The sequence below is a fragment of the Panthera pardus genome, unplaced genomic scaffold (assembly GCF_024362965.1).
Source record: "Panthera pardus isolate Hobbes unplaced genomic scaffold, ASM2436296v1 HiC_scaffold_13, whole genome shotgun sequence".
NCBI classification, from domain to species: domain Eukaryota; kingdom Metazoa; phylum Chordata; class Mammalia; order Carnivora; family Felidae; genus Panthera; species Panthera pardus.
In genome coordinates, this window is record NW_026526688.1 from 71,910,411 (window position 1) to 71,982,381 (window position 71,971).

General features: G+C 38.1%; 1 protein-coding gene across 2 annotated transcripts; it reads right to left on the reverse strand.

The window, feature by feature from the left end:
- Positions 1 to 2,779: 2,779 nt before the first annotated feature.
- GUCY1B1 (guanylate cyclase 1 soluble subunit beta 1) lies at positions 2,780 to 51,764 on the reverse strand. 2 transcript variants are annotated; one of them, XM_019441165.2, is made up of 14 exons: positions 51,623 to 51,762; positions 50,867 to 50,940; positions 33,610 to 33,710; positions 32,007 to 32,125; positions 18,731 to 18,928; positions 15,302 to 15,532; positions 14,775 to 14,891; positions 13,428 to 13,561; positions 9,692 to 9,889; positions 7,699 to 7,936; positions 6,531 to 6,671; positions 5,574 to 5,728; positions 5,105 to 5,231; positions 2,780 to 3,963 (listed from the first exon to the last, which is right to left on the reverse strand). In XM_019441165.2, the coding sequence occupies exons 1-14, from the start codon at positions 51,623 to 51,625 to the stop codon at positions 3,940 to 3,942; spliced, it is 1,860 nt and encodes a 619-aa protein (XP_019296710.2). In that variant the 5' UTR covers positions 51,626 to 51,762; the 3' UTR covers positions 2,780 to 3,939. The 2 variants fall into 2 exon arrangements, with proteins under 2 accessions (XP_019296710.2, XP_019296711.2); XM_019441166.2 differs by lacking the exon at positions 2,780 to 3,963 and adding an exon at positions 3,992 to 4,209 and having other exon boundaries at positions 51,623 to 51,764.
- Between the last annotated feature and the right edge of the window lie 20,207 nt (positions 51,765 to 71,971).

The window sequence follows — 71,971 nt, forward strand, 5'->3', positions numbered from 1 at the left end:
AGTGGGGAAGGATTCAGAGAGAGGGAGACACAGAATCCAAAGGAGGCTCCATCCAGGCTCTGAGCTGTCAGCACAGAGCCCGACACAGGGCTCGAACTCATAAGAGATCATGACCAGAGCCACAGTCCAACACTTAACTGACTGAGCCACCCAGGCATCCCATAGCTGAGGTCATTATTTCATGAGGTCATGATTTCACAGTTGGTGAGATCCGGCCCCATTCGGCTCTTCGCTGACATGGCTCCTGCTTGGAATTTTCTCTCTCCTCTCTCTCTGCCCCTCCCCCACTGTGCTCTCTCTCAAAATAAATAAACATTCTAAAAAAACAAATAACTCCATTTACAAAGGGGCAAATAATTTGTGTGTTTGTCAACTTTTCAGTACCTAAATGTCTTTTATGGATAATGTTATCAATAACATTTTGCAGGATAAACGCAGGGATAGGAAAAATGTCCACAAAATGGTGAGAGAAAACAAAATACCAGGAGCCTCCCAACGAATCCCTCCCATGAGGAGAAAATGATCATTCCTGTATTACAGATAATGATACCCCGAGGTTCAGAAATGTTAACAGGCCTTCTGACTAGCCCCTGCCAAGTTCCTCCCCCTCGTGATGTAGTAATCATCCACATTTTCCTGCCTCAACAGTCAAAGATAAATTGTCGCACCTCACCAAAGCCCAGCGCAGCTCAGCATGGCTTCGCACAATCACCACCGCCCCTGGGCCTCTGTGGGGCCTCATGGGGTCTCCAGTCCCCAGCGCCAGAGAGCTGCCTGGGTTCCTTTCCGGAACTGTGAGAGGCCGACCCTGGGTGCCAGCGCCCAAAGAGAAGCGCAGGTGGGGAGAGGGCGCTGGGAGTGCAGGGATGGAGGGGGCGGGAGGGGGGGAGGAAGGTTGGGGGGACGTTGCAGATCCCCTGGATCCTCCACAGTGCTGCTGGGTGTCTCCTTCTCCAGCTCCGGAGTAGCACCTCCACTCACGCCTTCAAGACAGAGCCCAGCCTGAGGGCAGAGGCCAGTCTGAGGGCAGAGGCCAGCTGGCAGGCGGCCAATGGAGACCCCAAGGGCAGGTTGATGACGCCCACCCACCCAAAGAGCAGATAATTTGAATAGGAATTTCTCAAAAGAAGATATACAAATGACTAACCAGCACTTGAAAAGATGTTCAACATAAGCAGTCATGAGGGAAATACAAATCAAAACCGCAGTGCGATGGCACTTCACGCCCACTGGAATGGCTTGGATCAGAAAAATGGACAATAGCAAGTGTTGTCAAGGATGTAGAGAAATTGCAACTTTCATACACTGCCAGTGGGAAAGAAAACTGGTGCAGCCACCTTGGAAAACAGTTTAGCAGCTTGCCACAGTTAAACCTAGATTTCCATATGACCTAGAAATGAAACTCCTAGGTTTAATACCAGAGAACTGGGAATATATATGGACACAAAAGCTTGTACAGATGATCATAAGTGTGATTCATATTAACCAAAAGTGGAAACAACTCAAATGTCCATGGTTTATGAAGGAATAAACAAAATGTGGCGAATCCATACAATAGAATATTACTGAACCATTAACAAGTAACGGAATACTGATTTATGTTACCACATGGACAAGCCTTGACAACTTTATGCTAAGCGCCAGATACAAAATGCCAATATTGTACAATTCTGCTATATGGAATGCTCAGAATGGGTAAATCTTTACAAACAGGAAATAGATTAGTGTTGCCAGGGGCTGGGGGAAGGGGTTAATTGGGATTTACTGCTAATGATTACAGGATTTGGGGGGCGGTCATGAAAATATTTTGGAATTAGTTGGTTGCACAACCTTGTGAATACACTTCTAAAAAGTGAACTGTACACTTCTAAAAAGTGAATTTTATAGTATGTGGGTGAGCGCTCAACAAAAGAAATAAAACCCAGCAGACTACAAAAAGCCAGAATATGAATTAAAAGGGAGTTGCCAAAAATTTAGTAAATTTTTAAGAAGTGTAGAATCCAGGTGCTTGGTGAATGGTTGTGCCTTATAGGAGTCCTTTAACCTTTTCTTCATGTTTTAAAACTCTTACCAAAAAAATGTTTGTGAAATAACTGAACAGAAACAATAAAAAGAGGATGAAAACAAACAAACGTGAAGGGGTCATCAGGGTCAGTGGAACAGAGACACGTCAAGGAATTGTAGAAATTTGGAAGATATGCAGAGCAAAGTGAATGCACAGAACGCGTGCTGTGCAGGAGGATTAGGCAGGAGAGAATCTGGAGACACTTCCTGAGCATCCGCTGCTGGAAGAGGTCTAGAGTCTCGCTCCCATGGCATTGATTCATCTTTAAGTGAGACCCTCATAAAACCCTGCCTGGTCTCCCTGCTGCCCCCTGTCCCCGTCTTACCTTGATCCCCTCCTTTCTCATTCTCTACGTATTCTCTCAGTTTCTTAAATTGGATGAACACTACAAATATCATATATTGTAATTATTTGTACATGTGTCTTTCACTCCTGAAAGACTGAGATCCTCAAGGAATGATGTCATTTCCTATCGACCCATGGATCTGTCCCCCCCGGGTCTCGTCTTGCTTCTGCGTTTAGTTGGTACTGAAGAAAAAGAGCATCTGAGACTAAGCCTATCTAAGAGGAGCCATTCAACTTCATAACAACACTGAATCAAAATTAAAGTGCAAAATAGGGAAAATTATTAAATGTATGTATAAAAATGGCATTAATAACATGGCCAATAATGACATTAATATCATTTTTGGTGAAATAAAAACTGTCTAGAGACAAGTGGAAAAAATAATTTATTGCAGATTTTCTTACACAGGAACATGGAACATTTGTACATGTATCGTTGTGCTGATACGAAATACTAAATTTAAAGACAAACACTCTTACACAAATGTAGTTGCACTATATTTTATAAAGGTAGATATTAATAAATTATTTAAGAACAACAGGCCAATTATTCCAATAGGGATGCATTCTATGTCAAAATTAAAGTTAACTTTTCTGAACCTGATGGCCTGGATATAACCACATTCTTCCAAGCTAAGAAAAAGAAGCTCATTTCTGGAAATAAATGGCCAGAAATGGCTCTTACAGGAGTATCCCAGTAGTACTTCCAATTTTATTCTCAGATGTGGTTAGAGCCCTGACATTTATCTCAAGCTAATGTAATAGCTCACTGTGAAACAGTGCAACTTTTTATAACATGTTGTTAAAGGGATTTAATACAAGGGATATAGTACAAACTACAGAATTTTAGAGGAATTATAATGCCACATGATTTGGGTGAGCAACCAAATATTTTAAGAACAGAAATGCGCATCCTATATTTTTGAAGAAAAATTAGCACAGTTCAAAATACTCATTATTTTCTTAGCATGGTATATTAATTCTTATTTTGGGAATCTGAAAATAAATTGCATTTTTTCCCCTAAAAGTTAGAATTCACTCTTTTAGAAAATGGTTTCTATGATGATGTACACCAACACGATATAAACTTTGTTATATGTTATTATAGTCATTAAAATATACATATACATATACATGGAACACTAAACAGATTTGGCAAACCATGATATGATATGTACACATGACCAAATACTGTTCAGTGTCATTTAATTAAATTCAACAACTACTTATTGGGTGCCTACCACTTGCAAATTACCATGTTAAGTAATGCTTGTAGTAGATCTTAAGACACATGAAATTCACATTATCCACATCTAAAGCCAAACTTTAGGTAATATACTAAACCTTGAAAATTACCAAAAGCAGAGCAAAGGTTGAATAACGAATATGAAAGCTATGCCTAAGAGAAAGGCTTGGGGCCATTGCAAAGGACAAAGCGAAATCTGTATCCACAGGGAATAATTGCTTGGTGTGTGACAGGGGACAACTGGAGCCCATTCTGCGGTCCCCGTCATCCCACAGTCTGAAATTCAGTTATCATCTTGTGCTGGTTCCTTTAAAGAGTAGAATAAATAGGGGTTCATTTTCAGTGATAATAAAGCTTGTAGTATCCCCCAAAGATTTTCTTTTCTTTCTTTTTTTTTTTTTTTAATATATGCATGCACATCTGTTTTTCTAAGTCTTCCCACCATAATTCTGGGTGAAACAAGGACCACCCACCTAAAACGAGCAACACTTGAGGTAGGGCTTAATTTATCAGAAGAGCCTCAGTAAGCATGCCAAAACCACAAGTAAATTATCTAAAGTAAAAACAGCAGAAAGAAGATAAAGATAAATATTTTAAAACTTGGCATTCCATTCCTTTTAGGACTTATGCTCTACCAGCATTTTTAGGGGATGTATACGTTTGGAAAAGGAAATATAATCAAGTAGTCTCACCCTCTCTAAAGAACCTCTACATCAACAGGGAACAAAGTATCAACCTTACTTCTGATATAGCGGCCTGTGTGTGGGAACCAGGTGGGCATGGCTTTGGTGTGTACGAGCCCGGCGTGAATCAGGATTCCAGTTTGGAGGGCTAGTGTCTGAAGTCAACTCTAGCACGTAGTAGTACAGCCGGAGTATAACCACAGGACTAGCACGAACCTGAGGTTCCCCTATGCAATCATATAGGTTATGGAAAAGTATAAATCGCTCTCCTTTCTAGGAAAAACGCACAAGGGCCTAGGATGTCTAAAGATCCCCTAACATTCCACAGGGAGATAGATTGGCCCTTAGAAGGATCTGAAGCTTCGTGATTAAGAAACCTCCCATAACTTGCAGTCCTGACTCTGGCCAGATGGTGATCTCAGAACCCCTTATGGAGCTAAGCAAAGAGGCCAGGGAGTCCCTCATTGTCCTCTCACCTCAGCCAGATTATGGAGGAAGAACCAAAAACTGGTCTTCCCTGTCTGGTGCTTTTAAGTTTAATTTCATTAGAGGTAAAAACCCGGCAACAATAAAGTATCCCCTAAGAAGTTTTTATTGTTCTAACTGGCTCATTAATGTTTCAGTACTTACATTGCTTTACCTGAGAGTTCATTTCTGCAAGCAAGAATTCTTTTCAAAGGAGACATATTTTCAGTGATTATAATTTAGCTCCTTGTATTTATATTCTGTCTTTAAAAAACGTAACTACATGCTGATTAGTCATACCTCTGTTCCTGTATTTTTTCTGGATAGAAACCAAACTTGCATTGGCTCTTTTTTACCCTTCATGGACACTGGGCCTCTGTGCTCCAAATGGAATTGTGGATCTGAGTTTTCTGGTGTCATAAGACATCTAAAAGATGGGGGACAGGGAATAAGAAAAGACGTCTTGACTATGGTTGTATGGAGAAAGGGACATGAACCAAAGTTCGAAATCGAGACCGTAATGACACATGTTAAAATTGTATTTAAAAGTAACACAGGATTTTAGTAATGGTGGTCATGCAAGGAATTCCTAAGGTGGTGTAGATTCATTGAGAGTGGGAGTGATGATCCGTTCTCAAATAAAAAATAAACAATCCTAAGAGCATAAGTGATGACTGTTTAAAAGTAACAAAATCATGCAGGGAGTTAAACCACATGCGAAGAGACATTTTTCTTGCAAATCAGTAAATACCAAGACCTGTTCTCTTACCTGTATGTGTATTCAGACACATTTATTTTTCCCTTTTCTCCAGTGGTTTCTGTTCTGCTTGTGAGGTTAACAGTATTTCCAAAAAGACAGTATCGAGGCATCCTCTGCCCTATGACACCAGTAACTACTTCTCCAGTGTGTATCCCTATTGTTATCTGCAGAAATCAAAGCTTTGTTTCAATAAGCTCGATCACCAAAACACTAATTTTTGATTACTTTACGTCATAGAATAACGTAAAGTCATCATAAAGAAATCATAAGAATTCTCTGGAAGAACTCCAAGTGTATTACAGACAAAATAAAAAACTCTCGGGGTGCCTGGGTGGCTCAGTAGGTTGAGCGACCGACTTCGGCTCAGGTCATGATCTCACAGTTTGTGAGTTCAAGCCCCACGTCGGGCTCTTTGCTGACAGCTCAGAGCCTGGAGTCTGCTTCAGATTCTATGTCTCATTCTCTCTCTGCCCCTCCCCCACCTGTGTTGTGTCTCTCTCTGTCTCTCAAAAATAAATAAATTAAAAAAAAATTTAAAAAAAGAGATTAAAGGAAAGGTAAAAAAAAAAAAAATCAAGCATTAATATTAAAAAAAAACCAAAACTCTCACAAAATCTGTCTTCCAAGAGAAATATTCTTTTTCTAAAGTCATAAGATTCCAAAGATATGAATCTGGCAACTTATATGAGACGCAGGAAAGAGATTTTTAAAAAATAAACCAGAAAGGATAGGAAGTTTGGTCTCATCCTCTTGATTTCAGTACATGGAACAGACTAGGTAGTTTCAAAAAGGTGGACAGATTTCCCATCTCTGTGAAAAAATGTAATACAATGGGTTCAAGAATATTATAGTCTGTTGTCATGATGACATCTTCCCTTAGACGTAATGACTGCCTGCCAAAGAATGTGAGTCGGTTGACCACAAAGGTCTGCTACTGCTATTATAGTATCTACTTTATTTACTAACCTGAACAGATTCTCCGTCTACTTGAACCTGGCCAGCAATTTCCATCATATCCAAGGCCAGGTGGCAAATGGATCGTGCATGGTGGATGCATGGCTCTGGTAAACCACTCACTGTCATATACTTATCACCAACTGTCTCCACCTAACACAGCACATATATTTACATGGTCACTGGTTAGAATAAACATTACTGTTTCATTTGCTACCCTTCTATATAAACAACATTTCCCCAAGGCTACTAGTAACTTTAAACTTTCCTCCCATGAATTCGTTTAAAATTATAATACATTCAATTCCAACAAGATGAAACCTTGTAATTGTTTGAAACTTGCACACAGCACTTGAGGTCTTTGATTACAGCCAGGCATGGACACAGCATTATTTCCCCCCTAGTAATTCCTGGTTTCTCATCTCAGATACGCTTATAATTCACTAGGACAATTTATTACCAGTATCTCCCTAAAATAATGATGGTTTATGACACAAGAGCCACTGCCCAACGTCCAATGGTTTATCATGTTCAATAACCATTTACATTTGTGATGTGCTCACAAAATGTCACACTGTACCTCAGAAAACCACTATAAAATAGTCCTTGTGGCACTCCTATTACTCCAGATGCCTGGAGATGGTTTGGTTAACATTCTTGCTTTTATGAAGCAATAATCCCCTGACTTCATTTTTTCCAATATTATATTTGTTTTTAATTGAAACAAAGCGCATAAATGCCTTATAAATGTTTATCTTCAGGTCGGTGTAATCTAAAAGCAAACCCGAGTCCCCAGTCCCCTTCTCATGCTCTAAGTCTTCTTTACTATGCAAAGCATTTATGTATTTCAATAAAAATGTCTCCGACAGAGCACTAAAACAAATGCTATGTTTACATGATGGGTGAGAAACAACCTGTGCAGATTCATTAATGTAAGTGCAAAAAGCTGCTGAACATTTTATTTGAACCAGGGAACCATGAGCTCTATTCATTTTGGTTACAGGGAAGAGAAAGGTTTACAACAAGAGGTAAATTATTTAAGAAAATGGTAAACAGTGGGTACATGGAGGCCTACTGCACCAAGGCTGTAGGGCTATGGTCAGAGAATGGTGCCTCGGAACATAGGGTCTCAAAATTCAGACTCTGAAGGGCACTGCATTAGGATGCGGTCTGGACTTGCCTTATAAACAAATGGATTTTTCCGGGAGTCAGTCAGTGTGTCAAATCTGGTGTAGAGGTCATTGAGCAGGTTTACAATCTTCATGGCCCCTTCTCCAGATGCATGCTTGCTACAGAAGGCATTGAAGCCCACAATGCCACTGAAGAGGATGGTCACGTTGTCATATCTCTTGGCAGGCACTGGACGCTTGTGTCTCAGCTCATTGGCAACGGATGGAGGGAGGACAGAATACAACAGCCTGTTCAGCGGGATGGGGAAAGAGCCATAGGAAGAAATGCTGGGAATCACAGAGTTTTGATGTCGTTTGTACCGTAAAAACCTGGAGTCTTATAAGACACCCGTTATTAGCCATCTATGTGAGTTTTCAAAAATACCATAATTTATTTGTTTTAATCACATGCAACACCTCCAAATCCAAACCAATTCAAACTAAATGGAAATAAGGCAACCAAATAGGCGAAGCAGAACCCTGGCAATAGGAAGTCAGAGTTTTCATCCGTGGTACTGAATTCTGACCTGTTATTACAGTATTCACAGTAGGAAAGTTGTCATTACCAGCACTTAGAACACTGTCTGAGTAGTATAATACCAGGACCGTGTTTATCTCTCAGGAATAAGAAGTTTACCTGAATTTGTGTAAATACCATTAAACCAAGTAGATCTCCTCCCAGTCTCATCCATGCCTCTTTCTTCCGTGGAAGAAACGGAAAAAACAGGTGGAGCCTGGGCTCGGCAAGAAAAGACTGTTCTTCTACAGGCAATCCTGCGATTTTTCGATGGCATCAGGTACCACGCAGAGGGAAAAGTGTGGTAAGCACAACGGGAGGAGGGTGAGAGCCGAGGGACTGATAGGACAGAAGCAGAAACTGGGGTAACCGATGGCTCTTGGCATGAGGACCCAGAGGAAGAAATGATGCCTCCCTACCTTTTTCTTCCCTAAAGCCAGAGGACGTACTGTGCTAAGTTGAATCTTACAAGCTTTATACAATGTGTTATTTTCAAGGATGAAGTTGTACCACATACCAATAAAACCTACAGTTTGAATTTTTTTTTTTTTTTTAAGCAGTGGGAGGAATTTGAGCCGCCTGTCCCATATCCTTTTTGAAATCTGCAAAATATCTGGAGGGATTCAGGGATCTGTTGAGGGCCACAAGGAAAGTAAAGAGGCATCAAAGAAACCAGATATAGCTTTCAGCTTCTCTATACAAAGGTCAAGACAAGTGAATTAAGAAGCTATGTATAGACAGACATTAAATGTCATTCTCTATTTCATCCATGTTATTAATAAATAGTTAACTGGCGTGTTTATGTGTGGGTACAGCATTCATTTCAGGGCAACCACACACATATCAACGCAAAGAAAAGTACAGAAAGTGATGCTGTTATCAATATTCTTGGTGTTCAAGTAGAATGAAATAGTTCTTAGGAGAAGTCAGACAGATCACTTCAATTCTCCGACAAGCCATCAAAAATGAATACCCAAGACCCTGGGTAAAATCTCTCATCAATGTCCAGTGATTTAGTGCCTTTAACGAACATATACAAGCAAGGCCAAGTAGTATGCACAGTGCATATCTGAATGAATTATTTGAAAATGAAGGCCAATTCTAAGCACAGTGTTCACTGCAACCCCGAGAACCCAGCCAGCCCTTGGCACCCAGAGGATGCTTCGAACAGATCTCTCATATGAAGGAAGGAATGAATGGATACTTCACCTTTAAATACACACTTGGATTACTGTATTGATTTTCAGGGAGGTATTATGGCATTTATTCTTTCAACTTAGTTTCTAAAACTAGAAGACACATTTCCACTACCATTAAGACTGATGTATTTCTGTATGCATAATTTCTTTCTAAGTGATATGGAAGATTCTTACCTACTACTCCGGAGTATAACAGGTTCCATGCCTTTCTACTTTGGTTACCAAACTTAACCACAGTAGGGTCACAATATACAACGCCCTTCCTTACCCACAAGGTTACATTCTTACGTGTCTGTCTTTTTCTTTTCATCTTCCAAGGCTCTTAATGTGAGCTGCAGCCTATCTGTGAGGATTTCCAGTTCTTGGGTCAGTTTGTATTCCTCTCTGAATTGTTCTCCCAAAAGAACGAGATCGCGCGTGGCATCATGCAGAGGGATGTCACTTAGGTACAGACCTCTCCTTGTCAGATCGTCCAGGTTCATCACACTGGTAGATAGGGAAATGAGGCGAACTCAGTGCCAACTTGTGTACATGCTAACATCAAGCCTGACTACTGTCAAGGAGTAAAATCTGGTCATCTCCTACCATTCAATAGGTCAGGCTAAAGACAAAAAAAAAAAAAAAAAAAAAAAAATGGAGAGTTGCATGAAGACTCTAACTTCATTCTTTCATATATTTAAAAATCTATCAAGGAGCAGGGGCGCCTGGGTGGCTCAGTCGGTTGGGCGTCCGACGTCGGCTCAGGTCATGATCTTGTGGTCGCGAGTTCGAGCCCCGCGTCAGGCTCTGTGCTGACCGCTCAGAGCCTGAAGCCTGTTTCGGATTCTGCGTCTCCCTCTCTCTGACCCTCCCCCCGTTCATGCTGTTTCTCTCTGTCTGAAAAATAAACATTAAAAAAAAATCTATCAAGGAGCAGTGAACTTGACATACATTTTTGCCAAATCTCACTTTTTGATTCCATCAGCCTAAACTGAAAGGTAAAGAAAAAAACTATCCTGTGAAAATTAACCTGGTATTTAACACGTGGCCGTTATGGACTGCAATCACATTTTCCCCTCACTATAAAGAGATGAAGAAAACTTTCTTTTTGCCCTCTGTAACAGGGATGATAATGCTTCTTTTGAGAAACCAGTTCATTGTTGCCTTATGCATCCATTGACTGTTGTAACTGGTTGCTTTTCTCTTTTAGATGCAGTGATAAAAAGTTTACAATCAGATTTATGACCTTCCACATGTATTTTATGTGCTTATAACTTTATGACATGTATTTTATGTGCTACTCTTATTTCTCATTCTAATTTCTTCTACTGCTTTTGTTTGCTTTGAAAATTTTTCTCATTTTTGAAACATTATATAATCTTACTAAAGTGTATGCATATTTGTAACCTATGTTTTTTTTTTTTGTTTTTTGTTTTGTTTTTTTTTTTACCGAAGTTATTTTTAGATTAGCATAAAAAGGGCACCTGGGTGGCTCAGTTGGTTGATCATCCAACTTCAGCTCAGGTCATGATCTCATGGTTCATGGGTTAGAGCACTGTGTCGGGCTCTGTGTTGACAGCTCAGAGCCTGAAGCCTGCTTCAAATTCTGTGTCTCCCTCTCTCTCTGCCCCTCCTCTGTCTCTCTCTCTCAAAAATAAACAAACATTAAAAAAAAATAGCATAATTGTATTGATTCAGTGATGATCTGATAAGTGACTGCTTTTCAAAAATTTATTTTTTGGTTAAAATATCTTAAGGTTATATTATTGGTTTGAATTCTTTAAATATAAAGTAATAACTTCTGGCCATTCACAATAAGAATTTCTCTAAAATGACATAAGGAGTTGTGGCTTTACTGAAGAATTTTGGATTAATAAAATGTCTCCTTGTTATACATTCTCAGCAGAAATGTCCACAAATCAAAGCCAACATAAGCATGTCAATATAGAAAAATAAAATGATCAAAGACTTTAGTAATGAACCATATGGTTTCTTTAGATTTTGTTAAAATGCATATGTATGTTAACCTTGAACAACTCGGCTCAATGGCAGAATAGACTCATCTGAAAAGAGGACAGATCACCTGCTAGCTGATATACAAGAACTGCCCATGAACAGAGAAAAAAAAAAAAAAAAGATTATAAGCTTAAAATAAAAATGGCTAAAAATTCTTGTATGGAGTTTAAAAACAATCAAATTATATCTCACTTTTCTTTGTGTGTGTGTGTGTGTGTGTGTGTGTGTGTGTGTGTGTGTGAAAGAGTACCTGTGTGCACAAGAGGGAGTGGGGGAGGGGCAGAGGGAGACAATCTTAAGCAGGTTCCATACTCAGCAGAGCCCCACACAGGGCTCAATCCCATGACCCTGGGATCATGACCTGAGCCAAAAAGAGAGTCAGATGCTTAACTGACTGAGTCACCAAAGTGCCTCTATGTCTCATTTTTCTAAAAATTTACTTATTATCTTAATGAACTACTAACATTTTTCCCCTAAATTTAAACTAATCATCTTAGAATTATTTATAAGTAAAACTGCTTTTAGTGGATCTCATTTAACACAAGTACAAATCTTTCTAAATACACGGACAGGTACCATATGACAAATTGTGAATGTGTCAATATGTGACCAATTTCTTCATATGGTAATTAACAAAGAGCCTCCAAATTTTCTGCTACTGTTTCCAAAGAGACCTTTATCTCCATGAATAGAAATTGTCCCTATTGAACAGCTGTCATTCTACTAAAGCTCAACTTGAAAAGGGCAAAAGAAAAAAAAAACCACATTGATAGCAGATAAAAATATAGTTAGAACAATGAAAGTGACTAATAAAAAGATATAAAGGGTTGATATTCTCTAAGTTTTTCTCTTTTATTTTCATGATGCATATTCTCAGGAAAAAATAATCATTAGTCTTATGTAGTCGTTAATAGTGTATTAATAGGGGGTGCCTGGGTGGCTCAGTCGGTTAAGCGGCCGATTTCGGCTCAGGTCATGATCTCGCGGTCCGTGAGTTCGAGCCCTGCGTCGGGCTCTGTGCTGACAGCTCAGAGCCTGGAGCCTGTTTCAGATTCTGTGTGTCCCTCTCTCTGACCCTCCCCTGTTCATGCTCTGTCTCTCCCTGTCTCAAAAATAAATAAAAAGTTAAAAAAAAAAAATCTTTAAAAAAAAATAGTGTATTAATAATATTAAAGGAAGTTATAAAGTTCATTAGATTTTTCAGAAATTTTCAGGCAGTATCTTTAAATGAAGAGTGATCATGGTGGACTTTAAATTAAATTTTTAGCCAGTAGCTCAGCAAAACATGCTGTAGTGAATGTGTTACTAAATAATGTGCATAGGTTTCTGTCATACAAAGTTATAAATACACAAAATACCACCTAAAAAGTTCCAGTTACCTTTTTCTATTTTTCTAAGTAAATTTAGGTATGTTTTTCTTATTCTGAGTTGCCATGCATCTTTTGGTAAAATGTTTTTTCAAATTGGAAAAATACCATCCTACAGTTTTACTTCCTTCTGATGTTCATTACAAAAAACATAATTTACATAAATGTCAATGTAATAATATATTTTGAATAGTATATCCTGATTAGAGTAGCTAAATATTTTCAATATAGGGTAGTTATATTTTAAATCTAGAAATAATTGTAGAAAGTAATTTTTCGGTGCCAAATATACCCATGTATTTATGTCATCATATTAAATGCTTTATGGAATTTCTTTTCTACGTGGTGCCTCTTTGGAAGGTACAAAGCTAAGCATTAGCTACCTGCAGATTAGATTTTTCCACGATCTGATGGCACATACACTTGGCACATTGATTAAGACAGGACAAATTAAAAAAAAAAAAAAGAATACAGGATTTCTTCTGAGCTTGTTACAAATGTTAAATGAAATTATCCTTGTACTAGAGTGCTGTATGAACAGGGGTTGTAATACCTAATTATACTTGAAACATGTAGACATTATTAAATAAGATGCTTTTGGATTTCTCTGTTAGCTAAAAATGGGTATTTCTATCCATTATAATTGATCTAAAAATGATTACCTTGGTGAACACAGAAAAAGGATGCTATCGGCTTCAGGTAAGTAGATCATCTGCCCCTTGAGACGTAAGCAGCTGCTCTCAGTCCCAGTCAGCTCATCCTCACATTCTAATTTCTCTACATCCAACAGTCCTTCCTTGAAAAAGCAAGACACAGCTATTAAACTAGTATCTTTCTCCCTACGCAACAAGTCAGCAAAAAGAAGGACATGTAGGGGCGCCTGGGTGGCTCAGTCGGTTGAGCGACCGACTTCGGCTCAGGTCACGATCTCACGGTTCGTGAGTTCGAGCCCCGCGTCGGGCTCTGGGCTGATGGCTCAGAGCCTGGAGACTGCTTCCGATTCTGTGTCTCCCTCTCTCTCTGCCCCTCCCCCATTCATGCTCTGTCTCTCTCTGTCCCAGAAATAAATAAACGTTAAAAAAAAAAAAAAGGACATGTATATCTCATTTCCCACCAAAGTGTCCAGGGGGAATAAGGACACCAAGTAGATCAGGAAGGGCATTTCACAGAAATACTGCCAGGTAATAAGCAAAGCGATTACCTTGCGAACACTGCAGAAAAACGAATTGACTATCTCCTTTGGACCCAAAGAGATAATAGTCTTACAATGCTTGCATATTGTTTTAAGGCTACTGTGAATCTTATTTCTGATTTTCCAGTATGGCTCCAACATATAATACTAAGTTCTATGAAAAAAAAGAAACCAAGTGTCTCTATTCCCCATACCTGCATTCACAGAGAGGCTGGGAGTAGTTCCAAATACATAAAGTATGTGTGGGTAAGACCTTTCCAAGGGCTTCAGGAAGGACAAAATATATATTCTAGGACACGTTTGCTGTATCACTCCCAAGAACAGAAACTATGAGATCTGGGTACTCCTTAAACATTCAACCAAAAGAATATTTTATCACTTTTAAATTCCGACAAAAATGGCACCAAGAATAATAGACAATTGAAGGAAGAATTAAATCAGTGGCTTTGGGTGAAGTTAAAAAAGTGTATTTTTTTTTTTTTTTTTATCAGTTCTTCTGATGTCTAAAATAGTACATGGTAGCTGTACAGGGAGTAAAAGATATTTGTTTTATTATGTGAAATTGCATTGTCCCAACAATACAGTCTCAAAATTTACTTTTGTTAATTTTGATCAGTTAGTAAGAGTTCCAGTGCTGCTCAGGCAAACCAAAAATCAATAATATTGCCTTTGAAACAGGACTCCCTCTGAGGTTTGGTTTGAATTTTTCTATACCTTCTCCATATAATAGAATAGTATAGTAGGTAACTTTCCTTCAGGCACACTTCTAAGACATAACATCCCTTACTCACATTGAAAGAAATAATATTTTGATTACCTTGCTTCTCAATACAAAAACTGTATTGATGTGCGAAAGGATCCCATGGAAACTAATGTCAATATGAGGACGAACCAGAGAGAAGACAGACAACAGACTGCAGTTCCCAGGTTGGAGCTACAATGTGGATGAAAAGAAAGGATCATGTGATCAGTAGAAATAATTCTTACGATTTGAGATTAGATTAAGCCAGCTCAGTAAGACTTTAAAGTAGAAAATCATAATCATTTGGTAGGGGAGTTGCTTACTACTACAAAGTTACCCATTTTCTCATTAAAACAATAGTATCCCCATGTAATTTTCCCATTGTCCCTGTGAGTGATTAAAACAGAAAAAGAATAAATAGCTGTCCTAGGGAAAGTTGCAGTATGCTTAAATACACTTAGCTCAGTTTAAAAAACTTATGTGATATACGATGTACTGCACATTACATGATATATAATCAGTGTATTAAGTGAATAAATGGCCACATAGAACAACTCTAGAGCCTTTGTCTCAGACCTCAAGGAAGTGTGATATCATTTTACCTGGGGAAGCACTCTATATATGGCATTGCCACACTGAGTAACCACCAGGTCCCGGTCAAATATTATGTGGAAAGGAAAAGCTTTGCAGAAGGTATACGGGCTGATGCGTGATTCCTGGGTACCGTTTTCTTCAAATCTATCAAGATCTTCATAAAAATCTTCTTCTTTTGACTCTTTTTCCTCAATTAAAAATTGAGTATGATCACATTCTTCATTTCTTTGCTGAATAACCTGGATTTTTCAGAGGGGGAGATGAGTTAATTGCCTGCATTTCAGTTTACTTAAAATCCTAAATGCCTAAGAAACTGGTTATGAGAATTGCATTTAGAGAGTTAATTTTAAAATATGCATAAATGCAAATACTATGCATGTCTTAAATAGGAAACTATTTCTGGACATTGACTTATGCAATTTGAAGACTGAAAAATTACTTACAATAAAATTGCAAATCTGGTATGAATCCTTCAGCAGCCCAGATGGCTTCTTTGATAGAATTGGGAGAAAATCACCCCCTTGTCCTGGTAGGCTCAGCCCGCTCAGCCAGGTACAATTGTACAGTGAATACCCCACAAACCATACAAAGTGGTTTTATTTAATATGATGAAAAATGATATGTGCAAACAGAAGGAAATGAAATAATAGAGCTACATATTTAAAAATACATGCAATGTCACTTTTTATCCGTCAAATAGCAATTATACAAAATACCAAATTGGGTAAGATACAGAAAAAGAGTTATCTCGAATACCACAAGTGGGAGGGGATCTTGATTAAATTTTCTGAAGGGTAGATTGATAATATACAAGTAATCCCTAAAAAGTTGTGCATTCTTCAATTTAATTACAAGTCTAGGAACTCATTCTAGGGAAGTAATCATAATAGTGAGTAAAGCTCTATAATTTACATAAATGGTGACATTTCTGAAATATTTTGCGTAGGCAAATACATTATTAAGGTATAGAAAAGATGTTTATTCTTTTGAGTTTAAGAAACCAGAAACAACACATCCTCTTCCAAAAGGAAAAACTGTATCTCAACTGTGGCCAGATCCAAATGGGAAGTAGTGGGCACAATAGTTCTTCAGTTATAAGCTCAATGAAGGCAGAATGTTGCTCTTTTTGGCTTTTTTTGCTCATGCATTCCCAGCAGCACACTCTGAGACTTAAGAAGAAATCACAATGAACGTGACGCTCTTGTACATATTCTTTCAAATCGTTTCATGATGAAATTAGGATATTACTCCCTTGAGTGTCACACTCACCTACTACACTGGCTAAATATTAGTATTTTTATCGATGATTTAAACAGTCTGCTTCACTAAGGTTGTTTTCTCTAAAGTTTCATGAACCAAATAAGAGTCAGTCTTCAAATTCAAGCCCAATTTTGATGGTCTGCTCTGGCTCCATTTTAGCTAAAGGAACTGAATTATGTGCAACCTAAATTTACTAATTAATTCCTCAATCTTGTTCCTTTGCTTTGATTAAATTGTCAAAATGAACTGCTTTCTTCAAAAAAAAAAATGTTTTTAATGTTTATTTTTGAGAGAGAGAGAGAGAGAGAGAGCGAGCAGGGGACGGGCAGAGAGAGACAGAGACACAGAATCCGAAGCAGGCTCCAGGCTCTGAGCTGTCAGCACGGAGTCCTACGTGGGGCTCGAACTCATGAACCACTAGATTGTGACCTGCACCAAAGTCAGACACTTAACCAACTGAGCCACCCAGGTGCCCCTAAATGAATTGCTTTCTGATCATATTTTTAAGCTCTCGTTGGCATATCACTTCTTGACACGGTATAATATTCCTTAAGTAGTTAAATTATCTGGTAACCCTGGACTCGTTAAGCTTACAGATTCAACATAAGAATACTTCAGGAAATTAAAGGTGTCTTTGACAAAAATTAAATATACCAAATATAACTAAAACTGAAAATATTCCAGAAGTCTGTGTTGGAGCACTTAAATACATGAAGGTCACAAGGCAACAAAATATTGTATAAAGGAAACCATGCAATTAAGTAAAATCTTGAATTTTATATAGAGTGTGCTCACGGCTGCCAATCTCCCATGCCAAGTACACTGATAACCATAGCAACTGCAATCTCCAAGTGCGCCCTGATTTGTGTTTTTTTCTTGAAGTTTCTACGTACTTGTCTTTTGCTCAACCTGCCTAAATAAAAACCAAACACAAGAGTAGACACACTATGCTAAAAGCCCCTGACAAAGGCTCACTAGGCATAAGTGTAGCGTTAGTTTGGGGTCAGGATCAAAAATAAGAAATGAAAGGCATAGAATATTTTGGCTAAATTCCAGTGAGATTCCTAGCCATGGATACATGTTGATTCTCTACCCACGGTTTTAATTTTTTAAATGTCTCTGGATTTGATAATGTCAAGTTACACAGAGTCCTACTTTCTAGTTGTAGAAAAATTAAGGATGCACCTGGGACTCACCCACAAGTGTCACACCAAGAATTGACATCAACTCTTGAAAGAAAGAAAACCACCGAATCTAACATGGCATTACTAGATTAAATATATGGGACACTTTTCCAATATAAACAATTTAAAGATGACAATTTTTATTTTGTATAATATTGTACTTAAAGTCTGGGCTTCCTGTATGTGCTAGAACATAACTCTGACATCTAAGAAATAGCCATAAGGAAAAAAAGTTGAAATAGGATATCTCTCTCCCTAATTCTCTCGAACTTCGAGCAACTAAAAAAATGGCTCGTAAGGCTAAACATTCTGGGCACACACCGAGCAGGTGACTGGGAGAGACTGCAGGGTCAAAAAGAGAGAAAAACAATGGTTTTCTTTATTACACAGCTGATGTAGCACTACTCTGATATTTTCACTCAAAACTTAGAGCACGTATTATCAATAGCAACGATTTTTTTAAATATTAAGACCTAACTTCTTTCACCAAGTAATCCAATATTTTCTAAAAGAACAAAATTTTTATATCACAAAATGAAAGATTCCAACTATTATTTCAGGAACAGATAAAAAAAAAATCTACAAAGAGACAATGATCGGTAAAACAATATCTAATATTATATATGTATATCTTATATATCTTAGAATTTGACTATCCACATTTTGGGTTTTCTGTATTCTGAAGGCTACAGCTTAACCAGTCACTTTTCCTTCTGCTACTCAGCTGATGCATACAGGAAATGCAAGCTAGGTTTCACATTGCCTTAAGCAATGTATAATTGGAGAGATTTCTGCTGCCATGGGGAAAAAATATCCTGTATAATGATTTCCAAGGCCAAATATAGAATATTGCTGGTGTAGCACTGTTATGGCTCATAAATATGCCTCTGGTGAGGTCCACTAGAAGTGACAGCTACAGGTAAATTCACAGTGTCATGTTTAATATTCTGTATGTCAGATGTGTTCAGAAGAGCCTCCATTACTGACCATTACCTTCATGTCTATTTCAGTGCCATGTATTTGTTGAGCTACTGTTTTGATGATTCCGATGACAATATCCTGAAGTCCTTCTCTCTCTGAGTAGTAGTGCAGAATGAGTCCTTTGCCCTTTTCTGCATCAGTGCACCTAAAGGAAGGCGCACGCATACCTGGGTAGATAGTAGCGAGGTGGTCATGCAGAGCATCAAGATTCTGTAATAAAGAGGAAATGAGGTGAATAAATGATGCTTCCACAATGGCAGCTGACTTTGAGAAAGCAAGATAAACGAAACAAGGCTCAAATCTGACGTTAGTTGGTGGATTGACTGAATAAACATTCACATAACACAGCCTTCCCTTGTGCACGGAGACAACTACAAGGCAAGAACCACACATGGAGAGAACTTAAGGCTAAAGTAGTAGAATTAATAAAAACATCTGAGCCTATTATCAGTTAATACATTTTAAAAAAGGATAAATAAACAAGTGGGATGCAAAAAGAATGCTTTACTAAAGCAAAGTATACGTATTTATAGGAGCTTGGGGAAGTTGTATATGCATGTTATGATAAACAATACGGATGCCAAAAGTGACCCCATATTACCCTCTGTTTACATTACAAACCTAAAAATCATTCATTCAAAACACTATATCAGAGAGATAAGCATATGAAAATATAAGCACACTACTTTGTGAAGTAATATTTTAGAATTAACATTTTCTAAATTAAAGTGGCAGAATTTCTTCATATTCATTAGTAGCATCCAATCAAGATACAGCTTCATAGCTGACCTGTGAAATGATTACCTTTTGGACCTGAATCTTGGAAAACTAAAACAAATAAATTTACCAGTAAGTATTTTCTGTTCTTGCAGCTTTGCCATTAATAGACCATGCCAAACTAGCATGCATGCGTTACTCACTAATACACAAAACTTGTTTGCATAAACATCACCGGGAGAAATGGTGCAAACAATGTTTTCCTTAGTCCAACATGGTTTTTCAAATAACAGTTGATAATGTGTTAGTGTGTGTGTGTGTATGTGTGTGTGTGAGTGTATGTGTGGGTGTGTGTTACACATATATGGTAGGATACCCACAACATAGCATGGTATAAGAATTAAGAACAAGGTAGCTTTAGAATTTAGACTTTGATTTAAAACATGACATTGCCCTCAGCCCCATAACAGCATGGAACTGAATTGTCAACACCTAAATGAGAAAGGAAACAATTATCCCCTAGAGACTACATAAAGGGACATAGCCTTGCTGGCACCTTCATTAGAGTCTAGTGAAACCTTAATGGACTTTGACCTCTAAAAATATAGTATAATAAATTTGTGTTGTTTTAGACCTTTATATCTGTGGTTATTTGTTATGATAGCAATAAAAACTAATACACCAAGCAAATACTAATCCATCAATAACTGATGATTATCACTAAAAACAAATGGGTAAAATAAAATAGTTTCAGAATGCCATGAGCATAAAAGAATGCATCAAAAAGGTGCTGGAGATAGGCCAAAATTGAACTATAGTTCCAGTTCCAAATGTCTCAAAGAAGTCAATTAGGGAAACAAAAGTATCTAGTAAGATATTAAGAGGTGAATACAAGGTAGCTCGATGGGTACCCAAATTTGAGAAATATTCCACCAAGGCAGCAATGGCACTGTGGTTTAATTTTCTCTCCTCTCCTTTCAATGATTCATCCATTCTATAAAGTTATTTCACATGCATTATATATTATGAACCGTATGTGGTACAGGCTGGTGGCAGGGTAGAGGTTAAGATACAAATCTGCATGACATAAATCTTGACTTTAAGCAGCTCATGGCTCATATCATAAAAGAAATGTACAGAGTGGCTTTTGACGCATATATATGAGAGCCAATAACTCAGACTTAAAGAGTGGGGTCCAAAGACTTCAAAGTGAAGAAAAGCCCTCAACTAGGTCGTGAAAGATTGACATTCTGATTCAGATAAATGTTTCAACAGTCTTCTTGATTGGGTGAATCTGGTTTATTTTTTAATTGTCTTCATGCCAAGTGATTTTTGTTTTCTTTCTACAAATTACACCGGTTATAATCAACTCAGGCCAGCTCTTGACAAAAATTTCAGTTCGTCCTGTTTGCCTCTAGAGGTTGCTATTGCCATATAAAAGGAATCGAATATGGCAAACCCTGAGTATTGAACAGTTTATGTAAACGACAAGCCGCTGAAGGCCTAAAACTATCTTATTTGGTTGAGTAGTACGAGGTTCTTCCTATAAGTTTTCCTCATGAAAATTCTTCCCGAAAAGGGAAGGCACAAAGACTGTCTGACATCAAGAGCCCTTCTACTACTACTGGTGTTGCAAAAAATGTGACAGAAAATCTGGTGAGAAGGAAAATCACCAGAAAAAGCTTGATACTTATTTCCATTTCTCTCAAAGTAAAAACTGAGCTATTTGCTGTGTTTATAGGAAACATCCTAACGTAATCAGCCCTAACGTACGATGCTATGGCTGATTTCAAAGAAAAAAAGTGGAGTCCAACAAGAACTTGAAAATATGTATCTTAATTTTTTTCAAACTGTCCTCTACAAGATGTTTAAATATATCATAAAGCAAGGCCAATATCATTTCCATACTCACCTATTTTCATCTTGTGCCATTAGCACATTTCTATATGCAGCTAAACAGATGACATGAGGCAGTAACAACTGGCACCATTACTGTTAAGCAGCACCATTGATGCTAACGAAGGTCAGAGATTGGCCAGGATAGCCCAAGACCGCTTTCCCATGAGTCACACAGAGACAGGCACTGCACCTTAAATGTGGGCCCATTTTCAGGTGCCTGGGTGGGTAGCGCAGTCTTTTAAGCTTCTGACTTTGCCTCGGGTCATGATCTCGAGGTTCATGAATTCGAGCCCCCCACTGGGCTCTGTGCTGACAGCCCGGAGCCTGGAGCCTGCTTCAGATTCTGTGTCTCCCTCTCTCTCTGCCCCTCCCCTGCTCACACACTGTCTCTATTTTTCTCTCTCAAAAATAAATAAATGTTAATTTTTTTTTTAATGTGGACCCATTCTAATTTAAATAAAAAATACTTATAATACTAAGGTATTAGAATTGGTAATAAAATCGTGTTTAAATTTGTCACTCCAAAGCAAGAGGGACACTAAAACACATAAAGTCAGAATGTTCATCTTTGAAGTTTTTGTGGTAACCAGCTCTCCAGAGATTTGCTGTTTTATTGAATTTGTTATTAATTAAATGGACAAGTAAAGTGCTTTCCCGGAGCATAAAAAATTTAACACCACTTAATGTAATATTGATTTTCTTTAGATTGTATCTAACATAAAAAATACTCTTGAGATTTCTTTAGTTACAGCTTTCCTTACTTGGTTTTATTCTCTCAAAATTAAAGTGAGGACCGCAGCCTGTTATATTAGAAATAGAATTCATGTTTAAAAATTAAATTGATTTCATTTGAGTATATTTATATTGCTAAAAATGTGCCTTATTTGTAGTTAGATTGTACTTATTTGCAGCAACCTCAAAGGCCACAAAAAACATTCTCAAAAAAGCCAAGGGAAAACCATGTCCACCTTGTCTAATATTATCTATATAAAGCTAATTATTCATCCACATGGCTGTAGCAATGTATTCTAGAGAACAAGAGTTTCATATTAAAACTGGTATCCTATTTTATTTCTAAATGTACCCATGGGAGTAGGATTACAAAAAAAGACCTGAATGACCAATTACAAAGAAGTATATACATAAAAGAGACATAAAAAATATATATAGATACACATATTTCAGCACAGTGGATTCCCAGGAAACAATAAAGCAAACTTCAAATATGCTTTGACTTCATTCTTCTTAGCTTTACAATGTTAGAAAACAAAAAAGGGATAGGGAGCAGGTCCATTCATCTATTTTCCCTCAAGAGGCCAAAAAGGTCGGTCAGGTTTTCTGAATTCATTTCCTAATGTTCTGATATCATTTTACTGCTTTTTCTACAAGCAAAATGAATATACTTTTTCTACTCAGGAATTCTGCTATCCATAAGTCCAATCCATCATGTCACCTAGCATTTATTATTTACAGAAGAAAAATTAGTGCTCTCATCCTGGAAAACTGTGCTGGAGTTCTGGATTCAGTACAATCCACAGATTTAGAAAACAAATGAGTATTTATTATTCTTTTGAGAAATACTTTGAAGTTCCATATTTTCAAAGATCTTGGAATGGTTCAAAATAAATGCAAGTTGTCTCTGTAATATGCACAGTAAAAATAACTTCATACATAATTACAGAGACAAAGTTTCCAGGAATTAACTACCTCATTTCCCTCCTTCCTTGGCATCTAATGAAAAATCTCTAAATGATCCACATAAGTGGGTGGAGTAAGTCCTTTCCTTGAAAGTTTTGAGAGAGATTTTTCAGTCTCCAAGTAGCCTCTTCCTAGAGAAGGGGGAAAAGGGAGTTGCCTGTGTTATTTGAGAACATTACTGAAGTGTAGAATGGGAAGAAATCTTAAAAAGCAGTCATTTCAAACCTCTCTTTTTTTAAGGAAGGAAAATGAGATAAAGTATCTCCATTGATTTTGCTTCTTACACTTCTGAGAAACACGACCAACACCATTTGTTACAAACAGCCTGCAATTTGCAACATATTTTGTCGAGTTTGATAAGGAATAAGTCATTTTAGAATTTGAACATAAAAAAATTCAAACAAGCAGGCTCTAAATAAAGTGGAAAACTCAACCCTGTATAACGGGAAGAACCAAGTTTGGGGTGTGAACAGCATGAGATCAGAACAAGTAAAAAGTTAACACTTTAATGATATTCTTCCTGCCTCTTGGTGCTACTTCCTGCGACATAGCCTTCCAACTGGAAAGACACAGAGAATCTTTTTAAAAAGAAATAATGTAAGGGTATATTTAAAAAAAAATTAGGGGTGCCTGAGTGGCTCAGTCGGTTAAACACCCGACTTCGGTTCAGGTCATGATCTCACAGTTTGTGGGTTCGAGCCCCGTGTCAGGCTCTCTGCTATCAATGCAAAGCCTGCTTCGGGTCCTCGGTCTCCCTCACTCTACTCCTCCTCCAACCTCTCTCTGTCTCTCAAAAATAAATAAACATTAAAAAAATTTTTTTTAATTGTTATCAGAGTCACTAAAATTATTTCACTGGTAATATTTTTAAAACTACATATAATTATCACTACCATCCTCTCAAGAGAAATATTTCAATTAAAGAAAAAAAGACAAATAGTCATAAAATTACCTGCCTAAATTTTTCACTTATTCTACTGTTTTTAAATTCATGTTTTAAAAAAAAATCCTGGTTATTTTGTGAAGAAATATACCAATTACTCAAAGAGAAAAAATATCTTACAATTCTAAAATACTCATCTTCCCTTACTTGTCAATTTTAAAATTATAGTTTAAAGAAATTGGCATTTTAGATGTTGAGAAAAAGTTCCTTTTGAAATTCAAAAGTTAAAAATAAAATGGGGGCGCCTGGGTGGCTCAGTCGGTTAAGCGTCCGACTTCGGCTCAGGTCACGATCTCACGGTCCGTGAGTTCGAGCCCCGCGTCGGGCTCTGGGCTGATGGCTCAGAGCCTGGAGCCTGCTTCCGATTCTGTGTCTCCCTCTCTCTCTGCCCCTCCCCCGTTCATGCTCTGTCTCTCTCTGTCTCAAAAATAAATAAACGTTAAAAAAAAAATTAAAAAAAATAAAATAAAATGAATGGTGCATTTTTGTCTAAGAAATATTGTAAATAATTTAGGGAAGTATTAGAATTTCACAGCTGTTCAGGAAAATCCTCAGATTTCCCAAAATAGCATTTTGCACAAACATTGAAGAATTTTAGATCTGTCATCAATCCCAGATTGCTCCTGGTGGGTTGGCCAAAGCACAACATTGTGCTTTAAAAGCCAAAACCTTGAGCCAACATGAATTTGAGGAAAATCCCATCGCAGCCTGAACAGAGGTGCTTGTAGAGGAACATTCACATATATGAACTGAATGAATGAGTGAAACTGCCACCATACCAAAATTAAGGAAGGAACCGGTGTTTCCAGAAGACAATAACAGAATATGTGTTTGATATTCAACTGAGATTCCGATGCCTATTTAAGCAAGCTCATCATTTCAATCGTGGCTAACCTCTAAGACGGCAAATTGCTCAATTATTAATTTATTAATTTTTCAATAATCAACCCTGGCAGCTTTCCATGCTCATTGCAATTTCATTTTACCTCTGTAAAATTATTAGGGAGGTAAAGAATATATAATGTATGTAATCATAATGTAACACCACTGAGAATGAATTGGTAGCCGTGCTATAGATTGACTTGGGTTTCATTCCCCAAGGCTATCTATATATTATCCTTATCAAACATGGCCTATTCAAAGCTCTTGACTCATCCATTAATATGTATATAAGTGTACATATATGTAGTAACGAAAATAAACAGTAATTTTTTTTTACGTAGACATAAAAAATAAAGAGGCAAACGATACGCAGAGTGCTGTCCCAATTATGCATTCCTGCATGTCAAAGCACCCCAAACTGATTGGCTTGAAACAATAATATATCTCTCACGGTTCTGCCAATTTTCTGGACTCAGGAAGTCCTTGGGTTGGAGTCAGATGAAGCTGGTGATGGTGTCGTCATAATACTCTACCAGGCTGTTTTCCCAGGATAGATCACTCAAAAGGCTAACAGTGGTTGTTGGCCCTTTGCTGGGAGTTCAGCTCGCGCTGCTGACAGCCTACACATGACCTCTCCATGTAGCTTGGGCTTCTCATTTCATGCTGCTGGGGTCCTGGAGGGAGCATCCTAAGAGCAACTATTCCAAGACACTCAGGTGCAAACTTAAAGACTTCTTATGAACAACCTTAGGAAGTATCAAAATACCGCCATGTTCCATTGGTCAAATAATCACTAAAGCCAACCCAGATTCAAGGTAAGGCAAATTCCACCTCTTGATGGGAGTGACAAAATCATATTGCACAGGAGCATGTGACATAGGAGATATTAATGCAGTGATTTTTGGAAAAATACGCTCTACAATAATGCAAACAGGACACTGGAAGTAAGATGAGCATAAATTAAGTGGAAATGCTGTCAAATTGGACGTTCCTTACTAGCTATTTTTTTCTTTTTTCTTTTTTTTTTTTAATGAAGCTTTCAAATCCTACATATTTCCTGTGGTATTTTAATCAATACAGTAGAGGCTTCAAATAGAAATTTACTACAGTAGCAGCATGAAACTACATGTTTTATTCTTAATTTAAGAATAAGAAAATGGCAGAATAAAAGAAAACCTTGCTGATATAAGGTCTTATTTCTAGGACAACATATTCAAATAACATGTATACAATTCAAAATTAAAAATGTCTTCCTGTTTTTGTTCATCTCTTTTTGATAAATCATGTTTCTTTCCATTTACTAAATCACCTAAAGAATAATAATAAATTCCAAAGTTTATCTACTTTTATCACTAGTCCACAAATCGATGGTTTCACAAGAGATTTAAAGAAAAACAATTCCAAACTATGTAATGTTTAGAAGTGTAATGTTTCTAAAAAGTTTCTTCTGAAAATGTTTCCTCAGTTGGGGCATCTGGGTGGCTCAGTTGGTTAAGCTTCTAACTCTTGATTTTGGTTCAGGTCACGGTCTCACAACTGTAGGATTGAACCCTGCTTCAAGCCTCCTGTGGAGCTCTGCACTGACAGCATGGTGCCTACTTGGGATTCTCTCACTCCCTCTCTCCTCTGCTTCCCCCCCCCCCCACCTTACACCATGGTGTTCTCTCTCCTCTCTCTCTCTCTCCCTCTCTCTCTCTCTCAAAAAAGAAATAATCATTTAAAAATAAATGAAAAACATAAATAAATAAGTATTCCCTATACTTAGCCATTTAGTAGTTTTAGATGTTTTTTGTTAAGTCTTGAGGTAGATTAAAAATAAGCATGGTGTATGGGGCACCTGGGTGGCTCAGTCGGTTAAGCAACCGACTTCAGCTCAGGTCACGATCTCACGGTTCGTGAGTTCAAGCCCCGCCTCAGGCTCTGGGCTGATGGCTCAGAGCCTGGAGCCTGCTTCCGATTCTGTGTCTCCCTCTCTCTCTGCCCCTCCCCCGTTCATGCTCTGTCTCTCTCTGTCTCAAAAATAAATAAACGTTAAAAAGAAATTATTTTTTTAAATAAAAATAAGCATGGTGTAAATGTTTTAAAATTTAATTTGGAGGCACAAAAGATAAGCAGGGTCACAAATTTGATATTAGTAGCAAAGCCTTTTAAATAAGATCTGTTCGTTATTTAAACTGTTTAAATTGTTAAATTTAAATCATTAAATTGTTTCAATTGACTAATCAAAGGAAATGATAAAATTAACATGAGAAACATTTTTCTGGAACTAAAAGACAGATAATATCTATTCAGTGTGTTCTTAAATATAATATTTCTATAAAAGAGAAGAAGAATTATCTGAATAAAATAGCTTGAGCCAAATACACACACACACACACACACACACACACACATTCAGAATTAACTAATTCTAACATTCAAAGACTCTCTATTACTCTTAAATACAGAGAACAAACTGAGGGTTGATGGGGGGTGGGGGAGAGGGGAAAATGGGTGATGGACATTGAGGAGGGCACTTGTTGGGATGAGCACTAAGTGTTGTATGTAAGCGATGAATCATGGGAATCTAATCCCGAAGCCAAGAGCACACTGTATATACACTGTATGTTAGCCAGCTTGACAATAACAAAACAAAAACAAAAACAAAGACTATTGATTGCTTATTATATGCTGTTCTTGGTACTAAAAACTTTTGAAAATTATTTCAGGAAAAGCAAAAATAGAATATATGTTAAATTCTTAATAATGTGTACAATTGAGAGGCTGAGGACAGACAACTTCCAAGGACATCCTCTTTAGAACCATGATGAATGGTCAGAGCTGCCCAGCCTAAGGCATGGCCAAATGATTTCCCATGTTGTAATTCCAGTAGCTATTATACTATTGCCTGGGAATTCCAAATGGAGATATTAGGATGATCATTTTATAAGTTTCCATAGATACAAATAATGTAACTTGTACGTTAATTAATAAACACTAATTTGCCCTGTCCCATGTGATGGACATTTCAAACTATAATTCAGCTCTAAATACAATTATAGAGTCTCCTCAAAATGAGTTTTTTTATCTTTAATAAAAGAATTAATCTTGAGCTCTTATTGTATTTGCTTCCTATTTTTGTGGAAACGAGCAAACCTTCATTCTTCAATCTTCAAAAATGGTATTTATTCTTTCCCAGATACAAATTGTATCTGTGGAGATACCATCATTAAGAGATTATACATGGTCTCTGGCTCCATGAAGTTTACATTCCAGCCCAACAAACAGGAAATGATAATACAGTCTGAGAAACATGAAAACATGGGAAACAGCAATTGCCCTGAGGCCAGAGATTGGAGAGAGGAGTGGTGTCTTCCTGGACAAGTAGTTTGACCAGCAAGATAAACAGGATTTATTTAGATGAAAAGTATCAGTGGGGCGCCTGGGTGGCGCAGTCGGTTAAGCGTCCGACTTCAGCCAGGTCACGATCTCGCGGTCTGTGAGTTCGAGCCCCGCGTCAGGCTCTGGGCTGATGGCTCCGAGCCTGGAGCCTGTTTCCGATTCTGTGTCTCCCTCTCTCTCTGCCCCTCCCCCTTTCATGCTCTGTCTCTCTCTGTCCCAAAAATAAATAAAAAACATTGAAAAAAAAAATTTTAAATAAAGAACAGTATATTTAAAAAAAAAAAAAAAAAAAAAAAAAAAAAAAAGTATCAGTAACAGTGCTCCAGACAAAGGGAAGAGCAGGTGCAAAAACTCAGAGGATAGAGACAAAAAGATAAAAACAAAGATTCTAAAAGAAATTCTGTTTGGCTAGGCTGGGGGAGAGGAAGAGGAAGGATGGATAGGGGATGTAAGTAGTTGGAATTGCTTTAAGTACTTTCTACATTTTCCAGTGAGTAACTGAAAAGCATTGAAGGGTTTAAGCAAGAAAATAATATAATGAGATATATTTGCATTTCAGAAAAACCAGTAGAGTGGAAAAGAGATTGGAAGAGTCTTGAAGGGAGGCTGGGTAACCATCTGATCTCTAGAGAATGATAGCTCCCACGGAAGGGTAGAGGAAATGAAAACAAGTGGTAGAATTCTCAAAATACAGTATTTAAGAAACAGACTCTAAGGATTTGATTACTGATTAAAATCAGGGGGTGAAAAAGACAGAAAAAGTTTTTAAACTCCATTTATTTTTTAATGTTTATTTATTATTTTGAGAGAGAGAAAACATGCAAGCAAGAGAGAGAATCCCAAGCAGGCCCCTTGCTACCAGCCTGATATGGAGCTCGATCCCATGAACTGTGAAATCATGACCCAAGCCAAAAGCAAGATTCGGACACTCAACCAAATGAGCCACCCAGGTGCCCCTAAACTCTCTTTAAAATGAGACCCAGTTGGGGCGCCTGGGTGGCGCAGTCGGTTAAGCGTCCGACTTCAGCCAGGTCACGATCTCGCGGTCCGTGAGTTCGAGCCCCGCGTCAGGCTCTGGGCTGATGGCTCGGAGCCTGGAGCCTGTTTCCGATTCTGTGTCTCCCTCTCTCTCTGCCCCTCCCCCGTTCATGCTCTGTCTCTCTCTGTCCCAAAAATAAATAAAAAAAAAAAAAAAAAAAAAAAATGTTGGATAAAATGAGACCCAGTTTATCTTTCTCTTTGGTGAAGGATTAAAGTCTACAAAAACTAATGTTTTGTTGATTTATGTAACAAAAAATGTAAATTTTTTATATGTGAATGAAGATCTGAAGACAATTTATGAAAATCAGTGGCTTTATTTCATAGGATCTTAAAAAAATTTATTGAAATCAGTTGCTTTATTTTATAATCACTTACACAGAATAAAAATATTCATTTAATTTCTATAGAAATAGGCTAATCATAAGATAAATACCTACTTTTAAGAAAAGGAGTATTTTAGTACATTCAATTTGCTGTTAAGATACGCAATTTGAAAAAGAGGAAAAAAAAAGAATTAGATAAAAAATATATAATATTGGTGAAAACTTCACAGTATTCTAACTTTCTAGTTTCTTCATTTTCACACACTGGGAGACAAAATCATGTGCAACTTAAAGACATGTTAACTAATGCTGCCTACTGACTTTGAGGAAAAGGGACCTAGGCCTCTTTGAAATAATACTGTCCAGTGGAAACAAAAGGCAATTATAGCCACTAAAGCAAGCCACAAATACTAGTCACATGTGTAATGTTCAATTTTCTAGCCTTCATGTTTTTTTAAAAAAGAAAAAAGAAACAGGCAAAATTAATGTTCGTGATATATTTTATATAACTTTATATATCCAAAATATTATCATTTTAACATGTAATTTATATGAAATACTTATCAGCTATTTTATGTTCTTTTAGTAATTCTTTTTGCCTTTGAAATCTCCTGTGTATTTTGCACATAGCACATCACATTTCAAATATAGTAGTAGGGGCGCCTGGATGGCCCAGTGGGTTAAGCGTCTGACTTTGACTCAGGTCATGACCTCATGGTTCATGGGTTGAAGTCATGGTATCACTGTTCATGGGTTTGAGCCCTGCCTTGGGCTCTCTGCTGACAGCTCATAGACTGGAGCCTGCTTCTGATTCTGTGTCTCCTTCTCTGCCTACCTCTCCCCAGCTCACACCTGTATGTGTGTCTCTCTCAAAAATGAATAAACATTAAAAAAAATCTTCAAATGCATATTAGGCACATGTGGCCAGCGGCTATCCTATTGGATGGTGCAGTTCTAGAACCTGGAGAAACGCACCAATAGGCTGCTTGCTCCCTTCCTGGGCCATTACAAATTTAGCAAAAGGTCAACGAATAAATGTTAAAAAAAAAAATTGTTAAGATCCTTTGGATAGTTGTTTCCTTATGCAGATGTGGCCACTGAGAACAAAAGTTAAAAGTAAGACAGAGGAATCACAAATTGAAACTTTGCTAGTAAGGTGCCAAAAGGCAACAAAAGTATTAAAAAATGGAATTATGTATTCAAAAATCCAAAATCCCAATAAACTTTAAATACCAAACTTTAATCCATTTAAAATAACTCATTTACATACAGCCTTTTAAAGTTTAATTTAAAAATCTCCTGGCAGCGACTTCATTTGGAAGTGGCAGGTTTTTTTTTTTGTTTTTTTTTTTTTTTTGACACCAGTAGTTCTGTAAATCCATGGCAGGGGATTGCAAACCAGTTTCCATCTTGATTTAATGCTGTTTTAAGTTTGTAAGAAAAATGTCACTATGTAAACAGCAGACATTTTGATTAAACACGAAAGTTCTTATTTTGGCTGTTAAATCAATAATGCAGCTGGATTGAAAGTAGTTTACATTCCCTCAAAACTGGGCTTTGGTTCAGCTAGTATTGCACTGACATCATTTTCCAGCAAGATCTGGCTGCCTTCAGCAGCTGGTGTAGAAATATCCTTTACAAACAACCACATAATTTTCAACCTTAACACATTTCAAGAAGAGGGTCTTACAAATTCCTGTGCTTAAAATAGGGCGGTCAATCCAAAAATAGTCTCTCATCTAATGTGTAATTTACTGGTAAAAATTTTTAAGGTAATTTAAACAAGAATAGAAGACAAAGGCCTCTGGGGACATTAGTTCTTTCATTTCACCTGAAACCAACTTTGGAAGAGCGTTCCTACTTTCCTTTCTACAGTAGGCTAATTAATATGTAACTGGGAGCAATGTTTCTCACACTTGTTTTGAAAGCTCCCGAAAGTCACGGTGCTTTCTCCTCAACGTTGAGCCCAGGTCAAACTTCACAGATACTGATGTACTATTTAATTATGCTATACAAACTAGAATGCCTTAAAAAAGAAAATAAGACCACATTATATACATTTAAAACATAAAACCACAATTACCAGTACATACAAACCATTAAAAAGGAGGCAGTGAAACAGATCACAACAGACCATGTTGAGATTTTCAGAGATCATTAATTTACAACTTGAATATTCAAGATCAGCAATCAAAAGTTAAAGAAAAAATATGAAACAAAAATGCTAAAATGTATTCAAGACTACCCAATAACCATAATTTTATATGAATTAGAAAAAGTCACTATGATTCCATTTTGGTAGGAAAACAACTCTCATCTAGTTGGCTGAGCAAAAGTATTCTAAAGCCTCTGCTTAAGAATCCCTAACTCAGAACTTTTAACTACAGGACCTCAAATCGCTTACCTGTAGAAATTCTCTGACATTAGATCCCAGGACACGCAAGATTGTATCATAACCAGATTCTTGACAAAAGACAAAAAACATCTTCCCAAACATTTGGAGGATTTCTCCAGCATTGAGATCTATTTTATAGGTTTGAGAGAACAACAATAAAATATATTATAGCTAGAATATAGTTAGTGGGAAGAATGAAAATAGATGCGTAATGTAAAGTCAAAACATCCTCAATTTTTGTGCAAGTAGACATAGATTACAAGAGAAAATAATGGCCTGAACAATACAATGAAATCTTTGAAGACAACACATTGACATGTAAGCAGTGTCAATTTGTACTTATATGTAAAACAATCAGTTTCTCAGCTTTCACGGAAAACTACTAAATTAATTTCTAGCTTTTTAAAACAGATATTTAATGTATTAACTTATTTGTTCTGCAAAGTACAGAAGGAAAATCATCAAGAATGCACATGACTTAATACTATGGTGAAAAATGGTTTTCTTCAGGTAAATACACATATTTAATAAGTTGGTTGCATATAGTGTGTCCCCCAATATTCTCTTCTTTCTTAATGTTCAATTATTAATATTTCCTAAAATCTTCAATTTTTTTCTATAACATCAATTTTAATTGCTATCTCATTAACACAGGGACACAACAATTTATTTAATCAGTCTACTCTTAATGGAAAATGCAGACTTTTCCAATTTTGATAATACAAGTAATCCTGAAGTGAAAACATACATAAATCTTAACGCAAATAAACATAATAATTATGAAAAATTCCCAAAGGATTTGTAGATTTATTTAAGAGACTTTGACCAATGATGCAAAATTATTCTCTACAATGTGTTAATTTACCATCAGATGAAAAATGTGTGCAATTTCCCCTTTATCTTTACTTTTGACTACACTAAACATTTAATTTTTTAAAACTTGCCAAATTTGTATGAAAAACTTATTTCAGATTTTTTTCAGTTTTGATTACTAATGAGGCTGAATATTTTTATTATTAACAATTTACTGTACTTTCTTTGTAATTCTTGTATTCTGCAATAGACATTTGCTCTTCTACTTACAGTTGGCAGAGCTAAAAAGCATCTTTTTATTCTACCCAAACTGTAGCCTGGTTGTAAATTAAGCACTGTGTCAATAACTTTGAGATCAACTTTTTTTTTTTTTCTGTGAAGCTGTTTTTAAATTTTGTCTACTTTGTATGAGCTTTCCCTGACATAGACCTCAGTTTCTTGTTTCCTTTACCAAGAGTTCACAGAATCCATGATCGCAAGAGAGATTTGAGGACAGTTTCCGCATGCTACCCTTTTGTAATTACTATGTTGTTGACACCAAAACTAAAGTTATTATGACATTAAGTGTAATAATTTTTTCCCTCCCCCAACAGATGGCTTTCTGTGAGGGGGTGCAGAGAGCTTCTCCATTCTCCAAAGAGCTTGTAAAGGAAAACTAGGACTCCGTGTAGCCTGGGCCTTCCCTCCACCATTGTGCAGTGTACAACCTGCATAACTATACAATGGGATGTTGGTTCGTGTATTCCTTTGGGCTTCTACGTGTAACTTAGACAAAGAAGGAACGTCACATTCAACTTACTGAGGACTTTGCTTGCAGCAGCAACCAAATCGTAAGTTTTAGAATCATCATATATTATTCTGACAAGAAACTGTCCTTCTTCATCTAACTGTGCCTCTTTTCTGGAAAACAAAAACAAGAGATGGGAAAAATGTTGAAACAAAAGAGTAGCTACCACAGTTACAATGATTGCATAAACCATGGTTTTATACCTGAACTAGGATATTTTTGGCAAGTTTGTTGAAATCAATGTCATTTGCCTAAAAGTCTAGTGCTCAAGAAGGGATTATTTCACATTCCCCTCCTCAAATTAAAATGATATATTTAAGCATATTTTAGCAAGACTTACATGTATATAGTAATGCCCAATGCAATACCTGATAGTAAACAGAATCAAGAAATAAGTTTTGGTTTAACAAATGGTTGGCAAATATTTGTTGAGTCCCTATATGTACCAGGCATTGTTCCAGGGATTAGGCATAGAACCTTTAGCAAGTTAAACAAAAATACATGACCTCTTGCAACATATGCATTCTAGGAGGGGAGACAGACAGGAATAAAACTAATACGTAACATATAATGGCAAGTAGTGTGAAGAAAAATAAAGACAGGTAGAGGGGGAGGGAGCTTGAGTACAAAAGCCAGGAAGCCTCACTGAGATACTGGCAATTGAGCAGAGTCTGAAGAAGCTTTGGGACTGAGCCACGAGCAAGGTGGGGCAGGCTAGGCAGGAGCAGTCTGGGTGTCTGAGGACCAGCAGACTGGAGCAGAGCCCAGCGTGCCTGGAACAGAGGTGGGGGGCAAAGTAGCTGTAAGAGAATGAGTCAGAGTGGTAACAAGGAGGCCGGGTGGACATTTACTTGAAAGAGATGGATAATTCTGGCCCTTGTGATACGAGCAGTGAGACAAACTGGCGTAAGTTAAAGGACTTAATCGTGCTGCTGCATTGAGACCAGACCCAAAGGGTCTAGGACAAAGTGAGGAGACCAGCTAGGAGGCAACTGTCAAAACCCAGGCGAGAAAGGCTGGTAACTTGATTCAGAGTGGAAGCAGTGAATAGAGGAAGTGGTCGAGATGAAATATATTCTGCAGGCAAATCCAACATGATCTACGGATGGATTGGATCCAGGGTGTGAGAGAAGGGCAGGGCACACAGATGACACCGAGGTTGTAGCCTGAGAAACTGGAAGGGTGTTGTCACCAACAGGAAACTGGGAAAGGCCAGGCCGTTGGAGGTGGACTGGAGGGGTGTGGGTGAGGGGAGGTAAGATCAAGAGTTACGTTTTAAACACGTTTGAGGTGCCAAGTGAACTGATAAAATCTGCTAACAGATCCTTAGCTTATTACATGCAGTAGCTCAAAATATATAGAGTATTCATTCATTTTTAATAGTTGTCATATATAAATATATTTATTTTGATAGGATTTGGATTATTTTCTCAAACACATGTCCAAAGGAGAAATCTATTATTCACAACATTGCCAGCTGTAGAAGAGAGCTGACAAGTTTGCAGATATCTTTTCCAATGCTAAATTCACAAAAGTACGTGGAGCTTGGGTATCAATCTGACTCCCAATCCAATTCCTCTAAATCCCTGTGTGCTGCCAGAAGAATGCAAGACCAACTAGCCACTGTCATCAGGGGAACGTGAAACACTGTAGCTCAAATAGCTCCTTTTGAAACGCTGCCAAGGCAGGCCACAGTGCCTTCTCTCTCTCTCTGGAAGCTGCTGTAATCTGTATCACAGCTGCTGTTCATGGTTGGAATACCAGTGTCTGCTCAGGGGAAAAGCTCCAAATGGTGGCATGTCTCAGGTCCAGGTGGGATGTAGCTATTCTTAAAAAGTACCCTGTGTTCTTCATAGTATACTACATGTTTCCTTACAGTTATGCATAACAGTGCATGTAAAAGACAAAATGAAACAAGAGAGCCTGATTTCGGTAGGTATGAAAATCTGACTTTCAGAGCCTGGAATTCACCAGCTGAATAAACGTGGACAAATCACACAAAGCACATGAGTATTAAACCCTCACTTTTTAAAAACAAGAGCAATAATATAACCCAACACCTACACTGTAAGAGAGACAGTATGCAAAAGTATGTTCTAAGTTGTTGAGGAGTCTGTGTGTGTATATATATATACACACACAGTATTATATATATATATATATATATATATACACACACACACATATACACACATTATTATATATATATATATACACCCACATATATACACACATTATTATATATATACACACATACATATATACACATATTATTATACATACATATTATATATATATATATATATAATTAATGACAATAGGGCTTCCTATGTCTACATATTCAAAAAATTACACAGCTGTACATAAGATGTGGAAATCTTCCTTTTACTGAACATGCACAGCTATTAAATAAAAGAAACACATGTTCCAAACCGTAAGTGTTTTTAATACCAGAAGTCAGTGAAATATCCCCAAATTATGAAGATATAATGTACAAACACTGACTTACCTTTTGATAAATGCTATTATGTGTCTTGCACATTATAATTTTAATTGTGTAAAAATATAAAATAAGGAAAGGAAAAACTTTTTAAAAATCCTTCATTATTCCGAGAGAACTACTGCTAATATTATATTAGAGTTGTTCATGTTTCAATACACTTGTATGTATATCACGGACCAGATTAAACTGCTTTAAAATCTCCTTTTTAGACTTAGTATTTGATGGATATCTCTTCATGTCAAAAAATATATTTCTATACTTTGCATAAAATTGCATGTGTAGGCACACTGAAGTTTTAGTATGTATTTAGATTGCTTCCATTTTTTGCAAGTATAAACAATGTTTTGATGCGTACCTTTGTAGCTAATTGATTACATTTCTATGTAAAAATAGAATACATTCCTAGAAACGGAATTGCTGATTTGAAGGATACGGATGGCCTAATTTTTCTCATTTTGCCACTGACATTTTATTACAAAATAGCATTGCTCAACAGATTAGAATTCTGAAGCCTCTGAGGTGACTGGGTGGCTCAGTTGGTTGAGCATCCTACCGGCTCAGGTCATGATCTCACGGTTCATGGGTTTCAGCCCCATGCTGGGCTCTGTGCTAACAGCTCGGAGCCTGGAGCCTGGAGCCTGCTTCCGATTCTGTGTGTGTCTGTCTCTCTGCCCCTTCCCCACCCCTGCTCTGTCTCTCTCTGTCTCTCAAAAAAAAATAAAAATGTAGAGGCGCCTGGGTGGCTCAGTCGGTTAAGCATCCCACTTCGGCTCAGGTCATGATCTTGCAGTCCCATGAGTTCAAGCCCCGCTTTGGTCTCTGTGCTGACAGCTCAGAGTCTGGAGCCTACTTCTGCTTTGGTTTCTGTGTCTCCCTCTCTCTCTCTGCCCCTCCCCAGTTTGCACTCTGTCTCTCTCTCAAAAATAAACATTAAAAAATCTAAAAAAAAAAAAAATGTTTAAAAAAAGAATTTTGAAGCCTCTAACTTAGGGCATTCTAATAAAATATAGATATGTTTTAATTAAATACAATATAATAAAATATAAATTAATTTATGTTTTCATTGTGCCCTCTTCCAATGGGGTAAATCAAATGACCTAAATTTCTGTAATAAACTCACTTTCTCGGAAACACTCACCAATCTATAACAAGAGTTAAGTGAATGAAGTATAAGCAGTATACTCAATCTCTCTTCATAAAATAGAAGAATGGCCATTTCCCTAGAAATCCCCTAACCATGAGTCAATGCATTCCTTCTTTCCTTTCTCTTGTTTTAATAAAATAAGCTCCCTTATCTTTTAAGTTTTAGTTCCTGAAGTGATCAGACCCACATGTTCCCTGGAGGGAGGCTGAACTATAAATTAAACAGTAGTACATGGAAGGAAATCATCATCTTCTTTGAAAAATGTTACACTAAATTCTAAGTAATTATTTAAAATACTTAGAATTCCTTATTTACATTTATTTTAGAAATCTTTTGGAATTTTGGGTGGCCCTTTAATTACTCTCCCCACCCCCAGCCCCAGGAGGAGGTATTTTGCCACAAATATTTGAGCACCTATTACTCCCCAGGCATTTTCTTAGGTACTTTTGATATATCAATGAAGGAAATAAAGATCCCTGCCCTCACAGACCTTACATTTTAACTGGCAGAAACAATGAGCAATAAACGTATCCTCAAATTTTATAATCTATCATGAGGTGATAAATGTTACAAAAGAAAGTAGATTAGGATAAAAGGATAAGAGTAAGGATGTAGGAAGAAGAGGAAGGATGCACTGTTAAATATAGTGATTATGAGGAGTTTCCTTGGAGAAGTTAATTTCCAAGCAAAATTTTAGCAGGTAAAATTGATCTCCATGACCTAATCTTTCTGGACCCATTTTCTTTCCTTCTGGAGCTCATTCTTCATTTTTTTTTTTTCCTTCTTTGGGGGAAAAGTGAATTGGGGATATCACAGACACTTTAGTGCAAAATGGTTTAATACATTAGACTGAGCAGGAGAATTTACAGTGCAAAAGGAATAATACGCAAAGGAATTAATTTCAGGCAATAGGGTCACTGAAGCTACTAGAAATGCTTGCTCAGTGTGTCTCCATTCTCAGTACTATTTTTCTTCTAAGTTCTGGACAAATTTATATTTGTTCAGACTTTATACCGTCAAATGATTTAGCCTCCAGAGGATGCAGAGATGTGACAATAATATATCTCAGAAACATCTTCAAGATATGTCTGCCACTATTTTTTTGAAGGAAGCTTCAATGGGCTTCCTTCTGACCTTATCTCCTTGGTTTTGGAGATGTTTTTTCACTAGCTACCTACAACCACAGAGGGTAACCAGCAAACGTGAGAAAAGCTGGGAAGTAAGAGGATATTCAGATTACATAAATGATTTATACAATTCAAGTAATATGACCTCACCTCATAAATCTCCATAAGTTTCTAGCTTTTTTCATAAAAGCAAAAGTAAAGGATGCATCAAGTATATAGATATGACATTTAACAATATTTAAGGCTTATTTTCTGGATAGAGTTTCTTTTGTGCCTACATTATCCAAATTCAGCCAAGTACACTAACCAAATTTTCTAGACTCACTTATCTTTCAGAATATATTTTCTGAGCCTTAATTTTGTTTAAACTGCTGCATACACAAAGCAATTATGTAATTCTCTGTTATTTAAATTATATTTAGTTTAAAAATTATATTTAGTTTACATGTGAAAAAAACACAGGCTTCTCTGGGAAACATAATTTAAAATTTTCTCAAAAATTAAGTATTTTTTTCCCAATAACTTTTAGATCACAGCAACTATCATATAAAACCAGAAGTAAATTGAATTAAAATTTATTCGGTAGCGCTCATCTATCAAATGGCAACCAACAGAACTATTATCATCATATATCCTAGTTTGTATTATTACATCCTCCTGCTTCCTATTATTTTAAATATTGCTTGGATGACCCCAAAATAATATAGTCTTCCCCTATTTCCAAATAGTATACCTTGCAGGCATTCGTGTTATCTTTACCTGTATACGCAAGAACTGTGTTTGGATTAAGCATTAAATTTTTCTACTTAGTAGTGTATTACTCAATAAAAGAAGTCAGCTGATAGTAAGACATATTTAGAGGCTCATTTTTTAAATGGCTTAAATGAGGTTTGATGAAGTTAAAAAAAAAAAAAAAAAGGGTATTTTCTTTGGTTAACAAGTAAACCTAGATAGAGAGAAGCCCATTTGGCTCCATCTGTGTGGTAAGTCATGGCGTTTTCTCACATGGTGCACAAAAGCACCAGCTAAGCTACTCCCACATGCAATTGCACTAACCTGGGCCAAGTTCACCTCTGGGGTTTTGGTTTCCTCATCTGGGAAACAGAGGAACAGCAGTACTTACATGGAGTTGTGTTGGTTGGCAAAGTTAACCTATGTACTGAGCTTAGAATAGTGTTTCCCACCGACTTAATGCCCAATACACCCAGCTAACAGAGGTCTAGTTGTTGAAGATGATGAGGGAGGAGGGCTGAAGGAGGGAGACAAAATGGCAGGTGGAAGAAGAGAAGGAAAGAAATGACAACCAAATGTTGGGAATTTTGATTTAGCATCAAAAGTGTCAAAATAAAGGTACACTTAATTTGTTGTTGATTAGATGGTAAGTTTTCTTTCTTTTTTTATTTTTTGTAAAATTTTTAAATGTTTATTTATTTTTGAGAGAGAGGCAGACTTCAAACAGGGCAGGAGCAGAGAGAGAGGTAGAGAAGGAATCTGAAGCAGGCTCCAGGCTCTGATCTGTCAGCACAGAGCCTGACGCGGGTCTTGAACCCACAAACCGTGAGATCATGACCTGAGCCAAAGTTGTGGGCTTAACCGACTGAGCCACCCAGGCACCCCTAGATGGTAAGTTTTCTTAATTCAAATAGCTGAAAACAAATAAGTCCTATCTCTTCTCACCTGGAGATGAAATAAGAAATCATCCTATTCTATGTATCTGTAGCCACAATAATTGTTTAAAAATTAAGTAAGTGTACATGAAAAATTTTCCCAGTAGTAATTTCCCACTTAATTTTAAAAATGGCTATTTGTTGGAATTTTTTTTTTAATTTTTTTTTAATGTTTATTTATTTTTGAGACAGAGAGAGACAGAGCATGAACGGGGGAGGGTCAGAGAGAGGGAGACACAGAATCTGAAACAGGCTCCAGGCTCTGAGCTGTCAGCACAGACCTGACGCGGGGCTTGAACTCACGGACCGCAAGATCATGACCTGAGCCGAAGTCGGACGCTTAACCGACTGAGCCACCCAGGCGCCCCTATTTGTTGGAATTTAAATTGATCATTTATTTACACTAATTGCCTTTCCCCAAAAGAATGTAGGTATTTTTATTATGATGTTTTGTGGTTTTGGTTTTCACCTTTTGCTTTTTTAATCACTGGGGCTTAACCCACGTGCCTGGAATAGAGCATTGTGCTCAATAAATTTGTACATGTTTTAAAAGAGGTGAGGGGCGCCTAGGTGGCTTGGTCGGTTGAGCGTCCGACTTCGGCTCAGGTCATGATCTCATGGTCCCTGAGTTTGAGCCCCAAGTCGGGCTCTGTGCTGACAGCTCAGAGCCTGGAGCCTGTTTCAGATTCTGTGTCTCCCTCTCTCTCTCTGCCCCTCCCCTGTTCACGCTCTGTCTCTCTCTGTCTCAAAAATAAATAAACGTTAAAAAAAATTTTTTTTAAATAAATAAAATAAAAGAGGTGAATGGAGTAATTAAACACATTTCCCTCACATGTTTCTAAACTGCCTACTAAAAATCAAACAATCAAACATTACTGGCAAAAGTAAACAGTTTGTTTTCAAACTACTATTTAATTTTTAAAGAGGAGGCGCACAATTTGTCAGAAATATCCAGGCAGCATTTTTCATAGCTCCATATTTAGAGAGATATTCCTTTTTAAAAAAAAAAAAAAATGTTTATTTATTTTTGAGAGAGAGAGAGAGCACGTGCGAGCAGGGGAGGGGCAGAGAGAGAGGGAGACAGACGATCCAAGCAGGCTCTACTCTGACAGCAGAGTTGAGGAGATATTCCTTAACTGTAAAATGGGAACATACAAAACCTGAATCCATATTTGGTCACTGAATTCCTGCTGTTAGACACTTTTCAGGTAAGTTTAGTATGCCAGAGGGACCTGGCTTTCAGGTAAAGAAGTTTACCAGAGAGGTATGGAAACGGGTGTTCTGTGATGATAGACCCTGAATACAGGCATTTTGAAAATAAAGCCTCAAAATCGGGTCTGGTCTCAGAAGGAAAAGGCCAGCATACATGATACAATCAAACTGACCAGTGGCAGTTTAAAGGGGTACTGAACCTTTAAAAACCATCATGACAGAACATGCTTAATTAAAAGACAGACCGTAGATGTTGTCTTGACAATGAACCCCAAGGTGGTCTATTTTATTTTATTTTTTTAATTTTTTTTTTTTTAACGTTTATTTATTTTTGAGACAAAGCATGAACAGGGGAGGGGCAGAGAGAGAGGGAGACACAGAATCTGAAACAGGCTCCAGGCTCTGAGCTGTCAGCACAGAGCCCGACTCGGGGCTTGAACTCATGGACCGTGAGATCATGACCTGAGCCGAAGCCGGATGCCTAACCGACTGAGCCACCCAGGTGCCCCCCAAGGTGGTCTATTTTAGTGCACTGTAAGCACATCATAAATGCTGAATGGTGTCCAACCATTACTAAAATTGAAACCTCCCACTATAAAACACAGATAACTATATATAATATCTAAACAGTTAAAAATTCACATTGTTTTTTTCTTTTTTCTGAGTGGCTGTGAAGTATTAATGACCTCTCAATTTTAAATAGTTGATTCCCACTAAGTCTGAATCTCCAGAGAAACTGGTTTGAGGCAGCTACCGCAGGGAGAGACAGACCCTTTAAATGCAGTGACAGCTCTCTGCTTGGAGTCTCTTGCAGTTAGTAAAGGTTCCTCCTGAAGTCAAGGTGTTTGATCATCCTAGTACTGTAAACAGTAACAGTAAATGCTGTCAAGAGTGACACAGACTGCGGTAAAGTGACATCATTCTTAATATATAATTGCAATTTTTTTCCTTTGTACAAGTTGCCATGAGAGTCTAATGAGAGTCTCATTAGTAACTGCCTGAATTCTGAAGACACGTCCACAAACGTCTCACATGAACCCTTTTCAGTAGCTTCATCAGACACAGGAATTCACTTAGATCCCTCTGTGTGCCCTTCAACATTAACTCACCTTGTAAGCAGAGTCACAGCTCTTTTAAGATAAATAGGTTGCTCAAAATTTCTGAGGCTCTGAGTTTCTGCAATAGATGTGCGAGTTGGTGAATAAAACCACCTTTAAGAAAGTCATAGCTAAAATCACCTGTCAAAGTGCTTGAAAAGTCCAGGAAAACAAAACAAAAAATGAGCAGTACTAATACACATGCATCTTGCCAATGACGATGCTAAACTGGCTTCCTTTGGAAAGAAGGTCATAGGTCCTTCTCTTTAGGGAAAAGCACGTAATGTGATTCTTGCAAGCCTACCTGCGTTCACGTCCCTGCTCTGATGATTAACAGCTGAGGGATTTGAGACAGCGTTTTAAAGTCTTGAAGACTCATTTATTTCCCTTGTTTATAAAATCAGGACAATGAACAAATCTATTGTCTACAGTGGCTGTAAGGATTAGGGGAAACAATGAGTATAAAGCACTTAGGACCGTGACTGAGGAACCAATGGTAAGTATGCAATATATATGAGCTGTTACATTCACAACTGAACGACCTGATGAGCATTCTCATCTGGTTTTTACATTTAATTTTGGCATTACAAACATTTATCTACAGTTTATAGCACTGACTTTATTTTTTTATTATTATTTTTTTAACATTTATTTATTTTTGAGACAGAGAGAGATGGAGCATGAACAGGGGAGGGGCAGAGAGAGAGGGAGACACAGAATCGGAAGCAGGCTCCAGGCTCTGAGCCATCAGCCCAGAGCCTGACGCAGGGCTCGAACTCACGGATCGCGAGATCGTGACCTGAGCTGAAGTCGGACGCTCAACCGACTGAGCCACCCAGGCGCCCCTATAGCACTGACTTTAAACAGCGCCACATCTACCCGACTTTTAGACACTTGCGAAAGGATTCAATCTTGTCCTGAATCCAATCCAGGAACTGTTTTTTGGTATATGAAACTGGTAACCCAACAGCAGTGTTTTTAATTCTTTCATTATATCCATGTACACAGGGAAATGACATAAAAGAACTCTGACTCTTCCAAAAGGAGATGCTATAATATACTGCTCTATCTTCTGCCTTTGCTGATATGTAAAAAAAAAAGTCCATTTCAACAGAGCTTATATTGTGTTAAATGGTGACATAAAAAATAGTGACATAATAAATTCTGGTTACATAAATTCTGACATAATAAATACTGGTTACAGAAAAAAAGTCTGTGAATATGTATGTGTTCTACTCTTTAGAAATTAAAAATGTGAAGGATTATAAATATACATATATATACATACACGTACACACATACACAGAGGGAAAGAGAGAGAAGAAAAGGACAACAATCTACCAGGCTCTTCCCTAGGAAATTTTTACAAAGGCTAGAATCTACTAAGACAAAACGAACATTAACCAATAGTAGAAATACATGATCATAAACCCTGGTATGTACTATGAAGAAAAATCAGCTTTGGAGGTGAGAGAAGCTTTCCTTTAAGAAGTAACTCTTGTTCTGGGGTGCCTAGGTGGCTCAGTTGGTTGGGCGTCTGAGTTCAGCTCAGGTCATGATCTCGCAGTTCACGAGTTTGAGCCCCGTATTGGGCTCTGTGCTGACGGCTAAGAGCGTGGAGCCCACTGTGGGTTCTGTGTCTCCCTCTCTCTCCGCCCCTCCCCCACTCATCCTCTTGTCTCTCTCTCAAAAATAAACATTAAAAAAATTTAAAAAAGAAATAAAAAAGAGGTAACATTTGTTTTGCCATCTCAAGGCTGAAAGATGTTTCCTTTTATGGGTAGGGGATAGGGAGAGGGAAGATGAGAACTGCTAAGCACAGGTGTTATTCTCACACATAAAATTCAAAGTTTTCAGGAACTGAAAACTGGCCCATTGAGGCTGAGCGCTGAGAGAAAGCGGGAGCTGTGGACCGAAAGGTCCCTATGTTTGAGTGATTTGAAAACTGATCACAAAGAATTCCAAGAAGGCAACAATTTAATATTTCAGGATTCAACAATGAATGGCAAGCAGATCAGAACAGGCAATGGACCCATAGCCACAGCGACAAAGAGATACAAAAAATACCGCAGAATATTAGCCTGTGCCTGGAATAGAAAGATCTTGCAGGCGGACATAGATGTCGGTGTGTAAACTCCTTCACATACCTACCAGTGAGCTCTTTTCGTAGGGCTCTCCCAGAACCTGGATCATGTCTGCTGAGCAGACCTCAGTATCTTTTGACATAAAAAAGGTGCTCCGTTTTACTAGACACGAAAACACCATTTTCCCACCATTTCCTCTTTAACGAACAGGGAGGAAAAGAAGCAGATGGAGAAGCTGCAAGTACTCATGTCTTCTGAGTTGTCACCCTCTGAACTGGGCCAGTTGTACAGATTTCCTAAAGTGTGTTTTCCTGTTGATGTGCACACGCCATCAGTTCATACCTACTGCTTTCCAACACACTGAAGAGAAGCATGTGTTCAAGTCCCTTATCCTGTGGACAGGAGAGAGAGCCAAAAGGACATCGTTCCTTGCGAACAGCAGCAATGTCTAGCTAACATCTGCCCCAACTAGGTCTGGGTGTGCTAAAAGGGAGAGTACAGATTTTCTAATGTCGCCTCTGGCTCTGATTTTACCGTGCGAAGCTCCTTCTCTGAGACACCCAATTAAATAAAATGTCTCTATGCTTCGTCTTCATTCTCGAAAATTACAGAAAGTATTTGCAAGTATCTCAAGTAAAACGAAAACCTGGCTTGATTTCAGGGGGATACTTCAAATCATCAAAGAAAAACCCCAAGATAAGGCTAGGACCTGGCCTATCACCTGGCTGCTCAGCAGACATGGTCCAGGTTCTGGGAGAGCCCTATGGAAAGAGCTCACTGGAAGGTATGCGAAGGGGTTCACACACGGACATCTACTGCCACCTGCAAGAATAACTTCAAATGCTAGTAAGCTTATCAGCTCATGCACTATGCCTACCTCTATCTTTCAGGGTGACTGGCAGGTCTTTCTACAGAAGAAGGGCTCAATCCTAACAATGATCAAATTTACCCATTTTTATCTGCATATTAATTTGTTTATTTGTACTGAAGAAGTTTCTAGGTATGACAATATGGTTTCCTTTTTATACGTATATTATATTTGCCCCTATTTCTATCTTAAGAGAAACAGTAAACTGACACCAGAAGAGCAGGATTGGAGCCCTGACCTTTCAGCTTCCTACATATAATCCCCCAGGACAGTCATTTCACCTCTGGAAATTCAGCTCGATCATTAAAAACAAGCCTCAAACAACATTGAGCTCACTTATATGTGGGGTCTACAAAGGGCAAACTCAGAGAAACAGAGCAGAGTGGTGGTTCCCAGGATGTGAGGGTGGGGGAAATGGGGAGCTATTGTGCAAAGGGTAAGACAGTCAGTTGTAAGATTAACAAGTTGATTATAACTAATAACACTGGGTCATATACTTGAAGATCTAAGAGAGTAGATCTTAAATGTTCTTACCAGAACAAAGAAAGGGTAACTGTGTGATAGGAGAGAAGTGGTAGCTAATGCTATGGTGGCAATCATTTCACACTTGATCAATGTGTCTAATCAACACACTGGCACACCTTAAACTTACACAGTGTTATGTATCAATTATATCTCAATAAAGCAGGGAAAAAATGAGCTGGAAACGACTTTTCCTATCTCAGCACTCAACTGAAAGTGCATAGAGGAAAGGACTTTGGAAGTTTTAAACAATTTTTATAATATCGAGTACCATTAATAGATAACAACCTACTTGAACAAGGGTCAGAATGATATAGAAATTTAGTTATATGGCCTCAATGAATATGAAAATCTATTAAAACATGGCAAAACATGGTGCATTCTTTTGTTTGTTCTCATTTATTTTCATAAAATAGATAAGGAGAAACTGCTGCTACTCTTTCAAACAATGCATAGAGATGGGGGAGAGGGAACCAGAAAAGTATAATGTAAGTTTGATTCCAAAGTGGGACGTGAGCAGAAAACCAGCATAATGAAAGGAACAGTCTTCCCTTGATCCGCAAAATAGAGAGACTGGGACAAGCCTGACACACAGAACCCAACCAGGGTGCTGTTCGAGCGGCACAAAAGAAAGTGCTAAGAACCAGAATGAAAGAAGAAGAGAGTCTAAGAGGCACTTCAAATTTAAAGAACTGGTCTCAGTTGCACAGAATGGACAAAAGAGAAAAACAAGTGACAGTGACAGTGAAGTGACTCATCTACACCAATGAGGGAACATTTAGTCTATGTAGACTTCAATGACCTACTATTACTCAAAAGAGAACTTCATTATCTTTCAGGTGAGTTGGGGAAGAGAAGAGTCAAAAAACTCTGACTCTAGAGTAAAATTAATAATAGCTACCATTTATTATTAAGCAGTTACTTTTCAAAATCTGTGTTAAACATTTTCAGACAGTTTTCGACATATTATAACAACAACTGTATATAGTAGGTATAATGTTTTCTTACGCAGGGAGGCTTGGATAGTTGAGACAACGTGGGAATATGAACAATAATGACTGATTTGTGACTAGCAAATTCAACTAGATACATTAATTTCAAAACTGGAAGGTCCAAATGTTTCTATGTTTGAGTTACAGGCAGAAAATATCCTGATAACTCTGATAAGAGTTAGTAGTATGATAAGACTTTATTTGAAGCAAAGGAGCACATCTTACTTTTCTACCCTCAGTGGCTGAAGGACTACACTATGCTCATTAAAAACAAGCTTAACTAAAGAATGAAAAAAGGAATAAATCAATGAATGAAAAAGTATGCTGCCCTGCTGTAGGTACATCAAATAAAACCATACTAAACATACATAAATTCTTTACTCAAGATGATCAACAGCCTTCTAGAGGAATTTGCTCCAACATGTTATCAACTAACAATGCGATTACATTATTTTCAAATCTTATACCAAAATTTTGATCCAAGTATTTATCTCATACCTTTTAGTGAAACAGAGAAGGGATAAGACATGTACCATATAGCACTTGCGAATTTCAAATCTATTTTTAATTCGTTCCTTGGACCACTCAACTCTAGGCAAAATAATTAGTTGTTAGGTATTTTTTTGGTTTGTTTTTTTATAAACTTTCAACCATCTTAGATTTTTTTCAGTGTTTTGAATCCATCCTTATGCTTCAGTGAAGTTAGGTCAATCTAAATTTGCACCCATTAACTTGATGCAATTATCTGTTTTGCCAGGGATGATGGAAGGATAACAGAGATAATTAAACCCAGTGCTTAGGTGCTCTTCTATTATGTATATCCTGACTTTGTTTTCTCTGAAATCATGATTATTTTTTTTTTCATCACTTTGGAACCATGGCTTCTAGAAAAGACCATCTGAAAATTGAAAAACCAACAAAACAAGATTTGAGGTAGATTCAGAGGTCTCTTTTGCTTTTTCATATATATTTAGGGTCTAGATCAGAAGTTAGTAAATGGGTTAAATCCAGCCCACTGCCCCTTGGATTGTCTGGTCTGAGAGCAAGGAATAATTTTTACATTTTAGATGGTTACATTTTAACAGTTATATAGCTACCTACATAATATCCTCATTATTGACTCTTGGCCTACAGCACCTGAATTATTTACTCTCTGGCCCTTTAAGAGAACATTTGCTGATCCTTAGTTTAGATGATTTTTTTTCTTAAAAAGAGGAACTTAAAGCTTGTGTGAAATGGTTACATGATTGGTAAGAGTGTAATTGTATATGGAGTTTACAGTGAAGCATTTTTGGCTCCTACCGCTGAAAATTTTCTGTCTGGAATCTGTTACTTAGAGTTTTATTTGTCATTAAATGTTTGGTATTCCTTCTCATGGAGGATATATGGCCATTTCCTACTAAACAAACAAACAAAAAGTGTTATATATAACTTCTATAAACAACAATTTATGTAGTTTCTCAAAAAGACCAAAGAGGAAGATAGAGATGTTTGGTACTTACTGAGACACACACACACACAACAAATCACAGCTTTAGTTTTTCATAAAAAGTTAAAACAGGAAGTGTCTTGTACCATTGGTTGCAGTGATCCTCCCTGGACTAGAGGATGAAGTTGAGAGGAGGCATCAGAAACTCCCAAGGAGCATTTTAAAGTTAAGCTCCTCCGAATTTTCCTCTCCAGCCCCCAGGAAGTGAGATCTCTTTGCTGTGCTAAGCAAATACTCTTCCAGGGAGAGCATAGTAACCCCTCAGAGGTGCTGACTGGGTTGCAAACCAATGAGCTGCTTTAATCCCTCTCAACACAGAAAACTGAACAATGTTCTCTATTCCAGATACTAAATGGTACCCAAGACAATATGGTCTCCAACAAAAGGGATGCTCAGACAAAAAAAGAATCAAAGTTAACACCTGCACTACAACACTAGTTTAATAGTATTCCTCTTGCAGAGGTACATAATTCTTGATGTAAACATATATATGTATATATATATACACACACACCCATATGGTTTGTTTCATGTTACCAGGAAAAAAACATTTTGAATGATTTAAGTTATTAACACTTGAATGGGTTAAGAATACTGTTCAGAAATAAAGATAAATTAGTGAGTCAAAGGATACTGATGTGTAATTAAAAATGCATTGTTTCGTAAAGTAGAATGTAACAATATTCTCAGCCTACTTTGACAAAGTTCTCACACCAGTGGAGTTGGAATATTTTTAGATAGTTTGACCTTCTCTGGGGAAAATATGCCCAATCCAAACAAATCACTTGATAATTTAATTTTTTAAAACTGCTGATACATTCCTCTTAAAGTGTAATTTTTCATCTTTGTATTTAGCAGTGATTTAAATTGATAATGGCTAGGACATACACTCTAAATCTGGTTAAAACACATAATGACTATTTAGCCATGATAGATTTTACTGTGCTCTCAAAATTTTAAACATATTGTCATAGGATTTTCATCCAGAAATTTGGGGATTTCTATAGTATGGATGGGAAAACCTGTAGGGACATGCATGATGCTTTCATAAATTCACAAAGAAAGTGGCTTAAAAATAACCCTAAACTAAGTTACACTGTTTAAAATCTTGCTTTTGATGTCTGCCTTCTCTGTAACTCTACCAGGCAAAATAAAAATTACGAAGGTATTAATAAGGCAGACAGATTCAAATCCCAAAGTAAGCTTTAGTGCCTAAATACTCATTTGATTTAAGCCATAATTTCCAAATCTCCACTTCTCTTCTTAATATGTAAATGAGCCCTGTGAGTAACAGAAATGGCTCATGGAACATGAAACCATGCTCAACCATACAAACCCAAGGAAGGGAAAAGTTGCATTCTAGTGCTTAATATTTAACCCTGACCATTTCCATGGAAAGAGATATTTAAAAGAAATCATTATCATGTGACTGCATAATAAGACCTGTTAGGATTGAATGCTAATGATTGGAATATATTGGGGGGGAGGGGGGGAAGCATGAAAGCATCACCCACTTGATAGAACAAAATGAAATCAGTGAGGTTAGGAAATGAAAGCAGAGAATAACAATGTGTTTGTTCTCTTCTGCCCACCCAGGTAATCACTCCCTGTATCTCCATTTCGACGTGACAGATTGGTGTTCCAGTATGAAAACCCATATACAGTATATGGCTTTGCTTTATCTAGTTGGTTGTGCCCATCCATACAAGTTAAATGCAAATTTCACCAGAATAAGAGAGAAGAAAAAGGGAGAGAATTTTGTTAGATCAAAATGCTCAACGTGCTTGCAGAGATGACCCATCGTTCCAACAGGTTTAAAGTCTCAGGTGGCTGTGGTATTTCGGTCCACAGCCAAAGTACTGGGCTCCCCGCCCTAGGATGCTCTCCTGCGAGGCAGCCTTCGCCATAGTAGACACCAAAATTTTGAGAAAATGAAAGAAAAAAGAAACATTCCAATTTTACTTCATTTCAAATGAATAAATGCACTTGATTCAATTGCTCAAGAAATTGTCTCAAGAGAAGTTGAGTTTTTGCACACTAAAAAGGCTCAGCTGTTTTATGGGTCTGCGAGGTGTGTCAATCATAAAGGAGTCCAGGTTTGCCGTCAGTTCCTAAGGCCTCCGGCTCTTTGAACGTCGCGGAAGCCTTAGTGGTCCCCCGGGCCCCACTCCGCGTGGGAGTCGCCCAGCCTGCAGAGCTCCGGAACCGCCCCGGCGCTGGCAGAGCATTCCCACGCTCAGGCCGGGTCGGGAGGCCGCGGTGACCCCAGGGGCTCCTCCGCCTGGTTTTCGCCCTCGCAGCCCCGCCCCGGCCGCCCCTCCTCTCCGGGTCCCAGCTCCGGAGCGTGGGAGCGCAGCTGCAGCCGGGAGCGGCGGCCGGAGGCATCTCCGAGGATGCGCGCCCACGACCCAGGCAGGAAGCGGAGGACGCAGCGAGGCGCGCGGTGCAGCGCCGGGGCCGCCCCGGGACCCCCGCCGACCCTGCCCCCACCCCCCGCCCCCGCCGCCCCACACACGCGAGCGAGCGCGCGCGCAGAGCCCGTGCTAGGGGAGCCAGTCACTTACTTGATGTCTTCCCACACCTCCGGGCCGTAATTGCGGATCACCAGCAGCTCCAGCGCGTGATTCACAAATCCGTACTGCAGGGACAGGGGAAACCTGAGCGTCAGGGACCCTCAGTAGGTGGGCAGGGGCTTGCGGGCGAGGCTGCAGCCTCAGCTGCCACGGCTCTGGTTTAACCTTGTGCCCTACCCCGTGGCTCCGCTCGGTTCGAAGCACTCGGTGTTAAAGAGGGGCATCCGAGGCGCGCCACCTCCGCCCCAATAAAGGGCAGATCCTCTCCGTCCCCGGCCGCCCCACCGCCTGGACACCTTCTTACTCCTCCACTCACCTGTCACCAGTCCGAGGCAAGTCGGGCATCGGGAAAATGTGGCGAGGGGGACGCGAACCCGGCACCTCCCCGCCACTGGCCCTCAGCCACTCACACTGATGGGGTCAGCCTGAGCCGAGAAGCCCTCGCGCCTCAGCCGCACGTTCCCTTCCCGAGTCTGGGGAGTCGCTGCGCGCTGCAGAGTGGCGGACCCTCCCCTAAGAAGCAAAGGCACTCACCGCCCCTGTCGCGACCCCCAGCGTTCCACTACCCACCCCACCCCCCACCCCCCGCCCTGGACACAGGCAAAAAGGCGAGACGGCTCCTGCGACCCACGGTGCGCTTCCCCGGCCCCCGCGCCGAGCTCCGGTGGCGCGGCCGGCTCCCTTGGGCAACCAGGCCCGGCGCAGCGCGGTGTGATGTTCCAGCCCTACCCGGCTGGAAGCACTCACCATGGTGTCTGCGACCGGAGCCGAAGAGGCAGCCCCCACGCAGAGGCACGGCCGAAGGGACCCGGGTGGCGGCTGCAGCAGCGACAGCGCAACAGGACCGCGGCGGCAGCATAGAGCTGGAAGCGGCGCAGCCGCCTGGGCCGGCCCTGATTGCCACCTCCTCGCAGCCAATGAGGAGTCGAGCCGCTGGAGGCTGGTCATTGCCTCCCAGTTTTCAACCAATCAGCGACAGAGGAGGGAATTCGGTTGCTCGCAGGGCTGCTGCGCTCCAGTGCCTTCCAACCCCCGCCCTGGTGACAAGGTTTTTTTATTTGAGGCCATTACAATGACGACGGAGAAGCTCCAGTCTTGCTTCTTGCATGAATTCTGGGTGAGGAAGATTGCAGCTGTTGTGGTCGCACCAAATGTATTCTTACGCAAAGACTTGCCTTCAGGGGTAACAAAAACTAAGGGTGTGTGTGTGTGTGTGTGTGTGTGTGTGTGTGTGTGTGTGTTGCAATGGTCAAGCCCTAAAAAGGAATACGCCCCATAGTCAGCATCCTCGTGTTCATCCTTGTTTTGCAGATAAGAATTTCCTTTGTGGCTTGATCCCTCAACAGCTGTTGGCAAACTGAAAGCTAATAGTACTGAGCTTAATACATATTATTTGTAGTTAATGAGACTAGTTGAGTGAGCCAGCTAAAATAATGAGTTTGGTGAGCATAATAATACAGTTTGGTGAACATTGTGTCAAACCCAACTCTGCCCATTACTAAACATCCCTACAAGATTCAGTGTTCTGTGTTTGATCCTGATGGGACACCTGACCCCACCCCATAGGCGGTATCCATGACTCCAGGGAGTTTTTAACCATCCAGAATTGAATTTTCCTCCTCTTTCTGAAAGGTAACACTTGAACTGGAAAAAGCCCAGTACAAAATGAGCAATGTTTGAATTAATCTATCTCCCAGTCTACATTCTACCAGGCACTCAGGTTAGGTAATATTCTGAGCCCCACCGCAGAGAAAGGATGAGAGGAACAGGAACTGTCTGTTGATTAAAACTCTGTGCCTGATGTGCATGGATATGGTTAACACTAGTGTTAGGTCAAAAGTGAGGAAGGAAAAGCAAGCATTGCTTCTAGGTCACCAGTCTCAAGTGGACCTGAGAAGCCAGGACACTATTCTATAATGTGAACAGTTTACTGTGAGAACAATCTCAATACCATTAGAGAAAATGCCAAAGCAATGAAACTGTACGGGGATTGGTACCCAGAGACCTATGTTGAAGTGTAACTGATAAAGAAATACTTACATAGAAAACTAACAAAACAACAAATAACTTATAAAAACACTGATTTTATCAATGATGAAAGGATAGAATAATTAGAGTCTTTTATACAATGGAACACTTTATACCATAATTAAAATACAAAGCCATTATTTAGTATTAACTATTGATTTTTAACCATTGAAATAGCCTATTACTCTCTACAACTCTGGAAAAAGATACATAACAATACAGAATAATATGTTGTTCAATAAACAACTGACATATGAATGTAATTAGCCTCAATTTTTTAATGGTTATATAGAATAAAATGCTATTTGGTTAATAAGAAAACACACACACACACGCACATACATTGCTATAAGCATAATCTTTGGGAAGGTGCACAGGAAGGTTTCGATATGTCTATTTTCTTCTATTGGAACCAGTGGCTGGAGACACCACGACTCTTGCAATTTGTATTATGACCTTCTGTACTCGTTGATATTTTTCTATGAAGATGTAACAATTTTTTAACCTGTTAAAAAGAATTTTGGCCCTACGTCGACCTATCCTCTTTTGACCAGCAGTACACCCCTGCTGCGTCTCAGTCTGGAGTGTGCTGTGGTGTCCTCTACCATAGACTTTTTGTAAGTAGAAGATAGGGAAAGGAAACTGCTTGCTAATTATGAAAAATGACAAAAGTCTACCAGGAGAAAGATACGAGATGAAATGAAGGATGAGCATCCCTATCGACTTTCTTCTCTCTCTGAAGTTCAAACTTCCCCCATCATTGCTCTTTCTGTCTGATAACTTTTTGCACTTATTGCCCTTCTATCCAACACCTATCCGCATTTGTTAATATATTTTCTGTTCTGTGTTCTAATTGTCTTATATTCACTCTGAATCCAAAGGAAGTTCTGTCCACTAAATCTTTGCCAGTTTCTGTTTGGTCCAGAAGACACCGCAAAGGATATGATGTTCGGGGAGAAGAGAGTGCCCACAAGCCATAGAGGAGCCCAAGAGGAGGTCCCTCTACTTCTGCAGCACCCTATCCATTGTTGCCACTGCTGACAAGGAAACATAGGAATATGGTCACAAGTAGACTAAGTGGCATTTGCAGAAACAATATATTACTCTTGTAGGATCAAGGGCAGACCACCTCAAGATGGACTGCTTTGGCATGCAGACTATTTTTTAAAGTCTGGGTTTTTGAAATTTTTTATTTTATTTTATTTTATTTTATTTTATTTATTTTTTTTTTTTTAACATTTATTTATTCTTGAGACAGAGAGAGACAGAACATGAACGGGGGAGGGTCAGAGAGAGGGAGACACAGAATCCAAAACAGGCTCCAGGCTCTGAGCTGTCAGCACAGAGCCGACGCCAGGCTCGAACTCACGGACCGTGAGATCATGACCTGAGCCGAAGTCGGCCGCTCAACTGACTGAGCCACCCAGGCGCCCCCAAAATTTTTTATTTTATCTACTTTTCTTAAGTAAACTCTATCCCCAATGTGGGGCTCGAACTCACAACCCTGAGATTAAGAGCCACGTGTTCTACTGGGGATCCTGTGTGTCCCTCTTTCTCCACGCCTCCCCCACTCACACTGTCTCTCTCTCTCTCTCTCTGTCTCTCTGTCTCTCTCTTTCTCAAAAATAAATAAACATTAAAACAAGTTAAAAAAAAAGTCGTATCTTCTACTGACTGAGTCAGCCAAGTGCCCCTGGGATGCAGACTGTTGTGAGCTAAAGGCAATTGAGACCCTGCAAGCTCAAGAGAAATTTTACCCCTCCCTCAACTACATAGAAAAATCTAAATTGAGGGGTTTTTTTTGTTTGTTTGTTTGTTTTTCAAAATAAGGGTTACCAACTAAATTTCATCTGAATGACCCATCTGTATGGCAGGACAAACATCTAAGTATGAAATATCTGCTCTTCTTACTGCCCTGTGAATAGGATTTCTTCTGTTAAAAAAAAAGATTAAACCAAGTAAATTTGAAGATTTAACTGGCTTTATTAACTAATTCATGAATCTGTCAGCACTGTAACTAGCAAGTAGAGAGGCTCACTGAAGAGTTGCTCAAAATGGAAGGTTTTTATAGAAGAATGATGGAGGCAAGAAGGTTTTTAGCAAAATAGAAGGATTGTTTCAGGTGATGGTGGTTTCTAGGAGGCAAAGCAAGGTGTCTCATGCAGAATACCTCATCTTTCTTTGGGGGATGGAGAGGATCCGGATGACAAAATCAATGTCACAGATTGAAAAATTCCTGGCTGAATAGTTAAAGACTACATTTCTGTGGGTATTGAACTGCATTTGGATTATGTATTGAGCACTAGTTTGGGAACTCTGTCTAAGTGACACCATTTGGGGCTTGTGTTTATTTTTTACTGCGTTCCTCTGAAGTCCCAGACCTGTAGCCCCTTCTCCTTAGTTCAGGATGACATATATACCTCACTTTGCCTGACAGTCTTTGTAATCTCCATGTCTGTGGATTGCCTGTGCATACACAATTAAATTTTATTATCTCCTGTTAATATGTTATTCCAGGTAGAACACTTGAAGGAGACAGGAATTCTTGCTCTGGGACAGTTGGCATAGTTGGCAGAACACTTTAACTTCCTGGACACTGCTTTCTCTGGACACAGCTGCAGCTGAGAGATCCTGGGACATCTGACTTACAGCCGGCACAAGGTAGGATTTCTTACCATGTCAGCCTGCTGTAATGTATCTGAGAAGTCCAATGGAACAAGAGCAGCAAGAGTCGTTTTTCTCTTTTTCTAAATTTAGATTAGCAGAAGAAAATATTTGTGGAAGTTGTTCCTTGGGCTTAACAACTCTTTGGTTACTGATCCCTTTCCTCCCAGAGATGATCTTTGTTTTCTTTTGTCTGTGTCTTTCATGTCGTTTGTCAAACAGACTTCGAATGTACACATGAGGGAAAGGCTATTGCTGATGGACACCTTGGAAGCCAAAGCTGCAAAACCGGTGGACAGGAGGCGAGCATTTAAAACCTGGTAGAGCACTTGCCACTGAACTCAGAGACTCCCATGATAGGATACCTTGGTCACAGAATAGGTTAGATTGACACTAAGCTACCCACCAACTTCAAGAAAACTTCTGTGCAATCAGGTACACTATAAAATGGCACAAGATCCCCAATCCCATGGCATATTTCTCCTAGGTATTAGCGTGGCTCCAAGAGAAGACCCAAAGCTTAGATAAAGCTGTTAATGTACATATTCCAGATATGATTTTTCCTTTCACCTTGTTCTGTGTCCTAAGAGCTTGGTTTTGTGGCCAATGAGAACAGTCTCTTTGGTCTCCACCTTTCAGACGGTGCACTTACCAGGGTGCATTTCGATGGCCAAATAGACTAGAATTCCAGCTGTCTCAGTTCTGCTGTGTCAGCTCTTAGGGGAGTTTGTCATGAGAGGTACGAGCCTACAGGAACCTTTGTTGTCTCAATCTTCACTGTTTGCTACTGCTGGAAATTTCCATTTCAGTAACAACAGCCTGGTGTCACAGATTAGTGGGCCTGTGACTGGAGGTATCTCATGTTTTTATGGGAAACCAGACATACACCATTCTTACTGCCTGTGCAAGGAAGCCCTTTGAGGTTTTAGACTAATTTCAGGAGTAAACTTTTGGATCATGGGGGTTGCATCATTTATACCCTCTCTAGACACCTCTTGTGTCTTTCATTAAACAATTGAAAAACATACTGGTTTCAGTGGGTAGTAATAGATCTTGCTCATTAATGGCCGCCTAATGGATCCTTTAAATTGACTGGGGGTGTGCAGGTGGCTCAGTTGGTTAAGCCTCTGACTCTTGATTTCAGTTCAGGTCATTATCTCACGGTCGTGGGGCTCTGTGCTGAGCATGGAGTATGCTTGGGATTCTCTCTCTCCCTCTCTCTCTCTGCCTCTCCCCCATTCATACTCTTTTTCTTGCAAAATAAATAAATAAGCATTTTTAAAAATTGGCTGTGAGATATATATATATACATATACATACATATATATGTGTGTATATATATATATATATATATATATATACACACACACACACACATACATGCAGTTGGCAGTCCCTTGGAATCTTAATATATATATACACATACATATATATATATATATATATATACACACACACACACACACACACATACATGCAGTTGGCAGTCTTAACCATGTCAGTCCCTTGGAATCTATCTGTGGAGTCCAATGAAGCAAGAGTGGTAAGAGTCGTTTTTCTCTCCTTCTAAATTTATATTTGCATATAAATATTATTTATAATTTATATTTATATTATATATAAATATTATTTATAATGTATATTTATATTATATATAAATATAATAGAGAACACTCCATTGACTTAGTGGTATAGTGGCTGGCCTCAGGGACTCCCTCGGCAGGATAAAAGAACAGAAACTAGACTTAAGACAAAAATAAATATCCACACCCAATATAAAATCCCCTTCTTAAAGTCCAGCCTCATTTCCCTACAAGATTTACAGAGATCACTCAGGCCTAATCTCTAGGTACAAAGTGTAAAGGCTGCTCATGTAGATGCTGAAAGCCAGAAATGAATTTAACAAAAGCACCCAGACTGACAATAGGGCTTGCTTTACTCCTACCTTCCAGGGCTCTTGAAATCAGGCTCTGCCAGCTTCAGACATTATTACCATGCAATATCCTTTACAGGTATATCCTAGACACCCACTGCAAAAGAATTTGTGTCCTCTGGACAACAGCACATCTTTTAAATTATAAAGACCTTTTACCCCTACTTTGAAAAGATCCTACCAAATTTAGAAAGTAACTAGAGGGGCGCCTGGGTGGCTCAGTTGGTTAAGCGTCCGACTTCAGCTCATGTCACGATCTCGCGGTCCGTAGTTCAGAGCCCCGCGTCGGGCTCTGGGCTGATGGCTCAGAGCCTGGAGCCTGCTTCGGATTCTGTGCCTCCCTCTCTCTCTGCCCCTCCCCCATTCATGCTCTGTCTCTCTCTGTCTCAAAAATAAATAAATGTTAAAAAAAAAAAAAAAGAAAGTAACTAGAAAGATTATTTGACTATATTCACAACCTTCCCTTCACAGAGGAAACAAGACAACATTTTTTCATAAGTCCTCCTACAAATGATCAGTGGAAGGCCAATATTCAGGGGCTGAAAGAACCCAAGATTGAACGGTGCACCCGGGGTGGGGTTGGGGAGAGGGCGGGAAGAAAGGCTGGTGTTAAAATGCATTACACAGACTTTACAAAGGCATAAATCTTTTGGTTCCTATTTTATTTAATTTTTTTTCCCTGATGAAAAGAAACAAATTTAGTTAAAAAGACAAGTGTGACCCTTGGTGTTTAGGCTATAATCCAGTTCTTTGGGGAATTAGAGTCAACTGTTTTTGTCTTACAAATTTCTGCAAAACCAGAAATGCAACTCTAAAAACAAGTCAAAACCCACCTATCTTTACTAATCTCTAAACCTCACCTATTCCTATCAAAATGTTTGTGCATATTATAAAAGATCAGGATATTGGAACTAAATTGTTCTGTACTTAAAAAAAAAAAAAGGTAAGTTTTAAATAGCAATTACCCTGAGACATTAGGAAAAAATAGGTGTTTTTTTTTTACATTCTTTCTCTATCCCTTCAAATTATAAATCTATTTTTTTTTTTTTTTGAAATATAAACACAGCCCACAGTTGCCTGAGACTGAAGAAAGAAAAAACAAAAGGGGAAAGAGACGTTTTTAAAAATACAAACTCCAAGGGCGCCTGGGTGGCTCAGTTGGTTAAGTGTCTTGACTCTTGGTTTCTGCTCAGGTCATGATTTCATGGTCTGTGAGATCCCGCCCTGCATTGGACTCTGTGCTAACAGTGTGGAGCCTGCATGACATTCTCTGTCTCTGTCCCTTACCTGTTTACGTGCTTTTGTAATGCCCGACGTTCAGAAATCTCCCACAAAAGACCACCAGAGTCGTGAGCCAAAGCCAAGTGGCAGGGATCGTTTATTGCAGGTTCGAACCTGGTCCCCCACACACTCGTCGTCGGTGTTAAAAAGGGGCCTCGAACAAGGTTGGTACAGCGTTTTTACAGACAGAGACAAATAGCATAGGGGAGGTTTTAAATTATGAGGGGCCTGATTGGCTGATTTTAAAGTAAGGACATTCGTTGTTTTCTGATTGGGTGTCCTTTGTCTGTCCTTTAGGCGGGAAGGCTTTGTCTGTTACTTGTGGCGGGAGAAAGAAAAAAGGGGAAGGGGGAAAGGGGTAGGGTAGGTAAGGAAAGCGTTAAGCAAGCAGGTTTACAGAAGCGAGAAATGCCGGTTAGTTTACGTATAATTGCTTATTTCATTACATATCAGACTTTACCTAAGGAGGTTTATAACCCATTTACCACACACGGCGGGTTACATTCAGGAAAGGTTTTACAATACTTGTAGCAAACAGCAAGCAAAACGGACTTTTCAGCAATTATATATAATTTTTTATCAAAGATCTATAATGAGCAGAAAAGAGAACTTTAGCTTCAAACTGAGGCAGGGCAGTCATTTGGAATAAGAGCCGTTCTTTTCACTTTCTCTCAAAATAAACAATAAAACATGAAAAATAAAAACTGCAGGTTCTAACACCTCTGATAATGGGCAGATGTGTTCCAAATACCCACCTTCGAAAAATCTTGGGTAATCTCTGTGTGCCTTTGTGATGTAAATTTTCTACCCCTACATTCTTTAGGACCTAAGAGCCATTCTTTGAAATACAAACTTTAAGGAAGAAATTTTTCATCAGAAAAAAAGAAAACAGAGGAAGGTATTTGAAAACTGAGCCTGTAACTGAAAATTGAGCCTATAATTTCCTCTTCACAGATATTAGTAAAAACAGTCTTATCTGTGTATTTTTTAAAATGTATCTCCATGTATGTTGTAAATGTGGTATTTTTTCTGTCTCTGGATGGTGTTACTAAAGTTAATCTGAAAAAAAGGACTCTATTTAATTGGTTTGAAGGCAAGCATTTGTAAGGATTGGGCATTCTAAAACTCAGAAAGATAAGAACTAACTCAATTTTTCAAGTTCACATGATCTGGGAAAATATTCAGTATTAAGGCAAATTTAATGTTGTTGGTTTAATTAAGATATACATGTCTTTAGAATTATCAGCATTAAATATAAAACTTTTATTCTGTTTGGGTTTACTGAAAGTCAAATAAGTTCATGGTATCTCTGTTGCAAATTATTTTTAGAAAAAAAAAGCTTAGAATGTCTGTGTCTAGTGCCTCATGAAGTTTTGTTTGTAGTATAAACATAATTGTTAAGAACAAATAAATTAAAGAGATATAAATAAGTGAACAGTTTTGTGGATACACTTTTAAATAGCTCTCCAAATCTTTGGTAATCTAAAACTTTACAGTGTTGCTAAGTTAAATGAGTTAAGTTAAATTTATTGAATATCTAGGTCATTTCCAAATTAGATAAATAACGAAACATTAAGTGTTAAACCTAGGTATCTGCTTTTGTCTTATTACAGAAAAACTAAAGGTAAATTTGTGTCTTTTTGCAAATATGCTTTATTGAAAAAAAATTCCTGTGAAAGAGTTTCTAAGAGCTATGCAATACAGTCATATATTTGCCAAAATAAAGAACTCTTGTGTAGCAAACAGTTCACAATTGCTTACTACTTAGCTTTTACTAGAAATTAAGGTTTCTAAGCATTAAAAAATCTGACCGTGTAATGACGACTACTGGAAATCGTAAGGGAAACAACTTTGTATGCAAGGAAACTAAGATTTGTAATTTCAGTAAAAAAAAGTATGAAGAATGAGAGTAAAGTTTCTGGGGGGAAAAGAAAGCAGTTTTGTCCTAAAGTGAGACAAAGACTTAGGAAGACTTAGGACAAAGTCTAAATGTAAAAAGGTTGCAGATTTGTGGAGGAGGAATCTTTAGAGAGGAGTTACATGTGTGGTTGACGCTTGCTAAGATTAAGATAAATTTAAGTAGGGGCGCCTGGGTGGCTCAGTCGGTTAAGCGGCCGACTTCGGCTCAGGTCATGATCTCACGGTCCGTGAGTTCGAGCCCCACGTCGGGCTCTGTGCTGACAGCTCAGAGCCTGGAGCCTGTTTCAGATTCTGTGTCTCCTTCTCTCTGACCCTCCCCCGTTCATGCTCTGTCTCTGTCTCAAAAATAAATAAACGTTAAAAAAAAATTAAAAAAAAATATTAAAAAAAAAAGATAAATTTAAGTAAACAAATGACTTTTAACATCAAAAGTACACTAGTGTAAAATATTTGTTTTCTCTTTGTTAAAAGGACAAATATTTCTCAAATATGGGTCTGCTCTTTTTTTTTTTTTTAAGTTCATTTATTTATTTAGAGGGAGAGCTTGCACACACACGTGTAAGTGAGAGGGGGAAGGGCAGAAACAGTGGGAGAGAAACAATCCCAAGCAGGCTTCAAGCTGCCAGCACAGAGCCCAACGCAGGGCTGGATCTCACCAAGCTTGAGATCAGGATCTGAGCTGAAATCCAGAGTCAGACATTTAACCGACTGAGCCACCTAGGCACCCCAGTCTGCTTTTAATACGAAAATAGAAACAAAGTGTTTCTTTACCTTTTAAGTTATCTGCCTAAAAAAAAAAAAAAAAAGGATTCTGTTTTGCCAAAATAATTTGCTATGTTTATTACAGATAATTTATTATTATAGTCCTTGATTACTTATGTAAACAGTGTAATATTAATACTAAAAGAGCTAAATTTTGCTCACAACTATGTAACCTTCTTTATTTGCCTTTGATATCTTTTATTGTCACTTCATTAAATGGATATTTCACTATTATTCCATAATGATTTCTGTTCATGTTTAATCAAATATTCAAACCTTTTCATATTTTTTTGACATATTTCCCCAAATGAAATTCTAAAATGAAAAGTTTTGACCACAGTCTAACTGAAATTTCCAGTGGGCCCTGAAACATTTCAAAACAATAATATTGTGAGAAATTAAACTAATTAGGCTTATTTTGTATGTTAAGTTACAGGGGAAGCATTGTCAGATAAGTGATATTAAAGTTTCTTAGATTATATTCATAGAGATATGTTATTAAAATAAGTGTTCTAAAAATTGTATAAAGTTCCCAGAAAGCTGGTGATAATAACCCAGAAAGCTGGTGTTATTATCTTGAAGTGTGTGTCACAAACTAGCCATATTTTCTTGTCAATTGCATTGTAATGAACTTGAATCAGCTCTTTAATCACGGCCATTTTTTAAGTCTTTTATTATTTACAGACAGTGATACTTTTACTCAGATGCTCTTATAAAAGTTTCCTGCAGATGTGTTTCATCTTTAGCGAGACTCATGGAAAGAACTCTGAGTACAGGTTTCTGATAGCTTTAAGATCATAAAACTGACTAGGTAAAAATTTCTGGTTCTACCAGAAAAACTGAATTCAAGTAGAACAAGAATTAATATCATGAGACTTGTATAAACTAAGGAGCTATAAATTGTATAACTTTTTGTTTGTAACGTTGCTGACTTTTTAAAGTGTTTTGTTTTTCTTAATTTAAGAAAACTTCTAAGCAAACTGATAGTAATTTGATAAAATATACTTTTGTGAACAAATTGAAACATTTGTTTTCTCCCTACCTGAACCCTCCAGAACTCAGAAACTCTCAGTTAGTACTCTTATATTTTTATGGCAGTATATTTATTTGCATAAGTTCAATAAGAACTCGTATTTCTTATGACAGGACACAACTGAAAACGTAGGTTATGTTACCAAAACTTTGACTGGAATGTCAAAGAGAGACATGCATACACTCAGATATGACCAGCTTTAAGGAATTAGGGTAGACTCAGCTATTACCAGCTTTAAGGAATTAAGCCCCTTGGAAATATCAGCCTGGTAATTTGTTTACAGACTTCCCAAAGCCTTACCAGTTGAGTAAAGAAGGTCACTTCCTGGCAGGTGCAGGAAACAGAATATTTTGAGGCCCTCGGAAAAAAGGAATTCACCCAAATGTATACATATTGCAGGCATTGTCTGATGGCAAGTATTTGGCTTGGCTTCTGTCCTTGAGAGGCTGTTCAAAGTTCAGTCTAGATATTCCTAATGAAAAGTTCCAGTGAAATAGATTTTAAAGAGTCTATATGGTACATCACTACTCTCACAGCGCTTATGCAAATAATTGGGCCAAGTTTTGTTCTGTTTTTGTTTTTTGAAACTAGACTTGTTTTGCAAATTATTGTTAATTTGGCTATCTTTGGTAGAAATGAGAGTGATTACAGACAGAAAATTTGTTTCAATAGCACACTTTTGTAGATATTAGATTTTAATACTATTCGTTATAAACTGGAATAAATCCCTATTTATTCTAGAATCCTCCAATGCCTGGCTACAACCTCTAAACCAACATTTGATTTTTTTCCCCATCTTTTCAACTTGGAATCATTTGAGAGCTAAAATTATTCTTTTTCCTAAAGCCCTGAAAACTGACTATAAACAACTTGATGTAAACGTCAGAGAAATTGCCACAATGTTCACGGATAGATGATGTTTGTGTGTATTACTCTGTGGTCCACTCAAAAAGATGGCCAGAGACATTTAAACTACAAATGAGGACAATCTGTCAGATTATCCCTGCCTGTCCTCACTGTATCTGAAAATGCTTGCAGCCTGACATCTAGAAATCTTAACTGGCTACCTTTAAGAACTCAGAAACTGGTTTATAATTTGATCCAATCAGTAACTGTTATTTTGCCTTTGTTTCTAAAGAAATACCTCTCATTTAATACCTGAATACTTGAACCATAGGCCTGACTTTGAGAACACAATTGTATCACTGCCTCCTGAAATGAATTGAACTGAATTGACTTGTTGTCAGGAGTAAGGGACGAGTTCAATGAGATGAAACAATATACCAGGTCAACTTCCCTGAAATTTCAGAGGAAGGAATGTAGGGGCCAAGGGCAGCCTTCCCTAAGATGAGCCATTTGGCATGTAGACTGTTTGACCTGAAGGCAATTGAGACCCTGTAGTCTCATGAGGAATTTTTGCCCTTCCCTTTACTACATAGGAAAATCTAAATTGGGGATTTTTTTTTTTTCCAGACTAAGGGTTAATAGAGATAAATTTTATCTGAGTGGTCCATCTGCATCGCAGGGCAAACATCTAATTATGAAACATTTGTTGTTCTCTATATCACCCTGTGAAGCGCATTCCTTTCCTCTTAAGTCCTAGACTAATACCCTCTTCTCTAATTCAGGATGACATATATGCCTCATTTTCCTGATTGTCTTTGGAATCCCGATGTCTGTGTGGATTCCCTGCATGTACGTTATTAAATTTGACTATCTCCTGTTCATCTGTCTCATGTCAATTTGACTCTTGGTCCAGCTAGAAGGATCCTTAAAGGGACAGGATTTCTTGCTCCCTGACACCCTCTTCTCTGTATACCCCATGCTGAGAAGAATTCCTTAGGTAGGAATAGGAAGATCTTGAGGAATTCCGTAGCCAGCCCTAAAGTTAACACTATGTAGATCAGTTCAGTGCATGAAAAATAAATATATAAAAAGACAATATGTGGCCTTCAGAAATATCAGCTGAAATGACTCACATTTTCAGGTAACAAAAATGAATTAGTTAGGTAAGTTAAATATTAAAGGTATTTTAACTACTGCTTTCAAGGTTTTTCAAGAGATGTGAAAATAATAAACCTTAGGTTAGTGACAAAAAGGAACACATTTTTGGAAGGTGTTCTCAGGTCTGTGCATGTGTTTTTCAAGGTTTTGATGTTTTGCCAGTTTTTTTCTACCATGGAATCAGAGCTTCTGTTTTTGGATCATTTCATGGAACAGCATGTTCTTTAAGTTCGATAATTCCTTATACAATGATTTGATTTGTATTTGTATACTTCTTAATCTCCATGGTTCAAAGCCCGATTAATGTGTCTCCATGGAGCTTCTGGTCCTAGTGTTGGATGGGTAGTCAGTAATCACACCTGTTGCTGTAATTTTTGCTAATACAGTCACTTCAATACTTCAAAGCCAGGAATGAAGAATGCTTATGAGCCAAAATGACCCATTATGACCAAATGGGTTCTAAATGACCCATTAGATGATGTAGTATTGGATCAATGGAAAAAATTCAATAGTTCAGATTCCTAAAGAGGTGACATTCAGATTTCCTTTGAATTTGCAAATCAATTATGAGTGTAGTCACATACAAAGTTACCATGTTTGTATCAGATTTGTTCAAATGTTTATCTTGTCATCAGAATTAATAAACAAATAAAAATAATCACACACACATAAACACCCACACACATATAGTCAAGCACTATATATATATATATATATATATATATATATATATATATATAAAGTTATTTACTCTGTAAATAAATGGAAAGAAATGAAAAAAGAATGAAGGATAATGCTTACTATTGATGGCTTTAGAATTAGAAGCATTAGGGTAAATCAACCCATTACCTATATTTATATTGGAATATATACAATTAAATAAAAATATGTTTTATTTCTGAGAAAACTTTATGAAAACAAGATTCAGCTCTAATTCAGCCAAACTGATTAAAATAAAAACTAACTGGTCTCAAAAACAAAAACAAAAAACTAACAATGACTGGGAAAGATTGTATATGACTGGGAGAGATTGTCAGATTTTTTTATAAGAATAGGTCTACCATGACTTTGTCAAAGCTTTATCTACTTTGAGCAGTGAAAGATAATTTAAAGGCCATTTAGTAAAACTTTATTTTTCCATATCAGGAAACCTTTTATGTACTTTGCTTTGTTAGGGGAACAATGAAAAATTAAAACCTTAGCTAAAAAATAGTAATTAGTAAAGTAATAGGTTATTGGCCTCAGAAGCCCTGAAAGATTTTAAGATTCCCATGAAATTAGAGCTAAATATACTTTCCCATAGTCTCATTTAGTGGTAGATGGAGTCTATTACTTGAGCTGCATGTGTCTATTCCAAAACAGTTCACAATTCTTAAAAGCCTCTGGATATCACATTACAATATTGATCTTTTCTAGCCTACGTTCAGTTATATACTGAGTTTACTGATATCAAAGGAAACAGGAGAGAATGAGCCACTAATTCATTTGTTTGAATATTTGTTTGATTATCTTTTTTTGGTTGGAAAAAAAACAACAAAGAACAGGGTTATTAACTATGAGGACAATATAGTGTCATAGTTAATTGCATAGATTCTTTAGTTGGACTGCTTTTGCCCCTACCATTTAGTAGTGGTGTAACATTGGACAGGTACTTGATTTTTTGAAGTGCAGTTTCATCACTTTTAAAATGGGAAAAATAGAATATTAAAAATATTACCTACCTCGCAGGTTTATTGTGAATAGCAAATTGCTAATGCAAATGTATTGCTTAAAACTTAAGAGTGGCACCCTTAAGTACTAAGAAACTATTAGTTAATACCCTTTTTGAAGTTGTTGCTGTTATTGCGGTTTTTACAATCAACCATTAACATGAGTCAACTCCTCGCATCCCAGATATGTCATAGGTCCACTGGCATTGCATGCATGACGAGAAAAGCTGGAACACGGCAATTTAGAAGATTTCAACCAGCCTTGTCAGTTACTGCTTGGCAGGTTAACCTGAGCTCCAAATTCCCCATTTTACAATGGTGATAACATTGCCTGGCCCACTTTCCTAAACTAAGGTACAAGGAGAATCAAATGAGACGTGTTTGAAGGCTTCTCCATAAACCCTAAAGAACTATACCACCGAGTTACTGATTGTATGGAATTAGTAACTAAATAAGCCAAAGACTCACATAAGAAGCACTGAGTGACAAGTGACAATCTGACAATCTCTTGACTTTGTTAAAGGCCAAGGGCAGGCTGCCCCAAGATGGACCACTTTGGCATAAACATTGTTTTGAGTAAAGAGCAAATGAAACCTGGGGTGCCTGGAGGGTTCTGTGGGTTAAGTGTCTGACTTCAGCTCAGGTCATGATCTCGTGAGTTTGAGGTCCGCATTGGGCTTTGCCCTCAATGCAGAGTGCCGAGTGGGATTCTCTCACTCTCTCCCTCTCTTTCTGCCCCTCCTCCACACCCACACACACACTCTCTCTCTCTCTTAAAATAAATAAAACTTAAAAAAATATATGTGTATAAGAACAAACCAAACCCAAAACCCAACAGATTCAGAAAAAGCTCTTTAGCTGTTCCCAACTGCCTGCAGGTACTAGGAAGAGAGCTATTAACAGAGATTCATCTTTATCTAAGATACTTATTTGTATAATAGGGGCACCCTTTGTTTTCCAAACATCTCTCAACTTCCTCCTAATGGTCTTTCTCATCTTTATATCCTTGGACTCCTGCCATCTCCTTCTCACATAAGCCTCATGTTGCCTTACTGTCTCTGGGATTTCATGTCTATGTGGATTCCTCATATGTGTGAAATTCAATTTTTCTCCTATTAATCTGTCTTATGTCAGTTCAGTTCTTAGTCCAGCTAGAAGGATCTTGAGGGCATAGTAAATTCTTTCTCCCCAACAGCGGCATCCACCTTTGACATTCATATTTGCTGTTCTTTAGCTTTTTGTTAAAAATAAAGTCCAAACATAATGGAATGATACAATAATGTTATGCATTTTTAACAAACACAACATGAGTAAAAATAATGAAATGAAAGTAAATTGACTACTGATCCATTTACACAGAGAATAAGCTTTTTTTTCTGAATGAGTACTTTATCAGCAACATAAAAGGTTAAAATGTGATAAAATATTAATCATTTAATTGACATTTAAAGCAAACCAATTGCATTGAATGTAATCACAAGTATGTTTACAAAACGTAAGTATTTAATAAAATATCATTTAGAATGAATTTTGAATGCTCTTTAACTATGATTTCTGGTGTCTCTATATGATGGCTCCCCACATAACAAAGAACATCAAACTAGAATGAATAAGCAAACAGTCCTAAACTGGTTTAATTAGATTCAAAGAGCTGGCAGTGATGTTTCACTTGAGAAGCATCAATACCTTATTGAAAAAATTAGAGTGCAAAACAACATTTGCTCTACTAGAATGATTTTAATGCTATTTAGGTTTTTTTTTTTAAATACATCTTGCCTCTAAATAGCCTTTGCCATTCACCTAGTACTTGCGAGCACATTATCCCCTTGTCTATGAGGGAGATGGTTTTGCTCATTTTAGATGTGAAGACCCAAGGGCGAAAAGGGTGAGGGACTCATACAATGATAAGGGCAATGGCTCTACTCATTGATCCCTTGGCAGATCATTGATTCCAAACCCATAGCTCTTTCCTTATGGCATCATTCTTTTCCTTTATGTGTCTGGAGAAATCAACAATTGGTGTTTGTTTATTATAATGCCTAATAGAGTAAAAAGAAATCAAATCAAAAGAGAAGTTATCTGCAATGAGCTATGTAAATTGGAAGGAACTAACATAAACCTCAATTTTCTTGTCTTTAAAACAAAGACATTATAAATAGTAACTTTTATGCCTTATGTAGGATTTTGGTAGGGATCAGATGAGTAAATACAAAGAAATGCATTTTATATACAGTACAATTAATGCACGTTGTGTTTGCTCTCTTTATTATATGATTCTTTGATATGAATGGTGAACATGAGTGTTTTCTTAACTCATGTTAAAATAAACTGTGTACATTTTTATAAACACATTTCTTAAATGGATTGTAAATTCGCATATGATGAGTATTTACTGTGCACCACGCACTGTGATATGTCCTTTACATATATTATCATATTCCATCTCCACAATTGCCTTAAATCTTACAGCTTTAGACAGTTCAGTAACTGGTCCACAGTAGAACCAAATGCCAGCAGTCTTACATATCCCACTCTCCTATCTCCTTTGTGCTATTTTCTCACACGACAAAAGGGACTTTGTACATGTGAGTAAGTTAAGGATATTGATTTGGGGAGAGTCTCTTGGATTTTTCTGAGTCGGTCTAATGTAATCACAAAGGTTCTTATAAAAGAGGGACAAGAGCATCAGAGTCAGAGAAGATGTGGTGAGAGAGACAGAGGCGGGAGTGATTTGAGGTAAGAGCCATGAGCCAAGGAATGCGGGTGGCCCTAGATAGGGAAGAAGATGGATTCTTCTCTGGAACCCCTAGAAGGAATGCAACGCTGCTGACACCTTGATTTTAGGACTTCTGACCTTCAGAACTGTAAGGAAATAACTTTGTGTTTTAAGGCACTGAATTTTTGGTGATTTGTTAAAGCAGCAATAAAATACTAATACAGTTTTTTCAGTATCTTTTCTGAACCAAATTCTGAGATCTCTTGAAGACCTTGTTAGGGACTGAATGTTTATATCCCCTAAAATCCATATGTTGAAGCATTTCTTAATTCCCAGTGTGATGGGATTAGGGCCCTTGGTAGGTGATTAGGTTTAGATGAGGCCATAAGTGTGGGGTCCTTATGAGGGGATTAGTGTCCTTATAAGAAGAGGAAGAGGTCAGCCATGTGACGACACAACAAGAAAACAGACACCTGCAAGCCAAGAAGAGAGACCTCACCAGGAACCAAATCTGTCAACACCTTGATCTTAGACGTCCTAGCTTCTAGAACTGTGAGAAGTATGATATTTAAGCCACCCCAGTCTATGGTATTTTGTTATGATAGCCTAAGATGACCAAGAAAGACTTATAAGTTATATTTCTATACTGAGCTTTCAGAGATGTTGGTAATAATAGCACATCTTCCACTCTATTCCATGCATATCCTATCACTATGTGTATAGATCTCTTGTCCTGCCATTGGCTATATTGTGTTTACTGAGAAAAGGATCATACTGATAGAGCTGATATATAATGTAGGACCACCGGTGGACCCCCTTCCCATGGTTAACCATAGCCTTCTTTGAAAGAATGATCTTTCCCCAGAATTATTGTCACAGAAATTGTTAGTCTTTCCATCAGTACAAGTTCTGCATTGCAAGCAACATAAATTAGCTATGGCTAACTTAAACACAAAAGGAAACATGAATACTGAGTAATTCACAGAATCACAAGGAAGACTGGAAAAATAGTGGGAAAAACATAAATTATGTGTAATTCTATTCATTTCCTGCATGAAGAGTGATCCAAGAGATACTGATTTGAGTCATCTGTATTGTATATATTACAAAAACATGTAGATTTGGGGACATTTCCTCTTTACAAGAAGATAGATAGTTTTATTTAATAGTTTTTCATCTGGGGAACTAAAAAATATATCTCTGCTCTTTGTGCTGGTAGCTGCCTTATAGGGTCTGAAGTTTTTTTCCTGCCTGTTTTCTTAGCGCTCTCCCTTCCACTATTACCAAAATATTTGGTCTGTTTCCCAACACTAATTAATTTTCCTTTTTTCTAAATCGCACTTGAACATCAGGAATATGTAGAGGGAGGTAGTTCATCCTGAGAGTTGAGCATAAGGTTTGAGAAAATGCCAACAGTGAAACTAGAAGGCTGGGAAAGGAAAAGGGGAGCAACATATGAAACTAATCATCTTGGGGTAGGGAAAAAATCCCCAGAAGATGAGTCACATTTCAGTGATGAGTGTGAGAATAAAAATCAAAAGGCTATTTATCATGGGTTTAGCTAAAGATTCTGATAATGTATTTGAGAAAAAAATGCAGTGAAACCCCTGTAAACCAATTGATTGGCTTTTTTAGGTCTCAGTTCTACTATTTCATCTTCTGGTTCCTGACTTCCCTATTACTCCTTGGCACAGATTCTTAATATCTGTCATTTAGTCTTGGTCCCAAATGTAATCTGATGGTGTATGGTCTAGCATTTTAAGGTCCCTTTTACTCTAGACTCAGTGTACTGGACAGTACATATCATCTGCCTAACATACTGAGCCTTGGAGAGCTAGGAATAACCAAGATGGAAGGAATCCAAGGAAGCTGCATGTTCCTTACCTCTGTAAATACCACCATGGTCCAGAAAGTAGGGGAACTGTGAGTTGAAATGCTTACCAAGCAATCTACGTAGTTAGAGAAATATTAGTTGTTAGCAGGTCTTTCCACCTGTTGGGTAAAACCTTAACAGTTACTCCAACACTTTGAGAAGAGCTATAGTAGGTTACTGGGATTGAAAATGCTGATAAAAATCTCATGAGAAGTTTGTGTAAAATACAGATCCCTGGACCCCAGTCCTGCTATTTTAACTGTTACGTCTGTGATTGTTTCCCTGGATTCTGCAAGTTTAACAAGCATCCTATTCCTCCAATGATTCTTTTATTTTGATGTTTATTTACTTTGAGAGAGAAAACAGGGGAGAGACAGAGAGAGAAGAGAGGAAAGGAAAGAGAATCCCTAGCAGGCTTTGTGTTGCTAGCCCAGAGCCCAACGTGGGGCTCCAAAGGACGGTGAGATCATAACCTGAGCCAAAATCAAGAGTTGGATGCTTAACTGACTGAGCTACCCAGGCACCCACCTCCAATGATTCTAAAGCAAGTGGCCCACATTTAGGGTTCCACTGTCTGGTTCTCAGATGAAGTCTAATGCGTGGTACTCTTGGTCTCTTCTTATTCCTTGTCAAGGTTAAAAAATGAATGACATCCAATGTGCAGGGAACACCCTGTAAAAAAAACTATAATACATTTTTAGACAGGTTGGATCAGCTACAAGAAAATTCTATACAGACTCTTTCCAGCTCTGTCAGTGATTGGCTCCAATTAGCGATTGCTTTGTAAGGCTCCTACGCTTAGTGTAAAACGTGTCCTGAAGAAAACTGCCCTCAGTGTGCTGGTGGGGAGAGAACCAGCATGTAAGAACTGATTGGTCAGAGCATCTGGCTAATGAATGCTTCCAGAGTAACTTCATAGCTCATACTATAGCCAAAGAGTGGTGGCACCCACCATCCACATAAACAATCTATAAGTAAGAGACATTTCTTTGCCTTTGTTAGGTTATAACAAGACTCATTATTTCTTTTTAGGGGTGCCCTGTTGCCTCACCTGGGAACCACCAAGGTTTATAATAGGGAGTGCAATTTTTGCTCTTAACTCACATGTGTTTCATCTTTCCCTGGAGACAAAGGGTTCTGGGCTCTGGTCCAGTAGGCTCAGCAAATGATGGG

Excerpts from the sequence above, each read along its gene's own strand:
- GUCY1B1 (XM_019441166.2), bottom strand. Across the intron at positions 18,929-32,006 it reads ATGTCAGAGAATTTCTACAG|AATCTTGATGCTCTGCATGA; the intron begins GTAAGCGATTTG and ends TCTTTATTACAG. Across the intron at positions 14,892-15,301 it reads TATATAGAGTGCTTCCCCAG|CTCCAACCTGGGAACTGCAG; the intron begins GTAAAATGATAT and ends TCCACATTGTAG.